Source organism: Haemaphysalis longicornis, unplaced genomic scaffold (genome assembly GCF_048455015.1).
Source record: "Haemaphysalis longicornis isolate Haplotype H1 unplaced genomic scaffold, Haemaphysalis longicornis Haplotype H1 scaffold_23, whole genome shotgun sequence".
Classification (NCBI taxonomy): domain Eukaryota; kingdom Metazoa; phylum Arthropoda; class Arachnida; order Ixodida; family Ixodidae; genus Haemaphysalis; species Haemaphysalis longicornis.
In genome coordinates, this window is record NW_027526306.1 from 991,081 (window position 1) to 1,063,169 (window position 72,089).

The following is a 72,089-nucleotide window of genomic DNA, read 5'->3' on the forward strand; positions in this document are numbered from 1 at the left end:
GCTACATCCTCTTGTGAGAGGAAGCCGTGCCTCTGCTAGAAATCCACCGTTTTTTTGCTTTAGTGCATTAAGAAGCTTATTTCGATCAAGCCAGTTATATTACGAGCTTCTGACACGTCTGAATAATTTCATGCTCGATCCCCCACAAGTTAGCAGCACATGAGGAGAGAGACAACAACTTTCTTAAGCGAATTGGTCAGAACGTCGTGTAACCCGTCCTTTTTAGCTTGTTTGCCAGCTTCAGTGCTCAAAATGTATAGGCTTCCCTAAAGTATTTTTTAGATGCTCTTATGAAGACTCAAGAATCTGCAATGCTACGCACCAATCAGCGGGCCTCTACAAGCGCATCTCAAGAGTAGGACATGACACGGCTTTCTTCTGTTTCTTTCGTTGTTATTAAACTGTATCAGGTGAATGTTGCTTTCAGTGGCCAATGCTTTAATTTTTTTACACCGTCAGAAACGTCTTATTAAACGGCTTAGGGAAGTTTGGCATGGCCTAAAAGTTCGTGTTGATATTTTCGTCAAGCTTTAAGGAATAATTTCCATGTTCCCAAATTGCCTTCCATTAAAGATACGTGCAAGAAGGGGCATATCGGCAGTGTGGGTTGTTTATTCACATGGAGTACAACGAGCAGGGTTCTTCGACGCCACCGCCAAAGAGCGCATACAACGTTGTCCAGAGTACTCGAAGGCGGTTTTTGTGTCACACATTTCTGTAGTAACCACGATTATCATAACGGAATGACTTTCAAGCTAAGGATATGACATGATTACGGTAATTTATATACCCGCCCAAGAACGCAATAGATAAAATAAGTAGCGGTTTCCAATATAAAAAGAATCGAAATAGGTTTATATGTTTAAGCAGTTTTTTTTGTTTTACAAGCCCTCCAGGCGTAAAGAACCAATCCTGGCGTACTCGGGATGGCGTTCGTGAATTCGCGAAATTTAACCTTGCTCTCTTGGGCGCAATTTTACTGTAATGTATAACTGAATATGGGTAAGACATTACTGTGGTAAGTGTACAGTAACTATTACTACAGGTCCGAACAAATTATAATGTTACTTTATTTTCACCATATACGTGATTAGCATGCGGCATGCGTGTGTGTGTGCGGAGCACGTGCGCATGTGCAGGGGTGTGCGCGTTTGAGAGCGTGTGTGTGTGCGTGCGTGCGTGCGTGCGTGATTTCGTGCTTGTGTTCGTTTGTGCGTGCGCGTGTACGTGAGTGCGTCCGTGTTTGCGTGTTTGTGTGTGCGTGCGTGCGCGTTGGTGTGCCGCGCTTGCGTATGTGTGCTTGTGTGCGTCTGTGTGTGTGCATGCGTGCGCGCGTGCGTGCGTGCGTGTGTGTGTGTGTGTGTGTGTCTGTGTGTGTGTGTGTGTGTGTGTGTGTGTTGTGGCGGAGACATGTTAAGCTGGTGCACCTGCAGAAATGATGAAAGTCTACTAGCACTAGTTTCTGCCCTTACTAAATTTTATACTCCCTACTGATGTTTTATAAGTACCGAAATGCAGTAATGAAAAAAATCCCGGGTCGTTTCCACTGACGTGAAACCTGGCGAAGGGTGACGCATGCAGTGTATAAGTTTATTCTTGGCGCCTTGGCGTTTTTGCAACCGGAGATACGTTGGGGGAAAGAGGTATGGAGCTTTTCTGTAAAGTGTCGTGTCTTTTAAACACGAAGCGTTCTAGCGGGAGGCGTAAACGGGCATCCCGGTGTTTTTTATTGCGCGTTAGGAAGCGTTCCAGCGTCGGCGCAAACCTTCAGAGTCTCGTTGTTTTGTTACAGTGACTATATGAGACGACGGTTACCAGGACGACCGCATGCCCACGCAAAAATGCCTTATGGGCGTCTTTTGAAAAATGTATGCTGAGTTATGGGCGCCTATAGGTCTCTACGGTCACCCATAAAAAGGCATAAATTAGGGTATAGCCAGCGATTGAAGTTTTTATAGATCCTGCACTAAAGACTGTAAACCACACTATTCTCTTTTGACGATTATAGAACATCCTAGTGTGTTTAGTCTATAGAGTCACAGCTATTCAGGTTACTGTAGCCAGGTAAAGAAATATGTATGGCTTTAGTTCTATAGACCAGCCGCGGCAAAGCTCGTTTGGCTGGCTATAGACCATTCTTTAGCTTTAAGTCTACAGACTTGAAACCATTCAGCTGTCTTTTGCTAGCTATTGGAAAAAATATGTCCTCAAGGTAAAGAGAGACAGCCACAAAAGCTCATTCGGCTGGCTATAGGCCGTTGTTTCGCTCTAAGTCTACAGACTTGAAACCATTCAGCTGTCTTTTGGTAGCTATTGAAAAGAGTTCGTCCTAATGCTACAGAGAAAAAGCCATAAAAGCTCATTTGGCTGGCTATGGGCCGTTGCTTAGCTCTAAGTCTACAAACTTGGAACCATACGGTGGTCTTCTGCCAGCTATTTGAGGGAATTTGCTTTAAAGCTAAAGAGAGGCAGTCATAAAAGCTTCTGCAGCTGCGTACAGTACAATATATAACTGTAAACTTTTAGACGTGTGATAATTAAGCAACATTTTGCCAGTATTAAGAAAGCGTTTGGCGCAGAACTTACAAACCTGCATCCATAAAGGCTTCTTTAGCTAACTACATAGTAACATAACGCTCCAAGTCTCCAGCCACTAATCGAAAAGTGTTAGCCTATAAAGGTATAAAACCAGCAACCATTAAATCCTATTCTACTGGTTTCAATATGACTTAAGACGTAAAATTTATATACTCATAATTTACCGAGCTACATCTACAACACAGATTGGATAACGATGATGAGGTTGATCGACCGGTTATATGAGCGTATTTGTTCAATAAGGTTAGGTACTTATTATACCAACAATACGAGAAAAGTACAATAAAGGAAGCTACTGATTAACGCTCAAATTCAGGTTGCAACTTTGGATACTGCGCCTCAGCAAAACTTGCCAATGAACATTGACCAAAAGACGTATAATTTCGGAGAATTCTTCCTCTGCGGCCCTTCGCTGCAGCGGTCAGGTGAAAAAGCGGGCTTCTCTGAAAAGGGCTCTTACAGCATCGAAACAGAGTAAAAAAAACTTTCGCGGCCCACGGTACGCTCTCTCAGAAATATGGTGGAAGCTGCGAACAACCGCATTCTTTCTCCCGCGGAGCCCACTATCATATTAGTCATTGAGAAAGGACGAGAGCGACCCATGCCGGAGCGAAGGAGGCGCGGTGAGAAAATTCTGGGAAGAAATGAAAAGAAAGAGGGGACAGCCCTGCTTCCTGTTTTATTTTCTGTTGTTTATTTGGCATACTGGTTTTGGCGATGGGTACTGAAGGATACGGCCGCGCGGCCCGCGCTGTGTTAGTATTCCTGCGCGCAGCAATGCTAGTGACAGACAATTTTTCCTGAGTACTGAGAACAGATACCACTTTTTCGGACGAAGAAAACAAAACGTTAGTGATTTTGTATTTACAAAACAAATAATTACCAGTGAACAAGTTAGAAAAAGATCTCAGGATGGGCACGTATCTCTGCACTATTTGCTATCGCGATGGACCTACTTATACCTGGATGTACTCAGTCAGCCACATTTCGTCTCCTTGGTCATGTGCGCGGGCATGGCACGTGTTGCCTGGTGCTGGGAATTTACGACTCGATGGCAATGTGGTCGTGTAGATGGTGTGACGCCAAGCAAATGTGTCGCTTTTCGGTGTCGTAAATTGTGGTGTTTACGGTGACAGTGTTACGATTAATTCAACATCAACTTCAAGTCATGCGAAAATGGATACCTGCGATACTGTGACAGCTATTTCATCGTACGCAAAACTCCAGTGTGACTGATCTTACGAACTGAAGAGACTCTAGAGTGCGAGAAATGCAGGAATTTTTTAGGTGTTCACGAATACTTTTCTAAACTACCCTGCACCACTAGGGCATCGCAACGTACACAGAAGTGAAGATTTGGCTGCTGTGATGTGACAGAAATAATGTTTTTTTAAGTGAGAAAACTTACAAGGAACTAATTGGGTGAACTTGGAAAAACGTTTTTTATCATTGCATTGTGTGCGACCATCTTCATTGGTTTATTGAGAGTGCATTTCCATTTTAGCCACCGTACTTGCATGCTGCTGTCTGAGCTGTCTGAGTTTAGTACTGAGTGTAATGAACGACGTCTGAGTGCTCTATTTTCTGTGGACTACCCAGCACCTGTAGGTGTTTGTGTCTCGGCGGGCGTTCGCGGGGAATGTGCCGCGTAGTGTGGCTGTCGAGCGAGTAACCTACGCATGCGCCCGAGGGTTGGAATGCGTGTGCTATGTGTTTCGATCGACGTATGTGAAAAACTGTTTACCGGTGGTGAAGTAGCGTATATAGTAGCCCTTCATGAAATTAATGGAATGAATAAAACCCTTGGTTTTCCTTCGCTTGAATGCCTGTGTTTAAGCCTTTTGTGAATGAAAACTGGGGAAGTGTTTGCAATCGCAACCTCGCACTCCCCCTATATCGCTGGAGCGTTCACGGAGCATATATTACAGAATGCAGCTAGGCACACAATCTAAGTGCCACAGGAGAAGTTCTAGAGATCTACAAGGCTGTATGCCGGCATAGCAGAGTGCGAATAATTTCTCAGCGGCTGCTGCTGCCACTGTATTTCAAGTAGCGGTGATTCTCTTCTGGCTGCAGCCCATGGCAAAGATATTGTATGGTCGACTATTGAAAAACCTTCTTATGGTCGTCTTTAGCAATTAGGCCCAATTATGTTTAGAAATTTTAATGGCTGTCTTTAGCCATTCCTGTCGACATTCCTATGGGTGTCTTTAGGTTCTTCTATAGAAATAGCGATATCGACCGAAGAACCTAAGACAGCCATAGAACCGGCTATAGAAGAAGCTAAAGACACCCATTGGAATTTCGATACGAATAGCTAAAGACAACCATAGAACCGGCTATTGAAAAAGCTAAAGACACCCATAGGAATGTCGATACGAATATCTAAACACTACCACAGAACTGGCTATAGAAGATGTGTAAGACACCCATAGGAATGGCGATACGAATAGCTAAAGACAACCAAATAACTGGCTATAGAAGAAGCTAAAGGCACCCATAGGAATGTCGATAAGAATAGCTAAAGACAGCCGTAGAACCGGTTATAGAAGAAGCTAAAGACGCGAATCGCTAAAGACAGCCATAGAAAAGTCTAAACATTATTGGGCCAAATAGCTAAAGACGACCATAAAAAATTGGGTTCGGTCGGCACCAGAATCCCGGGACGCTCGCCGCCGAATCTGTACACAAAGCAGCCGCGTCGGCGGATTGCCTCGAAAGCGCGTCACCCCTATTTCATATTTGCCGCGCTTTCGAGGCGCTTTTTCAAAGAAAGTGCTACGGGTTGTGCCGTGCCTCCACCAGGTGGCGCCACGGGTCCCGCGACCGAGAGAAGACGCAGTGAAACATCCCCCTCGCGAGGGGCACGATCAAATGCAGAGCATTTCCGGGGCGCACGACGTTAAGTAGTTTGCGTTACGTTAATGTTGTTGCACTTGTGGCAACTGCTGACGAGAGAGCGCTCGTCAGCAGTAATTTGAATGAGTGAACGATATAAGGCGCGTTCGTAGTATCCCTTCCTGTGTCGGCTTTGTGGCGCAGTGGGTAGAGCACCATGTACATTGCGTCCCGCCCGCAGGGTCGAGGGATCGAAACCGGGTGCCTGATAGTATCTTTTTTTATATAGTAGGGAGGGGTGGGGAGCGGACTATGGACGTCAACGCGGGTGACATCGTGAGTTACTGAAATTCTCTGCATTTAAAAGGATTTTCTATTGCCGACCATACAATAATTTTGTATGGGTGAGACGCTGACAGCTCGAGTCCCTAAATGGGTGTGGTATTATAAATCACGAAGATATGGTTTATACGAACAAATATCAGATGTGGTTGAACCAACCATTGTTTTATAGATGGCGCTGTTATGGCGCCGTGGCTTGTGTATGAGTACAGCCATCAAGCTTGCAACGAGCACGTCATTGGTATAGTGCTCAATTCCTGGGGTTTTTCTCAATGAACCCCCGTACTGGGTAAAAGCCTGCTATAAATACAGCAGGCGCCTATACTCAGAGTAGGTTATTTAGAACTCGACCTACATTTCTGTGCGCCACACGGCATACCTGCATACTGTCCTGCCATAGGAATGCAAAGTCTGTTATACAATAATTTGGTGCGGTAGTGTGATTACAAAATCTGTCTTACCAGCTTCTTAACTACGATTACTTAGAATCGTAATGCCTTCTGCCGGAACAAGCTCCCTGAAGGTCTAGAATTCATTTTAATTTTGCAGTTTCGCGGTGTTCGAATAATAGCAGCGGGCCGTTCCCTTTGTTTGAAATATTGCTCTATATAATAGTTGATGCCTAGCTCAGATTCTTCGCGCTCCGCACAAGAACGGCCTAGCACGGAATGGGGTGACACCGGCAATGTTCTTTCGGGAGCGGTACTAAAAACTACACCTTAAATCACACCTTGAAGTAGTGTATGCAATTTTAAGGCTTTTAGTGGCGAAGCACGTTTAGGGCTACGGGTGTCGGCATCTCCTGCCGTCGCCTCCGGTAGTTGCGGAACTACAACACAGGCACACTCGTTCTACTACACCTCGTGCCAGAACATAACGCGTACTAAATGAAAAGTGTAACATGAATAAACCCGGTTCAAAATAACCTGACATAACTAATATTTCTGCAGTGTTCCATGCCCCTTCAGGAATCATCAAGCACAAGCAGAAGCTGGTAGACAGTTTAAAATTTGTGTTACAGACCGCTACCCACCTGCTCTTCACCTACGCCTGATCGGGTCGTGGTCGGTCGAAGCTAGAAAGGAAATACTTACCTTGTTCCCGGGCCTCATTAATCACCGAAGACAAGCCCCCAGGGTGAGGCGAGGGCATTGTACTGCGCTCATCTTGACTACTGCCACCTCTCCCAAATGGGGCAGCTGGGGAATGCAAATTGCCTTAACTTGGTTCAACGCAACAGAGGGCCTTACAACCTCAGCAGTCGCGCGATTGCTCTCGCCACCGGAGCTTCTCCAGCGCCCAGTCTGCGCGCGCCATGTAGTGGGAATTTTTGAATACACCTATACACTGCGAGCTTGGCCCTCCTCCGGTTCTACGGTAGTGGAGATGGCCAGTAATTTATTATAATAAAATGCCACGCAGACGCGACTGTTCAGAGGGCAAGTGCAAAAATTCAACCTAGCGCAAAAAAACAGCAGAGAGAACCCGCGCGAGTGAGGCAGACGACATTTGTTACAATTCATATTCCGGCATCATGGAAACGCGCTTCGCACTGGCGCCCGTGGTCGCGCTCACCGCCAATACCGCTATCGACAAAATGGTACCATCTTTCCCTCGTCTCATCTATCTCTCGACCCGAACGAGACGCACCTTGGCGACGACTGCAGACCCACACGTACTACAACACAACAATTCTACACAACATATCACCAACAATACAAATGTCTATCCTGTAAAGTTACACCACACACAACATACCACATGGTCTGGGCTTTCCCCTACCTCCCAAGCGTCATCTGTTTCCCCGCCTCGGAGCAGTGGGAGTGCGATCCGGGAGTATGCTAGAGATGCAGGTTAGCCTTGGCTTTCGAGCGGCAATCCGGGATACGGCAATTCGTCACTACGACAATCCGGGTTAGAAAGGCCAATTACAAGAGTACTTTCCGCTCCAGTAAACGTTTCTCTCCTTCACCTCTAATACCTCTAATTTCCTACCCAGTCTCGGAATCATTACGACTCTGCGTAATTTTTGGGTAGATTGGCCGTTTTCCAGCTCGCATTGCTGCGTAAGGGGAGGGCTGCGATCCAGTCATCGTCTAGAGTTCGGAGCATCAATGATGGTTTCCCTTCCGGCCCGAGGCCGCGCACTTCTATCGTCATAAAAGGGTGGTCGATGTTCCCAGGTACGATCCTAAGGTTTTTGTGGTACGAGGACAGATGTACTTGGCTGGAATTTCTTTAAGTAGGCTCTCGTCGATCCCGAAAAAGTTCTGCACAAATACGCTTGGGTTGTGCTGTTTGGGGGTCTTGGTTTTCTCCAGTGGGAAAAGGTATCTGAGGACACTCCAACGTTTTGAGTCCGATATGCAGCGTAATGCCGTCGCACGTGGTATGCAAGTTTACGCGAGTCCGCTGGTTGGCAGAGTCCTCAATTACCCAGCTCAAGACTTCCAATTGTCTACCTAACCAGCTAAGTATACAGTATAAAGGCCACTGACCAGGTTGTCGTTTCCGAATAAGCTACTCAGCTTAGGCTTTTAAGTTATTTGTGAACGTCAGGTGGGGCACGGTGTCGATGCTCACGCTCTTACTAGGCACGTGGGGTGGACGGGGTTGGTGACTAGGGTGAAACCCTCCTTTTGCGCGTCCAGCTAAAAGCGCCTTCCGTTGATTGTCTCACTCTTGTATCTTCAGACCCGGAGGTGCGAGTTGAAGTTAGCCGCAGTGGTCACCCTGCGAATTTTAATTCGGGCAATCCCTAACTTAAGGGGTTCTTAACTCTGGGGTTGAGCACGTTCAGCACTCAAGGTTACCTGTGCTTATATTTACTGCGGAGATAATTCCAGCAAGGTCAAGGCCTGCAGACCTGATGCCGGTATCGTTACACACGACCGGTTAGTTCCACTTCACGATGGTCGCTGCTTAAGTTTTGTGGCCGTTGCCCTGCGGAACGAATTGGTCCCTTTGACAGGGCGATTTCTATAAGGACAATAGGGCCAGGCTCCACGTTTCCTGCAGAGAGGTGATGTCCGGTGTGAGTCCTGCAGCCCTAGGGCCTATGAACACTTGCAGACTGTCCCGTTTCCGCCGAAACCAGGGACACTTGGATTGCCAAATTATGTTGTGAGGAGGCGTTGCTTACCGGACAGGGGTCGGCAGGTCGAAGCGAGGAAGACGAGGTGTGTGCGGAGGCGGAAGCAGGGCGCGAGAGGCAAAGAGGAGGAGGAAGAAGAGGTGGCGAGCGCTGGAGGCAGGAAGCAGGTGGTTCCAGAAGCTCTCGGCTGGGCGAGAACGCCTAGGGGGTCTTCGTCACGGAGCCGCACATTCCTCCTGGAAGCTCTCAGCTGGGCGTCAACGCCCAGGAGATCTTCAGACCGAGCAACACCTGGTCTCTTCCAGACGAGACGGTCCACAGAACACACGGGCCAAATACGACGTGTTGTTCACCGGCACCGGCGCAGCACCGGCATCGACAAGGGCAACGAGCCCAGCGCACCGAGCTCTGCGCACCGAGTCAACGCACCGACTTGGACCTAAACGTGAGCGCGAACAATTTGGAGTGGGTCTTCTCGCAGGGGACATTGTGATCGTAGGACTGTTCTAATTAGATTAGCTGGATGTTCATTTGTGCACGTTATTTTGAAATTTGTCCCGTCAATATAATTTGGTCCATTCCGGCGCCAAGTGCTCTCCTCTCCGCCGCAAAAATTACCTCCTCGACTCTCTGGAAGTTACGCAGAGAGTCCTGCCGTGGACTCCATTTTTGTGATGCAGGTTGTTTTTCTGGATGAGGAGGTTAAAATTTACTGGGCGGAAAAGAGTAGACACGATTTGGCTACGGACAAGGACCAAATTATATTGACGGGACAAATTTCAAAATAACGTGCACAAATGAACATCCAGCTAATCTTATTAGAACAGTCCTACGATCACAATGTCCCCTGCGAGAAGACCCACTCCAAATTGTTCGCGCTCACGTTTAGGTCCAAGTCGGTGCGTTGACTCGGTGCGCAGAGCTCGGTGCGCTGGGCTCGTTGCCCTTGTCGATGCCGGTGCTGCGCCGGTGCCGGTGAACAACACGTCGTATTTGGCCCGTGTGTTCTGTGGACCGTCTCGTCTGGAAGAGACCAGGTGTTGCTCGGTCTGAAGATCTCCTGGGCGTTGACGCCCAGCTGAGAGCTTCCAGGAGGAATGTGCGGCTCCGTGACGAAGACCCCCTAGGCGTTCTCGCCCAGCCGAGAGCTTCTGGAACCACCTGCTTCCTGCCTCCAGCGCTCGCCACCTCTTCTTCCTCCTCCTCTTTGCCTCTCGCTCCCTGCTTCCGCCTCCGCACACACCTCGTCTTCCTCGCTTCGACCTGCCGACCCCTGTCCGGTAAGCAACGCCTCCTCACATATGTATATACTTTTGCAAGGGGACCTGGGTTTTAAGCTTTTCTATTTCTAAATTGGGCCTTTGGCTTTTCACCGAAGCGGTTCTAGAGTGTGTTTTCGGGGTCTGTATTGGGACGGCTCTGCCCGAGCCACTTCCGTTAGATATTGCTCACGCGGTATGGGGTGTTTGTACTCCAATAGAGAGGAATGTTATTTGCGCAACGATCATTTCTGCCAATTTGACAAACAATGTATCGATGTCCGTAATGTCCCTAGAGTCCCAAATTTGAGCTCGATATTCCTATCAAAATCTACGTCAAGCGTGTCTTCGTCACTATATGTCTAGTTAATCTTTTCAGCTTTTCTGCTCTCGCTATCCTTGTTTTCAGCCTTGTGATTTTATGTATACGACTCCAAAGCGTCCATCTCATCGCCAGACATCTCCACGATCACCCGAATTCCGGCGTTGTGCTTGTGGCTGCGATTTTATTTTGTTGTGCTGGTATAGGGATTGTTTCCACAATGGGTGCGGCATGTCCACAGAGGGCAATTTTGCCGTAAATGCAAAGTGGGACGAAGGTGGCATCACCTCTATTTTTGGTTTTATTTTTATTATCCCGTCCTGGAGACTTGTTTTCTGCGACAACTACTTCTAAAATTTGCGTTATTTTTTTCTTTTTCTGCTGCTGCTGAATTTTTTACGATTTTGCCTTCCTATGTTTTGCACTATCGTTTGCTGAGCTGATTAGTTCGAGCTGATTAGTGCCCAGCCCACCTGGTTGTGTTAACATCTTTGTTGTCGGCCGCTCCGAGACAGGGATCTTGATGGTTGCCGCTACTGGTGATTACTGGGGCAAAGGCGCCCATGCTTTGAGTGGGAGCAGTGGTTTTGCTATAAGCGATCGACGCTGCGGCCAGTTGTGGCGGTTTTCTTTTGTAAGAATGATCACCTCCAGATACAAGAAGAGGGAGGTGGGGCAAGGAACCGAAGCGGCTTCTCTTTGATTCGTCGACGGAGCCCACTCCATCTTTAGCACGATTCGAGCGCCGGCAGGAGCTTTCCTCGTGCACTGGTTCCGGTGCGATTTATGGTGCGATTTTGCTCAGGTAAGGTCCAGTGCGATTTTGCTCTTGGATAGTTAATTCGTGCACTGGTTCCGGTGCGATTTATGGTGCGATTTTGCTCAGGTAAGTTCCAGTGCGATTTTGCTCTTGGATAGTTAATTCTTTGCATTACTGTTTCCGCAGCTTTATTTCCCACTAGCCCTGCTCCAGCAGGAAGGGCGAACGAAATCGTAGGCTGCTATTCTTGGCGCCGGTTCGATGATCTTTACGGCATTACGTGCGCTTAGGATCACAGGGATGATCTTTGAGGTTGTGTTCTGGACTCCCCATTTGTTGCAAACTAGGCCCATAGGACCACAGACGTCCATCGAACATCCGGTGTTGGACGTATGGACGTCCATTAGATGTCCGTAGAAAGCCGGCGGATGTTTTACGGATGGCTGTGGGATGTTTCGTTGCAAGGAAATTGCTCATCCTACATAAGCCGGACAGACGTCCGAGCCGGATATTCAGACATACGGCGCATGTTTAAAATCGGACATTTCCGGACAGAAATGCACAGGAGATATCCAGGGGATGACAAACTACGAATATTGGATGCCCGCTGGATTTGCGGTACTAGTCCTACATTTCGCAAATCAGGAACAACCGGTACTTGCTGTAAACCTCACTCCTTTTTGATACAGTGCCAAGAAGCACTACTCCAGGTTTAAGAAAATTTGATACAAAAGTACCTTCTGTAGCTTGTTCGGCAGAACTCTAATGATAAATGCTTAAACCACGCACTTTGTCGACAGACAACTCATACCCTATTCATATTTGTTTTGCCAAGTGGGCGAACAGTGATGTTTCAGAATCATAATACAGTGGAAGGGTCCAAGCTTATTGTCACCACTATTCAATAAGGATCATGCATGCAGTAGGGTCTGTTGTGTAAACATAAATATAAATAAGTTATAGTAGGTAGTTACCACTTTCGTGAACTGAAGGCTTCAGCACAACAGCCAGCAGTGTACTATAATGAATATTGGGCTGGGTCACGTAGACAGTCTCGAACCCTGGCTACATTCATGGAAACACACACACAACAAATATATTAACGTGAGATATGTACACAGATGAATGGGCACCTGAGCACAAGCACGGAGTAGACGCGGAAACACATTCATGGGCGGACGAGAGTAGACAGAGTTAAAAGCACAAGTCATACTCTTGCGACGATCGTAGAGGCGATACCATGTCGAAACGACAAATCGGAGAGCTACTTCTCTGTTGTCGGCGATGGGCAGTGACGGTCCAACGGAGCAGGTTTTCGTATTTAATTGCAGAAGGGTTGCCCCACTGGCCAGGAACGTGATGGTGGCCGATGGCTAGCGACGGGAAGGAAGAGCTTAGGCTGGCTCGCTGCCCGTCCTCCACTCCAAAGGAACACCGCTCGTTTCAACGGGTGCAACAGCTTCTTGTCGTCTCGTTGTCAGCCGTCGTCTCGTTGACAGCCCGGGTTGTGGCTCGGACGGGAGCCGGCGGTCCTCGGGCCTACACCACGAGGATGGTCGTCTTGGTTATGATTATGATGATGATGTCCTCAAAGATTTTGGTACGTATTGCTGCCTCCGAGACCGAAAAGCTTCTCCACCTCCTTTTCTTCTTCCTCGTGGGTTGCACGCATATTATTCAGTAGCTTGGCCGCTGCATACACAATCGCTGCAGACACACCTCATCACAAATGGCAAACTCGTGTCTCGATTCAACATATAGGCTCTGTAAAAGAGATTGTCTTTAAAAACGCTTTCTGGAGAACTATTCTAAACGTCGTAGGTGGCAAGGTAGTCTGCATTCATCAGAGGTCCTGAGAGGTTGTGACTGTAAACTTCAAAAATGAGTCCTACAAAATAATCTACACTCTACAAAGCCCAGTCGCTCAAGTAGGTTCACAAAGTTTCACCAAAATAGTTTCTCAAATGTAACTCCATTTTCAACGGTGCGTTAGACTACACAACGTAATAAATAGCACTAATTGTCCATGTCGTATGTGCCCCTTATGCACTTATATGAACCAATATATATTTATATGGACAGCCTATTTAACAAACCTAGACGACGCAGGATGAGTACAGACATTTGTATAGAAAAGGGTTACAGGAAAATTTCCAGTGTACGTGTGAGTCTTCCTGGTGATTCAAAGGTTTTTTGGAATGTAATCGGGGCCCTTTCCGCCTTGAGCTGCATGCACCGTCGCTGTGGAAGACACTGCGGTATCGGTTCCTGTGCCTTCTAGAAAATCGTTATGGACCAAATCTGGAGCAAATAAAACTGGCATGCCTCCGAAAGTTACGAAACAAATGTTTTTTACGCTTTGGGCGCTTTCTCTCTTCCTTCGGTCTGCATTGTTTTCGCTTCCGCGAATTTCTGGCACGGGATTTCGTATGCATAGTAACCTTTAGCGCGGAAATGTGGAGATCGTAGGGTGGGTTGATGTAAGTTTTGTGCAACCGCAGATTCGAATGGAGCAATAAAAACCGTAGTTTTGATTGCGTATTCACTACCGCTTGCGATTCACGCTTTAGCCGGAAGCTTTGACGTACCAAGTGTTACGTTGGCTAAGGAAACGAAAGCATACTCGTGGTTGGGCCGCACTGTAGTGTGAACCACGGAAGGATGTTTTTCTGGGAAAGAGAATCGCGGTAATTTTTTGGTTCTCGCTCTTGCGCGATCTTTTTTTCGAGTAGGGTATGGGTAGAGTGACGCTTTGAGGTTATCCCGTATTGATAACCCTTTAGTTGCTCGAATCTGTACCTACTCAAGACGAACATTGCTCTTCTTCCGCCTGCGGACCCCTCGAACTGTCATTATGATTCTCGCGGGCTAGTACAGCAAAATTAGAGTTTTAGAGGGCTGAGGACCGGTAGCAGAGCCGCCTCTTGAAATGAGAGTGCATGTCTCCCTACTGATGAATCTTTTCCCGACTCTTGGCCCTTTTTACATTAAAAAGGTACTTTGCAACAGCGGTCTGTTACTGTCAGGTTCACTTGGACGAGACACTGTTGTCACAGATATGTGACCACATTTGGAGGTCATATTTTCAGATACGCCATCAGGAGGCACGGGATGTCGGAGACATTCCAGAAGAGCGATTTGTTGCCTCAGTGCCGCTATCTGTCGTTCCTCCACCTCTTTTTTCTTGTCTTATTCCCGAGGGCTTCCCTTTCCTCTTCATCTCTGTTTTTCTTACATTGCCTCACGATCTCTCTATTGCACTCAGCCCTTTGTTTCAAAAGAGCAACGTCGACATTAGGTCGCCTGGCCTCTCTGTTCAGAGCTAACTCCGCTTTAGGATTCTCGCGCTCGCTGTCGAATTATTTCCGAAGCTCTTCACCGGTAAAGCTTAGCCCTTGACCATTTTTGTGCAGTCCAGCTATGTGCGTTTTGTGTATGGCGAAATGCGAAGCAAAAATAGCAAGGTTCCTCTCAACAGATTTAAAAATGTGGATCCTGGCTGGCTCCCCACTTTTATAATGAATGCTGGGCCGGACCACGTAGGTAGTCCCGAACCCTGACTACGTTCGCGCTAGCACACACACAAATATATCACCGTAAGATATGTACACCGCGGACTGGGCACTTCAGCACACGCACGGAGTTGACGCTGAAACATTCATTGGCGGACGAGATTGGACAGCTAGAGTGGGCAGTGGACAGCCGAGTACAGAGCCACCCTGCAGAAGAAGTCAAATACATGTAAATGCAAGCTTCAGTGTTTGTTTTGTCATATACATGGCTACATTAGGACACAGAAAAAGAATTTTAGGCTGCGTTTAAAATACTGTTGTTGGCTCGAATTCATAGCTAATGTAGTGACATGCCAAAAAAATTAGCCCATCTCTATGAAGTGAATTATGAGGAGTGCGCGAAGCACTGAGGATCGTTCTTACTGTTCTTAGAGTGCTTACTGTTGCTAAAATGATTCACAATCCAATACAATCCAAAGAAATTCACTTTCATTCAATCCGATCGAATAATTTCAATTACATCCAATCATAATCTAATTCAATCAAATCCAATGCTCCTGGCCCTTGCACAGCATGGCTCTCTAGGAGCACTCTCTTTCAAACCTTTTGTGAACCTTATATTTTGTTCTTGTTAACCTTTTGTATTATGGGGGCAGGTGAAGACTTTACGGTGCTGAAAAATGGACACGTCCTATGTTACCGTGGTCTAGTGGACAGAAGAGAAATGGGAGTTGGATTTGTAGTCAATAAAAGTATAGCTGGCAACGTAGAAGAATACTACAGTATTAAACAAAGGGTAGCTGGTCCTGTATTGGGCTCAATAAGAGGTACAAACTCAACATTGGACAGGGCTACCCGCCACATCCAGCCACGACGACCGGGTAGTGGAACGCTTCTGTGAAGATGTGAAATTGGCAATGACTAAAGTACAAACACAGCATACCGTAGTTATGGCAAACTGCAAAGCTAAAGTAGGCAAGAATAAGACTGGAGACAAGGCAGCTCGGAACTATGGTTTGGGCTCTAGAAATAGCAGGTAGGCCTGCTAATCGATTTCGTAGAACGGAATAACCTACGCATCATGAATACCTTCTGTAAACGGCAGAGCCAGAAGTACACGTGGAGGAGCCCAAATGGGGAGCATAAAAATGCAATAGACTTCATATTATGCGATAACCCTGGCGTCGTGAAGGATGTGGAAGTGCTCGAAAGGGTAAGGTGTAGTGACCACCGTATGGTAAGATTTCGAATTAGGCTAGATTTTAGGAGGGACGGTAACAAGCTAGTGCGAAACAAGCCGATTAAGGAGCTAACAGTAAGACGTAAAGTAGAAGAATTGAGGATCGCTCTGCAGAACCGATATTGAGGTCTTAGCGAGGAAGCAGAGCTTACGACACAGGAAGCCAGCGACAACCTTACACGTATTATCACAGCGAGTGCAGTAGAAGTCGGGGACAGGATGGCTAGACAGGAAACTGGTAAACGTTCCCAGGATACGAAAGATCTAATTAGGAAATGGCAAACCATGACAATCTCCACCCCAGCCAACAGAATAGAACTAGCGGAGCTTTCGAAGTTAATCAATAAGCGTAAGAGAGCTTACATACGGAAGTACATTATGGAGACTATCGAATGCGCTGTAAAGAACGGTGGTAGCCTGAAAGCAGTGAAGAGGCGTCTTGGCGTGGTGTGAAATCAGATCTATGCACTTAAAGACAAGCAAGTTAATGTCATCGCAAAGAGGAATAAATAGTCACAGTAGCCGATGAGTTCTATAGAGATCTGTACAGTATCCGGCACATCCAAAACAATGCCGAACGAGACAGTAGTTGAGAGGAGATAGACAATCCACCAGTAAGGACAGAAATAAGGAAGGCTTTAAAAGAAATAAAAGAATGCAAAGCACCTCGTGAGGATCGGATAATGGCAGACCTCTTGAAAGATGCCGAAGAAATTAGCAATGCCTAATGACCGCAATGCCTAATGAACATCCGCAATGCCTAATGACCGCAAGTGCACCGGAGTCTTGGAAGTATACGAACATCATCCTAATCTATAAGAAAGGTGACATAAAGGACTTGAAAAATTACAGGCCGATCAGCTTGCTGTCAGTCGTCTACAAGGTACTTACCAAGGTAATCGCTAACAGAATTTCTGCAACCTTAGATTTCAGTCAACCTAAACACCAAGCAGGGTTCCTTAAAGGCCACTCAACAATGGACCATATTCACACGATCAATCAGGCCATAGAGAAGTGCGCTAAGTATACTGAACTCCTATACGCAGCCTTCAGAGATACGTAGCCTTCAGAGATTATGAGAGAGCATTTGACTCGGACGAAACTTCAGCAGTCATTCAGGCATTACGGAACCAGGGTGTAGACGAGCATTATGTAAGAATACTAGAGGATATATACAATGAATCCATATCTACCATCATGCTCCATAAGGAGAGCAGCAAAACACCTATAAGGAAAGGCGTCAGACTAGGAGACACAATCTCTCCAATTTTATTCACAGCATGTTCACAAGAAGTATTCAGAACATTGGATTGGGAGCAGGTGGGAATAAGGGATAATGGAGAATACTCGAGAAACCAAAAATTTGCTGAAGACGTTGCCTTGTTAAGTAACACGGGGAAGGACGTGCAAACATGCTTACCGCACTGGGCAAACATAGTAGAACCACGTGCCTGAAAATTAATATGCAGAAAACTAAAGTAAGGATCAATATCCTCGGGATAGCACTGCGATTTGAGATAGGTGGCGAGGCCTTGGAAGTAGTAAGCGAATATATCTACCTAGTGCAAGTTGTGACCCCGGATCCCAACAATCAGGCAGAGATAATTCGAAGGATAGGAATGGGATGGAGTGCATTCGGCAGGCACTCTCAGATAATGAATGGCACTCTAGCATTCTCCCTTAAGAAGAAAGTGTATGACAGCTGCATCTTAACTCTAATCACCTACGGGGCAGAAACTTGGAGGCTCACTAAGAGGGTCCAACTTTAATTGACGATGACTCAGCGCGCAATGAAACGGAAGAAGATATGAACAAACGCGTGTTAAAGACATAACAGTAGAAATCAAGAAAGAGAAATGAACGTGGGCAGAGCATGTAATGCAAAGCAAAGATAATCGTTGGTCATTAAGGGTAACAGAGTGTATCCCTAGAGAAGGCAAGCGTTGCTGGGGGTGGCAGAAAGTTAGATGGGGAGATGAGATCAAGAAGTTTGCGGGGATAGATTGGTCGCAGTTAGCACAGGACCGGCATAATTCGAGAATAATGGGAGAGACCTTCACTTTGCAGTTGGCGTAGATAGGCTGTTGATGACGATGATGATGATGAACCCTTTGGGAACTTTTTGTTCACAGAGGTTTCACAGAAAAAAATTTGGAAAAGCAAAATCAAATTGAAACAGGCTGGCCAATTTGGAAGACAGCCTTGCTAAAATTATGAATCATTGTGCTGGTGTGAAAATTCTAACTAGAACCATTAAAGATGATAAACGAAGAGTTCAGTGTAAACAGGAGCGACTAATTCATATGGAATGTCGGGCAAGGCGGAATAAGATTAGTGTGTTTGGTGTCCCCGAGAGCGAAAATAGAACGCGTGAAGACATCGAGCAGCGTGCTGTAAAAAATATCCTTCCTGACAAACTTGCCGTCGCGGTTTCATCAGTTGAAACAATACACAGGCTTGGTCAAATGGACAAGTCGCGCAATAGACCTGTTATCCAAAAATGGTACGATCACAACGAAAAAGTGGCAATCTTTTGGAACTGCGAAAAACTCAAACTAACAAAAATCAGAGTTTCTGATGACTACTCGTCGGGAACAGTTGAATACAGGAGGCTACTTTGGAAATCGGCGCAGACTGAGAAACGAAACGCTGCACAGGTCAAACTTGTTCACGATCACCTTTTTGTCAATAGCTTTGCTTATACATGGGACGTCGAGAGAACGCGCGCGCGAGACTGCGCAAGAAGCGGCCACTTCGCCCGGTAAAGTTGCCTGACGCATAAGGCAGCCACAGAAAATAATACGTAATATAAATGCCCGGAGAATCGTGAATAAGGTAGAACAATTTGAATGCTTGATATTTCTCCACGAGCTGGAAGTAATTGCCATATCAGAAACGTGGATTCACACTGACGTTAAGGGTGATGAACTATTCTCAGGAAAAAATGTCATCCGCAAAGATAGAGCAACATGAGGTGGCGGCCTGGCACTTCTAGTTAAGAAGCAGTGTGCGGACCGAAAAAAACCGGTTCGGTAACGGTTCTGGTTCAGGAAAAAAAATTTCGTTCCGGTTCTGTTCCGATTCAACAAACTCACGTACCGAACCGGTTCGGGAGCTTGAACCGGTTCGCGAACCGGTTCAATGAGTCGAATTACAACTGAAATTAGAAAAGAAATTTGTAGTGTAAACCGACAGTAAAATCCAAATACAAACAAAAATTAAAAATGCTGCGTTTCCCCAAAGGCAGCTAGTGGCGGAGTTGCAAAGCAAACTTTAAAGAATTATAAAGTAATAGGGAGTTTTAGTGCAATGTTTGTTGCCTTTTCGTACGGTAAACCCTAAATATTTGCGTCAGGCTACGTAAACACCGCGAGAGGAGTTTTAGTAGAGCGCCTCATCTCTTTTGCGTAGCGACACGCTAATTCTTAAAGAGCCATCTGTCGACTGTTTCGCGAAATGAATCGCCGGCTAATCTGCCAGTGGAGTGCCTGAGTGCTCGGACATTTTACGACTATCCCAACAAGTGTAAACAAACGCTTTCCCGTTATAAATGCAACACGGCCATAACACGATATGAATATTCTCTTACCTGAGTACGTTCCACAAAGAAAGAGTTGAAGACCCGTGGCACTTTTTTCGTGCAGTCGCAGAGAACGCCCTGAGCCGAATGCTCGGGTTTGACGCATGGATTTTATTGAACTTGAAAACAATCCAGAGATGTGTTTTTCGAACGAACACAACGTCACAACATGCGTTGCAAGTTTGAACCGCGATTGACAGACGATCGGTTGCTTCCTCCTGCCCGTCGTAAATTCAGCACTCACGTCGCGTGCGGTTTGCGGGGACGAACGGCAAGTCACTTTTGCGCGCAAGCCGAGAACGCTTTCGACCACGCACGTCGCACATACCCGATGTGAGGTTCAGTCGTACGTCGCTCGAAAGAGATAGTCCAGAGCATGGGAAGCACTATCCACCCGAAGAAGCCCAACGTCGCATTTCATCGCGAAGCGAACGCGTCCACAACACACGCACGCACATAAGCACATGCGCACACGCACACAAGCACACGCACACGCGCACGCGCACACGCACACACGCGCACACGCGCAAACACGCGCAAACACGCGCACGCTTGCACGCACACACACACGATCACGAACACGCGCACATACGCACACACACAGACACGCACGAGCACGCACACACGCACACACACACAGGCACGCACGCGCACACACACACGCACACACGCACACACGCACACACACACACACACACGCGCGCGCGCACGTGCACATGCACACGCACTCGCATGCACACACACACACGCAGACACGCACACACAGACACTCACACACAGACACGCGCACACACGCACGCACGCACGCACGCACACGCACGCACGCACACATAGCTTTGGTCGCTGGCTTGGCTGCAAGGTTCGTACGCACTGCCAGCGATGTTGCGACGATACAGAGCTGCACAAAGGCGACGTGCGGACCACTCGACGTATATAAAAACAAAGGAGCAAAGAACTTGGTCCATCGGAAGCAAATTACTATCAAGAGAAGAGCGGAATCGTGGATGGTTGTCGCCCTACTTGCCGCCATGTTGAAAACGCAAGCGGCCTCACGTAAGCACGCTATTTTGATGAAATAGCATCTGCTGTTCTTCCGTCCGCTAAACGCAGAAGTGGCCTAACGTACGGCGCGTGCGCAGTGGGAACGACGCGAAAAATAGCGTTCCCGAACTGTTTGCGTACGGCTGCGTACGTAATGATAAATCTCTCTATTAGAAAAACAGATGAAGTGGCGACGACTTACCTCCTACTTTCTCGCCCCGACTTTATGTTGTTCTAGCGACTATTCATAAAGCCACCGCCAAGAGACATGACGTTTGGATATATATTCTGCCCTTTTCTTTTTTGCTGAAAATACAATCGTCGCTATGGAATAGCCCATCACGCTAACCTTCAAGTCTTAAATTTAGGCCTGCTTAGTGGCGCGTTCAACTACCAGCGCCTAAGAGAAATGGCGCACATTTTTTATATTTGTAGCAAAACAAATCCTACAACAGGCACATAATACTACCAATCAATTAGAATATTTGGTCACACTGGATAATTCGTTAGCTGTCACCTTATCGAATGTGTTAGTCACACTTTTCCTAAAAGTAATCTTTAGTTAACGCAGTCATCGTACCACCTGACCCCCAGCCATCGTTCAGTGGGTTACATTGCGGAATCCTATTAGAGATTATACTGTTACAAAGCGAAAGGAAAATTTGACACCCGTAGCATGAGATGGAACTTTTTTTCGTCGGCGCTCTTCCTTTCGTCCACAGCAGTACTCCACTCCGGAATGAGTAGCAGTATAAGTAATGTAGCGAGTTCAGCAGTAAGTATAAGTGCACCTTCGAAAAAAAGAGATCTGAAAGAGACAAAACTGCAGAATAAGCAGAAAAGATAGTGGCTGGGCGAATGGGACAGCGTGAGGTACCGGCCTGCCTTTCTGCATGTGTCATCGGCTTTATTATTGTTTCTGCTTCCAAGACAAGGTCGAGGGCTGGAGTTTTTTGTCAAGGGATTAAGTGCGCACCTTTACAGCTTTCTATGACATATCTGTTCTTATTTGTATCTGCAAAAAACGGAACTTGTCCACTGTACTGTCCTCAAAAACTGACCAAGGAGCTCACTTCCTTCGCATTGATGACACATTGGGTTGTGAAAGGCAGGGAAAAAAAAAGTATAGAGCGGTATCCACGTTTTGGTGCTTTTTTTACTTATTAGGTTTTACTTACTTGTTGTGCAATATTTTAAAACAACGTGATTGGCTTTTTTTTGTTGTTTTCCGTGTAAACACTAAAAAAAAAACTGGCGCGTTTGATGACCCGTGCTACATCTATTCTTTTAGGCGCAGCTTTTGTTGCAGGCGGGTAGACTTATTTTAACCAGCTGGTGATATTAAATGGGGATCGAAATATCGATACACGGACGTTCTCATTTTCCATGTACTTCAGAAAAACGGTCGTGGGGAAGGGAGATTGAGGACACTTGTGGTCAGCAGCAAACAGCTTAGCCACTGAGCAGCCCCTGCGGTCACACTTGTCAAGTATTAACAATTTGCAGGTGTCGGACCTTTTAAACGAAAATATCGAATGCAAAAACTTAGCACACATCGGGTGTGGGCTTTCGCTGTTGCGCAGTGGAACATTCCTGCAGCCTCATTGCTCCAATAAAGTCGCAGCTAGGCAAAGGCAAAGTAGTTTTATAGCCCCTGTAAGCTGCCGAGAATGACATTTCGTTTGGTCAGCTTGCAATACGCTCGCGCTTCCACCAGCAACAGAGCATTGCTACATTAGTGCTCATTCATTTCTCCTGGTGTTACACGGAGCGTGATAGTGTTCAATTGTCTGTATGGGAAAGTGCGCGAGCGGGTATGAAGGTGATGGTACGTGAAAGAAAAAAAGTCCTCAATTGCATTGACTGTGCAGTATCAATAATGAAGGGTCGAACCATTTCGGGATGAACTGGTAACCGTTATTTCTTGTTTCGGTTAAGTTCTGGTTCGGGTTCAACGTGCTCAAAGAATAACGGCGGGGGGAGCTGGGATGGGTTCCAAGGCTGAAATTGGTGATCGGTAGCTGCGAGTTCCGATCCATGCGGCTAAGGCCCGGAGATCCCGAGAAGAAAGTCCTGAAACAACAGCACGGGTGAGCGTACCATAGTCGAAGCGTTGCCGTGCCCCTAGGTACGCTCCGCTAAGTACACTCCGCTATCAAGATGCGCAGTAACGTCCATACTGTTACGTGGTGGCAGGACAAATGACACGTAAAAATATTGAATGCGAAACTATATGTTTCCACAATGTCGGGCATCACAGCGCCGCACGACGCCAGGCCCCACGTGGATAGCTTAGTCGTCTTCGTCTACTCTTCTTGACATGGCCCTCTCGCCGACGTCGACCGTCGCAGTTTAGGGCGAATGGAATGGTCGAGTGCGTGGAATGCAAAATTAGATGATTATGTACAGTGATTCAGTCAATGCCACCACGGATTGAGGTGTTGGGTTGGATGAACTATGGTCTACGAACAGCGATGCCCGTCAATGCAGCTAAAAGGGTAAGTGACCTTGAAGATGCGCTGGTGTAGGCGACAAGCGGTATCGTCGGCAGTTATGTTCACGGCAGGTCACTTGGCTGTTCACGGAGGGACATCGGTTGGGGACAGGGGCCTGGGTAGATGGACGCGTCCATAGAGCACCGTGGGCGGGGCGTGCCGACGGAATACAGTAAGCACCAGGAAAACAAATCTGAACCCGAGACGGGAGGTGCTTGACAGCCGGTGTGTAGATGCACACCGCACCCTTCACACAAAACTACTACTTTATACTTCATATCCACTGCCCTGAGCCACTTACAATATTCTGCTGTCTGCGGAACAAAACTCATTTTCATCAACCAAAAGCACAATCGCTGGCAGATCGCGGTCCGGCGTACACTGCCACGAACTGGTGGGTTTTTCTGTTCCCTATATTTTTAGGTGATGAAGCTGTGCTTATGTTGATGCGGGAATTTCAGACGTTAAGCGCTGTTGGGGGTGTGCTGATCACAGGGCGCACATTGGAAATGAGCCACAAAGTCATGACCGAGTTTAATTCAGAAGAGACAAGTATGTTGAGGTAAAGTAAGTGGAAACTAGTGGTAAGGGATGGAGTCAGTAGGAAATGTTGGATGTGTAGAGAGCCACTGGCCTGCACATTTCTTAGTCCGCCATTTGCATCGGTGTTTCCCACATTGTTTATATTTGCTGGAGACTCAATTTCTCATACACACCTGACAAACAGATGTGTCCAGCAATTGCTAAAACATTTTGCAGCTCCGTGTTTTAGTTAAAGTATACGTCCCACAACACGACACTTCCCAGAGTTCAGAGCATTATGGAAACTTGCGTATAGCACACGACCTTGTAATTACATAAAACGTACATTCACTACAAATTTATCCGTGCCTAGAACCTTCGGGATTTGAAACAAAATTATTACCACGTGTTTGTTGAGCCTTCGTAATGAAGCTAGAAAAATTCCAGTAGGCTGCACGATAATTTCTTCACAGGCAAACATTTCTTCTATGATCTAATGCCTATAATAAAAGGTATTAACTGGGTACACCTAACTAAGAGTTGTATATATTTGTCAAGTGTACAATTTATTCCCAAATATGTAGCGGGAATTTGCGTTGTATTGCCCAACAACCAATAAAATAGGAGTTCATTCTTCTAGTTCAATACTCGTTTGAGATCTATTGAGAAACAGCGTCGCCACTAATGTCACTGTTCAAATACACGCTGAAGGCTCCTACCTGGTCTGTTTTTAGAAAGCGGTGTACTTGCATGAATGTCGTAAAAACATTGGCGGTAACAGTGGCAGCTCATGAGGGTGAGAAATCAAGCGGACTCGTAAATGCCTCGGTAACACGACAGGAAGCGTCCTTGAGCCAGCTAAAAATAATTTATTTGGCGCTGTTGTGAAATTTTTTGGCCAATTTTAGGCACCAGCCTCAGATTTATTCTCACTTTTCGCGGTCTTCGAATAGTAAGGAATGCATTGTTTTCAGTGGTGATACGGCAGCCAACACAAAACAGCGTCGTCAAGAAGAAAAATATCTCATTGTTTCGGCATTTCTTGCGAAAACCAAATGAGTGTTCTCTGGTTGACCTGCGTTATCGTTGGTATGCTAATATTCACATTGTATGAAAATGTCTTCTGAGAGAGAGAACAACTTTAATAAAGTGCCTGCAGATCGGTTAGATCCCCTCGCGCGGTGGTCTTTCCACTACGCGGCCGTGGCGTCTTCTCGACTACTTGTCCCTCTACTTTGGCTCCGGCCTCGCTACTCCCTTCGGCCGGCTTCGCATGCCCCTTTGTTGGGGCGGTAACCTTTTGTCGGTTTCACTTGGTCGTTGCCTTTCGAGGGCCGCCGAGATCTGCTGGACGGCCTTGGTCTGTTGTTCCTGGCCGTAGCTTCCCGCTGCGGCCACGAGATGCGGTGGAATCATAGTCTCTATCGACGCTTCGCGCGGGTTTTTGGCACAGTCCCAGAGGATGTGAGCCGCGGTGGCTCTCTCCTTCTGGCACACTCGGCACAAGTCACTCTCGTACACGCTTGGACACACGTGCCTCATCAGCACCGGGGTGTGGAGGGACCCCGTCTGCAGTTGCCGGTATATCACCGCTTCCTCTCGAGTCAAGCCCGGGTGGGGTGGCGGTACCTTTCGTCTGCTCAGTCTGTACCACTTCACGATCTCGGTGTAGGTGGTCATGCTGTCCTTGGTCTCCCTCCACCACCACGACTGGTCGGCTTCTGCCGCAGCGGCGCGGTAGGTTAGTCCTCGCACCACCGCGTTGGCCGTCTCGTTATGGTTGGTGTTGCCCCGGTCCAACACATCGATGCCCACGTGTGCCGGGAACCACTTGATGGTCACGCACCTTCCCTCACCGGCGAGGTCGACCATGCGTAGTACTCGTGCGGCCTCCCTGCACACTCTGCCTCTGGCGTAGTTACGCACCGCCGTTGTTGAGTCGCACAGCACCGTCGTGCACGCAGGGTCGGCGATGGCCAGGGCGATGGGCACCTCCTTTGCCCGGTGCGCCTTCTGGGTTCTCACGCTCGCCGCCATTATCGTTTCGCCAATCGACGCCCTGACGACCACCGCGGCGTAGCCCTCTCGCTCTCCTGGTACTCCGCCGCGTCCACGTACATGTCCCCTTCGTCTCTGGTGTGGAGGTCCAGGAGCGCCTTGGCCCTCGCCATCCTTCGCTCCTTTTGAACTCGGGGTTCATGTTCTTCGGTACCGGGCATACCCGTAACTGTCTGTCTGTGGCTTTCGGCACAGGTACCTGTTCGTTTTGGGCTCCCTCCTCCATCGGTGTCAGACGCAGGTCGTGCAGTATCTGTCTGCCCGTTCTCGTTTCCGAGAGCCTCGAGACCTGGGCGGTCCTCTGCGCCTCTGCGATCTCCTCCAGGGTGTTGTTCACCCCCAGAGCCAGAAACGCCTCGGTGCTCGTGCAGTCGAGGAGTCCGAGTGCCGCCTTGTACGCCTTGCGTATGAGCGCGTTGATCTTGTTTCGCTCGCACTGCCTCCAGTTGTGGAACGCTGCGACGTACGTGATGGCTTATGGCGAAAGAGTGAAACAGTCGGGTGAGGTTCTCCTCCTTCATGCCTGCTTTTCTGTTTGACACCCTTCTGATGAGCCGTGTAGCCGCGGTGACTTTAGCCGCGAGGCGGTTCACCGTCTCGCCGTTCACGCGCTTGCGCTCTATCAACATGCCTAGCACTCGGATCCTCTCGACCTCTGGGATCGTGTGGCCGCCGCTCGTTCGGACCTTGATCTTCTCCTGTTCTTTCGGCGTCTCTTCGTCCCCTCTCTTTTTCCTGGTCGTTCTCTTCGGAGGGATCACCAGCAGTTCGGACTTGCTCGGGGAGCATACGAGTCCGGAGCCGTCCAGTTGCTCCTCGATGGCATCCACTGCGTCTTGTAGCGTGCTCTCTATTTGTCCGTCGCTTCCTCCTGGGACCCACAGCGTTATATCGTCGGCGTAGATGGTGTGTCGGACCCCGGCCACTTGCGAGAGTCGTTCGGCCACCCCGATCATCTCTAGGGTGAAGACCAGCGGCGAGATGACCGAGCCTTGGGGGGTCCCGACACTGCCGTGCTTCTTCTCCGGGAGCTTCAGGTCCCCGGCGTTGACCTCGGTGGTCCGCTCCGTCAGGAAGTCCCTGATATATTCGTACGTTCTCTTCCCCGTGTTCAGTCGTGACACCTGGGCCAGAAACGCCGAGTGCCTCACTTTGTCGAAGGCGCTTTGCAAGTCCTGGCCCAGGATCGCCCGGTTGTCTCTCGTATTAGCGTCGTCGTCCAGGATCTCGTTCTTGAGCTGTGTCATGGCGTCCTGCGTCCCGAGCTTGTTCCGAAACCCTATCACGGTGTTCGGGTACACCTCCGCTTCCTCCAGGTACCTTTGCCATCTGTTCATTAGAACGTGCTCCAGCGCCTTGCCCACGCAAGACGTGAGTGAGATTGGCCGGAGGGTTCTCGATGTTCGGTGGTTTTCCTGGCTTTGGGATCAGGATCGTCTTGGCCGCCTTCCACTGCTTCGGCAGCTTCCCGGCTTGCCAGCACCTGTTGTAGTACGCCATGAGGTTCTCAATTGCTCTCTCGTTCAGATTCTTCATTGCTCTGTTTGTCACGCTGTCGGGTCCGGCGGTGGACTTGGTGTTCAGGTCGTGTAGGGCCGCTCTCACCTCCCTCACTTCGATGTTCCTGTCTAGCCGCTTGTTGGTCTCGCCTTGGTAGTCCGAGTGTGTCTCCGCGGGGGTGGCCGGCAGGTACTTGTCGTCGAGGCACTTCTTCACTTCGGCCTCTCCGTGCTCGGCCAGCGCCCTGTGGAGGGTCTTGGCCAGGTTGTCTTGCTTGTGAGACTTGGTCTTGGTCTCGTCCAGAAGGCGTCTTAGCAAGTTCCACGTCTTGCCACAGTGCATTTGTCCATCCGCCGCGCTGCAGGCTTCGTTCCACTGCTGCGCGCATAGGGCCCTGCTGTGCGACTCGCTCACGCGGTTAAGTTCTGCGATCTTCTTGCGCAGTTTTCGGTTCGCCCGCTGCGTCTTCCATCTCACCGTGATTGACCGCTTCGCCTCGATTAGATGGGCCAAGCGGCTGTCCACTCTGTCAACGCGCGCGTCCGTTTCGATTTCCCTGGTGGCCTCCCTCGTCTTCTGCACAATCTCGTTGGCCCACTCCTCGATGTCCGTTATTTCGCCTTGATCTTCAGGCAGCAGTCGTCGGAAGGCGTCCCAGTCTGTGAACTGGTGTTTCCGCGGACTTTTGCCGATCTCTTCGTTGGCCCCAAGCGGTACGGTGACCTCCAGGATATAATGGTCGCTGCCCAGCTCGTGTCCTGTCTTCCGCCACCCGAACTCCGCCGTGTCTCCTCTCCTGCCCCTGGCGAACGTGAGATCTGGCGTGGTGTCCCGGGCGACCGAGTTGCCTGTTCTCGTGGGGAACGCGGGGACGGTGATCAGGCTGAGCCCCAAGTCCGTGGTGTCTTGCACTAGGTCTTGCACTAGGTCTCTGCCCTTTGCCAGCATTCTGGGGTAGCCCCAGGCCCTGTTCTGCGCGTTGAAGTCCCCGCAGATTACCAACCTATTACCGGGCCCCGCCGTTTTGCTCGCCCTGTGTAGCAGCGCCTTGAATTTCTGTCTGCCGTGCGACGGGCTGCTATAGACTTTCGTCAGAAATGTGCTCTCCCTCTTCTTTTTCTTCCCCATGATTACCTCAACCATGGTGTGCTCTATCGTGCTGTTGCTTAGTAGTTCATGGTCAACGTATGTAATGCCCCTTCGGACCAGAGTGCAAACCCCCCGGCCTGGCCTACCGGCCGCAGTTTGCGAGCTGGGCGGGCTGGCGTGGGTCCGGTATCCCCGGAGTCTGGCCTCTTCGGTGCGGGTCTTTTGCAGAATGATTACGTCTGGCTTTCTCGGTACTTGTTGTAGGTGCTGCTGTAGTACCGCCGTATTTGCGGCGAAGCCGTTGCAATTCCAGTGCCAGACCAGGAGGCACCTCGCCGTTACTGCTGTGGTTGCTGTTGTTGTGGGTGTTCCGTCCATGCTTGTTGGAGGTTGGCGATCTGCGGCACTAGATTTTGCACTGTCGTAGCCAGCTGCTGGCACGTTCTCTCGAGCGAGGTGAACCGGTCGTCTATCGACTTGGTGAACGTCGTTCGGACGTACTCTTCGAAGTTGTCGAGCCTCTTCTCCATCCGGTCGAGCCTGTCTTCGAGGTTGTCCATCCTCTCGCTGAGTTTACGCTCTTTTAGGTTCTCGATTGCCCTTTTCTTGGGCGCAGGGCCCGCTGCCGGCGCCCTCGGCTTCGTTTCTGCTTCCAATTCCATCTCTACTTGTTGTGCCGGTTGTGGTGTCTGCTGTTGTGGCTGCGTTTGTATCCGCTGCATTATGGCCGCTGTCGTCTTCTTGATTTCTTCCACTTCCCTGCTGATTCTGTCGACTGTCGCCTCTAGTTCGGTGTTTCTCCGCCCGAGTTGCTCGGCCACCTCTCTTAGCGCCTTCATCGAATCGCTTTCTTCCTGGGTTGTCCCGCCGCTTTGCTTTGGCGGCACCACTTGCTGCTGTTGCTGTCGTCGTTGGGGCTGCTGCTGCGGCTGGGGCTGCCCTTTCTTGGCGGCTCCCGACTTTGTCGCGTCGGCCCAGCTGACACGGTCTCTGGATTGCGAGCGGGCACGGCGTTGGCGGCTCGCGGTCTGGCTTCGGCTCCTGCTCTGGCTTCGCGGGAGCGACTCATGGAGGCGGCTGCCGCCGGCTGCGCCGTCAAGTGGCGGAAACTCGCGGTGCGCCAGCTGGTGCTGCGCGTGCTGCTCCGCCATCTTGCGCTCCCATTTCCATTTGGTTACCACGTACGGGGTCTTGTACCTGTTCTTGCAGCTTCTGCTGGGGGTCGGGTGGTGCCCTCCGCAGAGTTTGCACTTGGGTTTACACATCTTCTCTTGGCCCTCCGCCGGGTTGTCGGCGCCACAGTCGAAGCACACCCTCGCGTTCGGCGTCGGGCAAACGTCTCTTCTGTGGCCTACCGTGCGGCACTGCTTACACACGTCGAAGTGCTTGCGGTAGAGCGTGCACTTCGTGACCACCAGGCCGTAGAATACGTACTTCGGTACCTTTTCGCCTTCGAATACCACGATGACGGTTGCCGAGCTGCCGATTCTCTGCGCTCCTCTCGCCAGCGGACTTCTTGAGTTCACGATGTTCCGGTCAATTCCCGCCGGGGTGTCCTCGACCGGTATTCCTCTGATGACGCCTTTGACCGTGCCGTCCGGCGTGGTCTGGTACGCTCCTACCTCGTGCGACTTGCCTCCGATGTGGATGGCCTGGATCTTGGCGTAGGACAGAGCTCTCCCCTCGTCAGGGGTGCTCACCACCATGATGTTCTGCCGCACGTTGGGGCAGAAGGTGTCCACCGCCCAGTCCGCCCTAGAAATTCTCGCCGCCGCCATAATTGCCGAGGCAACGATCAAAAACTGCGTTCTCGCGATGTTTAGGCCTCCTCTCGGCCTCACGATCACCTTGATTTCCTCCTTAAGGAGTATCTCAGGCATCCTCGCTGCTTTCGTTTCCGCTGACCTTGCCTTTCTGGCTGCATATTCCCTCGTTTTAGGTCTCGACTGGCGTGCCTCGACTGGAGCGCCGTCTTGGTCAGTCAGTGCTTTTATGCGTCGTCCAACGTGGGTCCAACCGTGGCTCCCGTTGATTTGTTCCGAGGGAACCTTCTCTCCTTGTACCTCGATGCACATCCGGCCTTTGCTATTGTTGCTGGGCCGATGGTCGGTAGTGTTTGTGGTGGTGATGTAGTCATCTCCATCTCGATGGCTACCTCGTCTTGCTCCATCGCCACGCCGGCGTTAGGCCTAGCCGGGCTAGGCCTAGGTGCTGCACTTCGCGGCCGGCCGATTAGGCTTAGCGGCGGGTCGGCGCTGTCGCGGGAATAAAGTGCTCGTAAATCATAAAAACAACGTACCACTTGGTCGAATCTGGTACCGGTAGATGCCTCCTACGTTCACGGACACATTGGTACCAATTATATCTCGGTAACTGTTGATAAGCGTTGCGATAGTTCGCATAAAAGCAGGAGCCGATGTGAGCACGTCCTGTCTCTTCGGTGATCGCAGCGCCCTCAAAATGTCTTCTGAAAAACATTTCGGAGATGTGTATTACAACGCACGAGTTTCAGAGAAGACGAGGGCAACCACATAATGCTTGTCCTCGTCTTCTCTGTCGCAGTACTTTTTGCGGTGAAATTCCACATACGGAATGCAACACTAGCTCCTACCGAAGCATCCTTCAAACTACAAGCCACCTCCATTTGACCTTGCTTAGGGTGGGTGGCGTTCATATGCAGAGAAAAGATATGCTTACATATTGTCGTTGATTCTTCTCACGCCAAATGTCCCAGAGAGTTCTCTGTGCCACAGTCGACTACAGTTTGAATATTCATGGGTACCTGCTATATTTGTTGTTGTGGTTGATTCTGGTGAACAATGTTTTTTGTCTCTTCTACAGCGATATAAAAATACAGGCCTTGACGAAAACCTACCGTGTGAGAAATCATTTGCAAGATAAAATAATTTACACAGCACACTGAAATTTTTCAGTTATAGCAAACGAAGCGTGGTTCCTCACAACAATACATCCACAGTTGCTGTTACATGTGAAAGTTGGCTTAGCAGTGAAGCAAAGGGGTTTTTTCTAAGCGATTGTTAACACAATTTTTTACTGCTCCTAAATCGTTTCTAGGGACGCGGTAGCTTGAGACTTCGTTTAAAGTTTTGACGGTAAGTGAGGAAAACACATTGCAGCCGATAATCGGGCAGTTTCAGCACGGTAAACACCTCAACTTCAAAAATTTTGAAGTATGGTTCATGTTCAGACGCATATCGCGCTGTGTCTTCATTTATGCAAAACTACATGCTGCAGCACATTTTAGAGGGTGTACGAAAGTGAATTATTTCAGAAAGGTTAATCAGAGTACATTGTGTTTTAAGCGGGAAAAATTTTTATATTGAGCGAAAACCTCAGCCTCAGATGGCGGACCATCAGTCCGCTTAACTGCAACGATGATTTGTAAGCAAAAGCGGAAATGGGTGCGGCTGCGCAGGTCGATATACGGCATGTTTAGTTGATTTCTGTCAATGCTGCTGTTCGGTAAATATGATTCCACACGTATGCACAGGTGTTCCGCTCTGTCACAGACGATGGGGGATATTCGTTTTTTTTAGTCCTTGTACATAGCTTTGAATTACAAGGTTATGTGTAACTTATTTCGGGTATAATATTTGTCTAAAAAGCTACAACTTCACTGGAGGATTCGTAGGGACAGGCGCATGAAGATATGCGGCTTAGAAGCAAGGACGCAGTTCTTGCCGCACCTCCAAGAAAGCAGGACGCCCCGCCCACAGAAAAGAAGCGAAATCTTCAATTAGAGCTCATGAGGACAATTTCCTGTTTCTGTCTCCCCAGAGGAACAGACGTCATGCGCCGTCACAAAAACCCAATTTCTCTGCAAATTGAAAGGAACTGTACCAGAAGTGATAAATGACGTGCTCTCTAATCTGCGGATTTCCTTCGTCGGCAGCACGGCGCGTACCACGCTGTGTTTTGGCAGGCAGAAGTGGCATCACAAAGTTTGCGTGTTCGTGGAGCACCAGAACTACTAAAGAAGTGATGTACGCAAATGTACGCAAGATCGACCAAGAAGATGTAGTGTACAGCTTCGTAGTGTCCCGGAAAAGGTGCCCTTCTGAGCATTTCGGAGAGAGAACTATATATGGCAAATTTGAGAATTTAAATGTTGGACCACGGATTGCAGGTGTTCGCTTAAACTACATATAATTTTAAGTTCTTATGAACTTTCGGAAAGGTTTGTAGGCGCTCTAGAAGGTCTCATGATACACCTATCAATAAACAAAACTGCAAGCAAAGCAGCGTCGAACGATAAAAATCAGCCTACTAGATTAGGAGATCACTCTTCTGTTACAGTCCGCACAGAATTCTAGCTTCCCCATGCCACATGCTCCAAAAATGTCGTCGGAATATTATTCATCATCATCATCAGGCTATCTACACTCACTGCAGCTAAACGGCCTCCCATATAAATCTTGAATTAAGCCGGTCCTGGACTAACTGCAGCCAAGGTATCGCCGCAAACTTCTTGATCTCATCTGCCCATTAAACTTTCTGCCCCCCTACCACGCTGCTTTTCTCGGTGCAGATGCTCCAAAAGTGTCCACGTAATAATAATCATCATCATCATCCTTAGTATATCAAGGCCCACTGCAACTAAACGGCCTCTTACATAGATCTCTAATTACCCCGGTCCTGTGCTAACTGCAAGCAATATATCCCCGCAAACATCCTGATCTCATCTGCCCATTTAACTTTCGGCCCCCCTGCCATGCTTGCTTTCTCTAGCGATACACTCTGTCGTCCTTAATTAGCAAGCGCTATGCCCCGCCCACATGCATTTCTTTTTATTTTCTACTAAAATGTCCTTAACACGTGTTTGTTGCTTTCTAACTCCGCTCTCTTTGTGTTAATGTTACACCTATCATCTTCCGATCCATTGCTCGCTGAGACGTCCTCAATTTAAGTAGAATACTTTTAGTGAGCCTCCCAGTTTTTTTCCCGTAGGAGAGTACCGGTAAGATGTCATATAAGTTCTTCGTCAGGGACAATGGTAGGCAGCAATTCATTATCTGAGAACGCCGGCTGAATGCACTACCCCTCATTCTTATCCTTTTAATTATCTCTGCCTCATGACTGGGGTCCAGGATCACTGGGCCTCTTTAGATATATTTTCTTACCACTTCAACTGCCTCGCCACGTATCTCAAACCACCGTGCTCTTCCGATGTTATTCAGTAATATTTTAGTTGTCCGCACATAATTTTCAGACCCACAATTTTTTCTTCTTATCTAGGGTGGTAATCAAGCTTTGTAGCTCGTCCCACGAGTTTCTGATCAAGGCAACCTCATCAGCAAATCTGAGGCTACTCAGGTACTTCCATTAGCCCTTATGCCCACCTGTTCCCAATGCAATGTACTAATACCTCTTGTAAACATGGTGGTAATAACTTTGGAGAGATTGTGGTTCCTTCTCTGACGCCCATGCATATGGGTATCTAATTGCTCTTCTTATTGAGAAAGATGGTTGCTGTGGACCCATTGTAGATTTCCTCTAGTATTCCTACGTAATGCTCGTCCACGTCCTGATTCCGCAATGCCTGAATGACTTCCGAGGTTTTGACCGAGTCAAGCGCTTTCTTGTGATCTATAAAGGCGATATATGGGCATTAATTATACTTCGCAAATTTCTCTATCACCTGATTGATCGCGTGAATATGATTTATTGTTGAATAGCCTTTAGGAACCACTGCCTGTTCGTTAGGTTGGTACTTATGTGCAGAATTGTACCACGAGGAACAGGCAGGCACGATTGCACCCCTTCGTGGCCTATCATCATTCAAAAGAGAATAGGGACCTCTGTGTATATTTGCTTGCCGTAATTTCTAATTTGTTGACCACACCCCAGGTAGCACAGGACTGTTCGGCCTAAAACAGGCCGGTTTACTTTGGCCGGTGATTTTCTGTCCGGCCGTTTTCCGGCAGCCATGTTCGGCCCATGTCCAAATGTGGGCCGTTTGGCCGTATACGGCCGTACTCCCATGGCTGTCCAACGGCCAGTGTCCGTCGGCCAGTCGACCGGCTTACGGTCATACGGCCAGATTCCAGCCGTAGGGCTCCGGCCATTCCAAAGCCACCCGTGTACGGCCGAAGTACGGCCGCCGGATTACAGCCGAGATGCGGTCGTCGGACTCCAGCCGGACTACAGCTACCTGAAATACGGCCGTGCTACGGGCATTGGAGTTCAGCCACAGTACGTTAGCTGTACTCAGGCTGGTCACTGCATGTCGCGCAAGCAGGTGACTCATTCGCGCAGTGCAGAAGCAGCAAAAACCCAGCATCTTGGGTCCAATGCAGCCACATCAAAGTGAGCTCGCGCGCAACCAGCAGCAGTCAAGCTTTCATTGCAGCCTTGCTTAGTTACCAGCCTCAGTTGACAGCAAAATTCATTTATTAAACAGTGCTCACAAATTGTCGTTCCTTTATTTGCTGTGCCTCATTTACTGCCGAACACAGAAAATATTCAGTTCTTTGTAGAGCTTGAATAGATGTATTGTCCAGGTCCTGATATCCTCTGTGGGGCGGCTTACCTGTAACAAAAGGGGAAAGAGGAGGGGGAGGAGGCGCGGCGGAGGGCGCATACTTTAGTGGGTTGAATTTCAGAGAGATAAATTGCGCCGCTTTTAGCCAATTTCTTTTAGGGCAATATTCCGGAACACTTTCATGCTATGACTACATAAACTATTTTTATAACCGTTGCTTCACCAATTTTGATGTATATAAAACCGGCGTGAATGCCTTTACGAAGCGTTTTGGTTCTCAACAAAACACTTAGGAGCATTTGATATAACTCCTTCACAAAAAAGTATGTCCAGTTTTTGCCCATTTTTCTTGCAAAGACATTTTCTACTCGATCAACGTTTCTGGTGATCTTGCGTAGGGCTGATTCTAAGAAAGAGCGAACAAGTACTTTCATTTTCAATCTATTTTAATGTTGTTTTCATGATTATACGTCCACACCACTTAGTCCAAAAGAGCTTAATTTTCTTCTAATGTCATACTACGTTCAAAAAATTCTAGACCCGTCGCGAATGACGCCCTGCTTCAGGTGGCTGCAGTTGTATCCCTTTGTGTTCACGCAAGGAAAGGCGTAAAATTAGAGTTACATAATTTGTTTCAAACCAATAACATAGCAATGGTAGCATACATACAGGAAACCTTGCATACTGCAACGAATAGGGCAATAAATATTTTATTGGTCAAGGTTGAATGTGTAGGGTTCTCAACCCATCGGAGGCAAACTTGCGCCTGTGGAAGTTTATTTATTTATTTATTTATTTATTTATTTATTTATTTATTTATTTATTTATTTGATGCCTGCTTGCCTTTGCATGCATTACAGAAGGGGGATACATAACAGTTATCATTAAATATGAGACAAAATAATAAAATAAATCTACAAAGCGCGCTGAAAATCGTCAATATAAACAGTTAATGCAATCATACGTCGAAGATAATTACACTGCAGTATTGATGTAAAATAAAATGAATCGCGCAAGGCGTCACCTTTAAAGGAAAGTTAATAATTGGCTTTAACCTAGCGGTCCCACTTTGCGATATGTAGAATGGCGCTTGGACATACTTCTCCCCTTCTACAACAGTTTTCGAATGATAGATATTACGAAAAAAGTTCAACCTGTGGTTTCATCTGTGATCTTTCACGTCCTGCCATTTCAGTTTACTTTTACTTTCTCTCATGCTAAGTTGAGCGTGCCAATTACCTATACCAATCGCACTGACATATTCTGTATTTTTTCGAGCGTATCAACCAGATCTTTGGTGTAGGGATCCACGAAAACACATGCGTACTCCAAGATTGAGCGCACATGAGTGAAATACGGTTGTTCTTTTCAGTTAGATGGAGGTTCACTGAAACTTCGTCTCAGAAAGCCAAAAACATATGCAGCCGTAACTTTTATGGTGTGAACCTGCCTAATTAACCTCTAACCACTCCCTAAATACACTCTTAGGTATTTATATTCCTCGGCCGTTGTCACAGCAGCATAATTTACTGTATACGTATCCAATTGGAATAAAGGTTTTCTTGTGAAGGTGGCGTTAACGCATTGTTTAACATCCAAAAACTTTTCTGAATCAGCACACCAGGATGTTATTAAATTCGAATAAAGCTGCAGGTATACGGAATCACGTTCATTCGCTATAGTCCGGTTAACTACACAGTCCTTTTGAACAAAGCTAAACGCCAATAGTAATAACAATGCAAAAACCGATTCATTCAGTCCATAGGATGAAATGTACTACGCAGAAGGTGATATGCAACACCATCATTTGCTTTTTTGCAGTCCAAGAATATACAGTCAACCACTTTAAGCTTATCTATTGCAAGAGCCAAATAGTGCGTGAACTCAACAATCTGCGTTGAGCAAGAAAATCCTGACAAAAGCCGTGTTTGCTAGGATGCTGGCGATTATGTTTACCCAAATGAGTCATATCCCAAGAGTAGCTAAGCTCACCTTCAAACATCGGAACTAAATTAACAGCTAGGCTTCGTCAGTGAGAAGGCTCTGTTGTTATCGCAAATTTAAAATAATTTTTTTTCTAAATAGGCAGTCGTAAAATCCCCTGAAGTAACATATAGTGCAGGGCATGAAGTTGATCCTACCAATGCACGAGCGAGTCTCTTCTGCGTTTATCACCAACAACATAGTGCAACATTGCTTGCCTTAGTTTAATTGTAAGCAAATAAATTGCGCTTTTGCTCGCACTTGCCTTTTTTTGGTGGGGAGTCCTTGACATGGTGGCGGTTTAGTTCCTGCGTGGTGGCCGCTTGCTCGACGCCCTTGAAGGCCAGTTATTTAGGTGAACCATCTCTATCTCAGATCGGACATCTCTGGCGGGTCGATGTCTCCAATGCTCTCCATTTCTTGAGCGGGCGAATAGATACGTCGACGAAGCCGGCGGCAGAGGCGTGGTAGCGGCGATGACTGGCGAGGCTTAGCTCACCCGTCGGTGTGGCACAGTCTTGTTGTGGCAATAAATGACATTTCGATGGCCTAAAAGGTTCCCTGCTAATGTCCAGTGAGTCCTTGCACCTTGCCCGTTCACCGAGAACACTCATTATTGTTTGATAAACGATGTTTGTTCATTTAAAACGTAGAAACACGGAGCGGATGAAAAACGCGTCCCCGTCGTTCGGCTCCCTAACGGCTTTTTCTCCCCCCAGGAAAAAACCGGTCGGTCTCCTTCCAAACACGTCTGTGCATGAATTCTCGGCGCCCCAGGCGCGAGCCGTTGTTCGGCTGTATGCCGTTTGCCGAAAAAATGACGTATAACCAGATACCTTACATGGGCCGGTCTCCTCTTGAACACCGGTTGCCAAATATTCTGTGGCCATTCGCTTGCCGTAATTCGGCCGAGGACAGCTAACCGAATGAAAAACGTATCTTCTGGGGCCGTACGTCCGCCGGATGCGCGGTTCACCGTTGAAACAACGAATGCACGGCAGCCGCTCTCCGGCCGGTCTCCTTTCGAACACCAACTGCCGCAAGAATACGCATATTCTGTGGCCGGTCGCTTGCCGTGCTTCGGCCGATTACCGCTTCCCGAAGAAAAAACGGATGCCCTAAGGCCGTAGTTCGGCCGTTCTCTTTCTCAACATCGGCAGCCGCAAGAGAACTGAATATCTGGCAGCCGGTTAGCTGCCGTTGTGCGTCCGAACACGGGCGGACGGAAAAATGCCGAAGTGCTGGTTGCCGAATGTTGGCCGTTCAACGCATGATCAGTGGCTGCCAGAACCTGGATTCTGGCCGGACATGCCAGAAAGCGGCCATAGACGGGCCGGTCTTGGGGCACACTTTCTGTGCCGCCTGGGACGACAGCGGCCGTGGCTACATTTTACTAGATGCGTTAAAAGTTCCTATGCACAAATTCCCTGATGTCCGATAAATTCACTATTTTTACGATGGCGCTTCATCACTTTACGGTAACAAGAAATTAGTTATACTTTTTGTTACCATAAAAATGACTTCAGTTCATCGGTATAGTCGAATGCTTTCGGAACGTCACATGGAAAGTGCTTGCACTTGCGCTGGCGGCAGCATTAAGGTATTGGCAGCCAGCGCAGTTTTCAGAGATCTTACCATGAATAAATACGCCCCATCAGATTTTCTTACGGGCGGGAAAGAACATTAAATATATATCCTTGCTCTGGTTTCCACAATAAGTGGTTGAGAAAAAGAAGACCAACTCTCGAGATTCTTTGACTCGACATTTCCATTGAGAGGTACGCGAACCTCTCCCCCGTTAGTACCATCACCGTTGACAGCTGTCAATGCTATCCTCACGTCTGATTTCACCACCCATACTTTCCCAGTGGAAAAGAACTGACGTCGGCGACCACGATAAAAATTCCAGCTTCTTAACTGCACGAATGCCGGACGGGCAGCCGATCCGCTACTACATCTGTATCACCTGCATGACCACGGCGTTGAGGAATTCATTTTGGGGGCTCCAACAACTGATCATCTGCCAATGAGGCCCTTCCTAAATATAGCACCAGCCAACCGCACTCCCTTGAATAAGCTACACGTGTGAAAACTGAAAACGCCCGAGACTGCGCGGCGGCACCAGTCTCCGTGCCACTTAGCAACCAGCGTTGCAGTGAAGCAGACTTACCGCCAGCCATGTGAGGGCGCGGTCGGCGCTCAGCATAATTTTGTCGCTTGCTTAAAACAATAGCTACACTAAATAAAGTTTCTGAAATAACTTCTCTTCGTAGACCCTTTCAAATGCGTGTAAACTTGAATTTTTACGTTAGGCCCTATTTGATCGTTAGGCGTCCGAACAAAACCAATTTCGCAAATTTTTCAAAGTTCACGTGTTTACCGCGATGAGACTGCCCGCTTCCCGGCTAACATATTTTCTGGCGCATTTAACTTTGACAATGTAAACAATGTATTGAGTTGAATTGTTGCTAAAAGTGTTTTAACAGGTCTAATATCTATGCTAAATTTGATCAGACACACCGCCTTGCTTCACCGCAAAGCCCATTTTCAAACCCATTTGAACGTGTGAATACATTGTGGCAAGGAAGCGCGCTTGTTTTTCGATCACTTGAAATAATTTCAGCGTGCTACGCATATTTCCTTACTTTCGGAATTTTCTTCGTAATGTAGGTTTCTGTTGCCGCTGCAGTTTTCAAATAGCCGTAAGCTTCACAATTTTGTTCAACATAAATCCTCTACGAGAACGAATATTGTAGGGCAGTGATCAACGATAAATTTTTATAGGGTAATCGGTGATGGTGGAGCGAACTGTCGGAGAGGTTTGGCGCGGAATGACCTTCTTTGGCGATTTCTTTTCATGGATACTGCAGGACGTGTGTTTGATGACCGTGTGCACACAAACAACGAATTAATGACAGTGTTTGATTTACGTTATTTATTTTTGTCACTGTCCGCATGAACGGACATCGTGTCGAGATGAGAATTGTGATTAGAAATACCGATGATCACAGAAAGCAGCAAATACAGGTTTGTACACTGTTCCTCAAATGCATGCTTAAGTGAAATAAAGTTACAATTACGCAAGATGGTTCGTTTTTTGTATTAGGTACGTAGAAAGTTTCTCGAAACGCAATCTTTCTTACGTTTTTTTCAGATAAATGCATGAAGTACCATTGTGACACGCGCTTATTATAAATACATGCACCAGTCAACATATCACCAAGCAATTTTACCGCTTCTAAGTCAACCTGATTTATCTTAACCTACAATATTTCGTATTGTTCCAATTATACCTTATTAAGTTTAAATACCCTCAATCTAGTAGTATTCCACCCTATTTTATCCTAATCCAACCCTAATCGCTACCCTAATCGAAATAGACGGGCTCTGCAAATTCATCATCAAAAGCAAGACTTCCGACGACCGTGCCTTCGGTGTTGAAAAAATTGAAGCCACATTGAAACACGGAGGGAGTTTGAAAGGGACTAGAAAGGAAACCCGCTATTGGCAAACAAGGGATTTATGCACCCAGGGACACCAGTGGGAACAAGAGAAACAATAGATCACAATCTCAAAATAGCCGAGGAGTTCTACAGAAACGTGTTTGCTTCTACCCATCACTCGGAGGCAAGTTATTCAGTAAATATCGAACAGGTTCCGCCGTTTACGACACATTAGTTAGCGGGTGCTCCAAGCAGAAATTCAAGGTAACATCGAATGAGCAGGCCAAAATAAATAAAACCCACGTAGGCAATGAAGTCTTGGAAACAGGTCATAGCTGCTGACCAAATCCATGAAAAGGAAATTACCCCCAGAATAAGCGTGGGGCGCGTTGCTTTTTTTAGACCTCAGATATCCTTGCTGGTAAGCTTCCTCTCTTACTCAAGAAGCTTGTATCTAATGAATTCGTTCTTACGGTAATGAATTACGGGGCAGAAACTATGTGTGTCACTAAACGAGTTGAAAAGTGACAGGTTGGTACAACGGACCATGAACGTCGAACGCTAGGGGTCATGCTGAGGGACAGGGAAAGAGCCGCATAGATTAGGGAACACACTAAGGGGAAGTACCTTCTAGTTCAAGTTAGTCGATTGAAATGGGCACGGGCTGGTATTGTATTGCGAATGGGGGACAACAGGTTGACCATCCGTTTGACGGAGTGGCTACCAGTAGTCCGGAAACGCAATAGAGGTCAGCCGAGAATTCGAGGGAGAGATGAGTTCCGTAAATTTAAGGGGAAAAACGTGGACTCAGGTAGCAAACGATACACCTGGCTGGAGATCTTTGGGAGAGGCACTCCTCCTGCAGTACACACAAAGAGGGCTACGAAGAAGATGATGATAATTGTTATGAATGGGCCACGGAAAACAAAGGCAGAGTCGAACACTGTTTAAGACGTCGAAGACATATTTAACAGGATGAAGGACAAGCACAAGACAGTAGATTGTGGGACGTTACGGACAGGACGGGCTTAGGTTACACGGAAGCACAGCCACAGTTCGAAGGTACACAAAATAGTCTCGCAGTTCGGAAGGTCCGAGAGCAATGCCCGATGACAAAATCAGCCCACGTTCCATCGCGATGTGATTCTAGCGGCTCCAACAGCAGGACCAGCTATAATCAATGAAAAGAGAGAAACCCCCCGACTCAATTGCGCGGCCAATGGCTCGCGGTGCCATTTATCACAACGATAAAATCCTACCTTAATTCATCGTATTAACCCAACATATATCATCTGCATTTCAATTATTATAAATTTATCCGCATATTACTTCCTAATTACTACCAGCAATTGCATGCACAGAGTTAATTGTAATAAGTGAAATGCTTATACCATTACTAATAAAGGCTATGAATTAAAACTAAATACACATTACAATGTCACACCTTGAAAGATGCGTTATTAGGTATTCATGAGGTAGCAAGCCCCAAGATACAGCTCTACGCACGCAGGTAGCGTACTAACCTAACCCATTGGTGACGCACTGGGCTCCTACTGTGGCAACAAGAGGTCAAGTCTGACAGAGGCCTATTTTGTCTTCTATTCATTTCTTTCCTCTTTAAAGCGACAGCCATATCGGTGCCATTAGTGTTGGCGCCAATGACGGCCATTCTTCTTTTTGGTTTGTGTCGCACCTAAGGCTGGTGACCTGTTAAATAATTTCAGTAGATTAGGTTTTGATGGAAAAATTCGATCTAGATAAATCATTTTCCTCCGCTTTTCTTTGCGTTGCCGTGACAAAATTCGCGCTTTTAAGGTTATGTTATGGTGCCATTTTTAACACTCCTTCATAAAGTGCAAAAAATTTACATTTTTTGGGTTCTGCCGTGAGAATAAGAACATGGTCGTGTTAACCTGCCGTAAGGTTCGTGTGTCGTTTGATGCGGAACCGGTATACGCGTAATATTTTAATACTTATTTTCCTAGGTAATGCAAGGCGAGCTTGTTTGATCACCCTTGACAGACAAACATAGGATCAAGCTTTTCTTCTTACATACAGAAGTTATCTTTCATTAGTGAGTCCACATGCACGAACATATTCAGTTCAATCGCTGATTGTGTTTGAGCTGTGGGTGAACCTGACGACCAGCGCCGGCTTGGATGCACAGCAACTCCTGGTGGCCAGGGCTGAGACAGCCAGGTCGTCCCATGGTCTCCTGGACTGAGGAGCCACTCCCACAGCACCAGGCTCACAATAAAGTTTTTCCTCCTCCTGCTCCTACCGATGTCGATAATCCCGTTCTTTAATGTTTTAGAGCATTCCTTTATAGATATCAAAGCTATGGCTGGGTGAAGATGAGCAAAGTTGAAAAACAAATACCCTAAGCCACTTAGGTCTGCTTACGTGTTTTGAAGCTGAAAACCTAGCAATATTTGTGAACAATTTCTTTACTTCTACATTGTATCTGCGCGGTTTACTTCGTTCTTTTTCTTTTGCAACGAATCACTTTGACCGTCTTCTTTGCTGTTATACCGTGTTTCCGTCAGCTTTATGGCGTTCATGTTTTTTATTACCCTCGTATTTTGCCAGGAAGTAGGCCTGTGCTCTCCAGGCGCAATCTATAACCATGTTTTTACCTGGCTAATGTGCACCAGTTCTACTCACGTTCCTGGGCCTTCAGGTGTGATGCGGCACGCACTACTCTACGACTTTTCGGTTTCCAGCTCACTGGTGTGTGAATGTGTGAACCGGGAGCATTAGCCTTGATTCCAGGACAAAATATCCATGTGGCCAGGCACTAGGAAGAATGAAAGAAATTTTTTGCCACCTACACTAACGCGAAAACTGGACAGGGGCAAAGGAATCAGTGTATAAGTGTATTTAAATATTGTAAGTCTGTCTGTGGGCACACGGCGCGCCCTGATTGGGTGCCGGAGAAGCGCTGCTAAAAGGAGCAATCGAGCGCTCGCTGAGCCGGTGGTGCCGCCTATTGCTTTGGAATGGATTTAAGCAATTAAATGAGCGATAGACTCGCCTTAAGTTGTCTTCGTGTCACATGCCGCAGTACGCTAAGGACTAGCCTAAGAAGTAGGGCGAGGCGTTGGAAAACGAGTGTCCCGGTGTGTTCCTTTCGTACGCGATTTTCTCATGGGAAATGAAACGTTCTAGTGCGAGGCAATGCAAAACCAGTGCCCCGGTGTGTTCTTTTAGTACGTGTTACGATCTAGCGACATGAGTTAAAAAATGAGTGTGATGGTGTTTTACCACCGTATCTACATGATGCGACAGACGACGCTGACCGTCGAGCCCCTAACGCCAATAAAACAACAACAGTTGTTCTGCCGCTCGCTACGTGCTAGAAAAAAAGGGTTATCTCCACTAACATGAAACCTCAGGAGGGGTGAGGTATGCAGTGTATAGGTGTAATAAAATACTGTAAGTATCTTTCTTCCCACACAGAAGGCGCTGACTCTGCGCTAGAGAAAAATGGCCCGCTTGCTGAGCCGGTTTCGCCGTGTCTTGAGTTGACGCAGTCTTAAGAAATCTGTATGGCATATTTATCCCAGTGCGGGGTAATGGCAGGGGTCAAGGCGAGCGCACTGCAATGGCCGCGTCGTACCTTGGGGTCTTGTCCAGGAGAAGAGAATTGTTACATTCCACATATCAGGGAGCAACGACTAGTGGTAGCAGCGCCGCCCCCAAAATCAGGGAAAACCCAATTCGTTCTCAAGTGCTCCAGGGATTTAGCACTCTAGCAGAAAGGCGAGTTGGGCGGGTTGGTGAAATTTGATTTTTAAACCTTCCGAAAGCGCAACACTGGAAAAGCGCTACACGAACAAAGGGAACGCAGGACGAGCGCTTACTCACAACTAATGTTTAATCAAAAAAGACAAAGAACAATTACTCTCCCAGTCACGAGACCACGCATGCGCCTTCTACAATCAGATAGGAACAACCAAAAAACCTCAAACAACAATAACAACCGACAAACCCAAAACCAACCTACATCATCAACTGCCAGAGGGTGTACATCTTTTTGTCGTGTAAAGCAACAGACGCCTGATTTATACATTCATCCACTGTCTAGGTTATCTCGAAAGCCTCAGCTACTTTCCTCGTCGACTGCAGCACATGCTTTAACACAATCTTTGTGTCACAGAAAAGCGGCCTACAACCACCACGGTGCCGGCATTTGCTGCAATGTTCCGCAAGATGTGACGATAAAGCCCCTTTCAGGTACAGTTCATGCTCTCTGAGGTGCACGTTTACGCATCTGCCCCTTTGTCCGACGCACTCGTTACCGCAAGACAGTGGAAGCACATAACACAGCCAACATTGCACTTGACATAACGCTTTTCATGTTGCACACTGCATTCATAACTGCCTGATGGTCCCCGAACAATCTTTTCAACCAAAGAGCAAACCCGGTCAAATTTGTTTTTTGCTGTAAACAGAACCTTGACATTGTACCGGGAACCAACTTTTTTCAACACATGTGACATCTTGTGCAAATAAGGAGTTACTGCCGGCCTCTTATTCCTACTGTCCAATACTGCAACCAAACCAACATCATCCTTCGTTCTTTTTAGTTATCTTATCATTGTTTTTATACACTGAACTAAAACCATTGCTTGGGAAACCAGCATCTCGGAGGCGACGCACTTCACCATCAAAAGCTTGTTCTGAGCAATGCACACATGACCAATCCAAAGCAACACCCAACAAAGACTTTGAAATTCTTCGTGCGTAAAGCTAATTCTGAGTTATGCGCCAGGGCATTCCAAGTTGGTAAAACTAAGAATTGCAAAGTCTGCGTTCGGAGCTGCTTTGGATAGGTCATGTGTGCATTGCTCAGAACAAGCTTTTGATGGTCCAGTGCATCGCCTCTGAGATGCCGGTTTCCCAGGCAATGTGTTGAGGTCAGTGTATGAAAAAATGACTAGAGAATTCAAAAGAAGGAAGGATGACGTTGGTATGGTTGCAGTATTGAACGGTAGAAATAAGAGGCAGGCAGTAATTCCCTATTTGCACAAGATGTCATATGCCTTGAAAAAAGTTGGTGAACATGAACTGTCCCTGAAAGGGGCTATATCGTCACATCTTGCGGCACACTGCAGCAGTATGCCGCCAGCATGGTGGTTGTGGGCCGCGTTTCCGTGATACAAAGATTGTGTTGAAGCATGTGCGACAGTTGACGAGGGAAGTAGCTTAGGCTTTCAAGATAACCGATAGAGGGGGCGAACGTGTCAGTCAGGCATCTGTTGCTTTACACCAGAAAGAGTGCGTATCTTAGTAGTCATTGAGTTGTACACCCTGTGGCAGTTTATGGTGTAGATGTTGATTTTTTTGGTTTTGTGCGTTTCTTATTGTTGTTTGTGGTTTTTGGGTTGTTCCCACCTGATTGTAGGAGACGCCTGCGTAGTCTGGTGAGTGGGACGGAATTTGTTATTCGTCTTTTCTGAATAACCTTTAGCTGTTAGTAAGCGCTCGTCCTGTGTTCCCTTTGTTCGTGGCACATTTTTTTCAGTGTTGCGCTTTCTGGAGGTTTCACATTCAATACTCTGCACAACAAATATCTGTGGTGGGGAACCAAGCTACTGCAAAATGAATCGGTGCTCAACGATGAAGTCGAGGGACCAAAATGTATGCCTTTCATTGCGTCGACCGACTAGCCGACGTGATCAGGCTTAGCGTCAAGAGCTTGTAGGTACCTGATTGTAACACAAATTATAACCTGTCTACAAGGAGCGTCTGCATGTACTTGACAATATCTAAAGAGGACAGGGACCGCTCCTCAAATTTTAAATCGTTAGTTCATTTTGAACCGGTGTTATTCAGTACACACTTTTCTTTTATACGCGTTTCGTTGCAGCGCGGGGGGTTTGAAAACGAGCGTCCATGTGTTTCAGTACCGTGGCAACAGGAGACGACGACAGGAGACACCCCAAAAAAAAGAACAGACGGTAGAGCATCAGGCTGCTGCTGTTTTTTGTGTACCGAATTTTTGTGTACAGCGTCAGCGACTTTTCTGACCGGGAAACGGCATTTTTCGCAGAATAGGGCCCGTGAGCTATCACTTTAACAAAGTGTAGCACTGGATGGTACTTGTGGAATAAGTCGCTATGTGGAGGAATAAGTGTTCAGTAGAATAATTGCGATAATGTTTTATTAGACTGAGCCCTTTAATGTAGTCAAATGTCAAAGACAATTCAACTAAATATCTAACAACATTAGAAAAAATTTAATCAACGTACTGGCATACTATGCAGTAACACCTTTTCAGGTTTTGTTTATTTCTTGCAAACACTTTTACGAATCATACTAATCCTCCTGGCTACTCGACGTTCGTTTATTATGCTTCCTCCCACACTTCTTTCCGCGGGTAGTTGAAGTAGGGGTAGGAGTTGTTTTTGGCTTTTGTTGTCTTTGCCTTCTCGTTTTTGGGGTTTCTTTAGTTGAAGGAAGGGTTGGTGTTGTTGGAACCGTCACTTCCCTTTTTTTTTGCTTTTTTCCTTCGTTTTTTCCCGTTTTTGCGGGAGAAGTTTTCATGGAGCTCGTGCGGGTGCGATTGACTGATGTCTCTGGGGCTTCTGTTGCAAAGGTTTTTTCTTTTTTGGGAGGTGGCGGTTGCTTTGTTTTGGGGCCCGAAGTAGCCGTGGTGGAATTTTTCGCAAGATACTTGCGTACCTCTGGGTAATCTTCGTTGTAGCAGGAAAAATATCCATCCAAATCTAGGCAAATACCGTGACGCTGTTCGCTGTCCTGCAGAAAAAATAAGACAGCGTAATGTGTAGGTAACTCTGTGACATGAGTGGCGTTTGTACTGTCATAAGCGAAAACATAAACCTATTTGAAAGGCAGTGCTCGAAAACTCTGCCTCCTCTTGCGCCTAACGTATATCCACGGTAAAAACCAAAGAAAGTAGAGGTGAAGTGAAAATATTATCATATATGTTTATAATAGTTTGACTATGTCACGTCGCTCTGGGACCTCTTCTTACTCTCACTAGTTAACCGTGGTCACTGCTGAAGAAGTGCTTCACCAAAAAAACACGGCTGAGCACCAGTGCGTTGTCAATAAGAAATGGAACGGAAATGCACTGCCGAGTCTAAAGTCTGAATTTTAGGGCTTCAAGAGCATCCAAAGGAGCCGTTTACATTTTGTGACGGGAACATTAGTATATTGGGTACAAATACTTGTATTTGTTTCAATGAGAAATTTTGTGTGGCTCCAGAGTAGTGGGTGCTCACCTTTATGCGCCATACTGTTCTTTGTGTTCATATTATGTCAGCGTCTAGTACGAACTACTGCTGAAATTGAAACCTCTTAGGGATGGTGATTTTAAATTGGGTCGGTAAAACTGGAAAGGCCGGCTACTAGCATGCGGCAGGTAAGTATAAATTGTGTTGGCCAGCGTGAGTGCTATTTAAGACGATGGAATACAATGCACAAATGTCTTAGCAAAAACAAAGTTGCTAGTTTAAAGTTTCCAAACGGATTATGCACTTTGTATATGCACACATCAATCCGCTTAGAGAGCGAGAAGTTCATGCAATGGGGAAAGAAAACATAAAATATGCAGTATGCGCACTGCATGCACTGACTTGTTCTAACCTGATTAAGATATAGAACATCACAACGTTTAGCACCATTATGCCGCAACTCCCGCGCAATGGCACGTGGAGGCCATTCTTAGGTGTACGTTCTAGTGTTTTAAATTTGTTCCAAAAAGTTTATACGTTCACCTTTTACTCCTGGCATCCCGAGAAGGTAATTTTAAATTGAAATGAGGTTTTGGTCTTTTCTTGCGCGCAGTAACTGCGTTATTAGTTTTACCATCTCTACTGTGGTTGCCTGCGAATGCCTAAAACATGGCGCAAGCAAAGCATTCATTGTTTGGTACGCGTTGATGTTTGAAACGCCTATTATGATGGCTTTTTGGTTTGCTGCAAATTGAAAGAAGATACCCAAAGTAGTAAGCATAGCACATCTCAAAGCTTAGAGTAGTTTACCTAAGTGGGCGGTAGTTGAAATGTCAGATATGCAACCTAGCGACCCAAAAAGAGGCAGATAGCAAAATAACATGAAAGCAAGTATGGAAGCCAATCTTGTTAGTGCAAGCGAACAGCGCCTAAGGAGCCTTTTGTTGTGCCAACATTTTCGGCAAAACAATATTTCCCGCAGCCAGTCATCGTTGACAGTTAGAAAAGCATCAAGCATTGGGCAACAAATACAAGCCACTACGAACAATTTCTCGTGCGGCCTGAGGCTACTAGTGCCCCAAACGTATGGTGAATAATAGCCCCCACAATAGAGGTAAAGACGCAGAATATCAAAATAAGCAAGGTCACATTATTAGCAATCTCACATCTCTAGGGGTTTGCCCACGCTTCCACCTACACGAGACTAACATGGCTTGCACGACGGGCAACGTTTACAATTCATTCAGGAAGGACTAGTTGCACCATGTAAGAGTGCGTCTTTGAACGAAGCATTCGCGTCTTAAGGTTTCGTGTTTACTGCCACCCCGCACGGGTTTCGTTGAGTAATGTTGGTACCAGTACTGGCCACACCGCGGACCCCGGGCCCCAAACATAAGTTGTAACCTACCGCGATGGTGTGTTTATAGGTGGAAGGTGAGAAACTACGAATGGTGGCGGTAGGCGTCGTGGGCAAGCTCCTGCCGATGGTCCCCTTGTCTGTTTACCACACAGGGAGCTCGTGGACCTCTTCAGCTATGAGGGTATGGATGTAGATGCAAGTATCCGCGTCCCCTACTTTATACTGTATCATATGGTATTTTCTCACCCCATCACCAAACATGATCGGTCCCTGGAAAGGGGCAGCACGGAAGTAACATTCCCTCCTCTTTCTTTTATCTCTGTTCTCAAGCATTCGAGCTTTGACTTCAAGGCGCTTGTTGAACAGCTGCTCGAACCAATCCGTCTCATAAGTGAGTTCAATGAGCAGAATTCTTTTTGGCGCGCTTCTCGCACGGGTGCCCGAGGTCACCTGATGGAGAAGCTCGAGAGCATGTCCTTTCAGCAAGGACATCTTACCTACCATAAATTAGGATGAATCAGTGCTTATTTAATCAACCTTCGTGATTGGTTACACAAGAATAAGCTTAGTTTAAATATAAGCAAAACGAAATATAATATTTTCAAGCCCATCAACACCGTGGAAAGTAATTGTATACATATTCATTATGACAGTATAACAATCAATCAAGTTTCTTCCCAAAAATGTCTTGGTTTGTGGTTTAATGAAAATCTTTCGTGGTCTGTTCCTATTACCAAACTTGCTTCTGAACTAAGTAAAATTGTTGACCTATTTTATAGGATTTCTAATCTACTGCCTGTTTGCTTAAAAGTGTCTATGTATATTGCCCTGTTTTTTTCAAGACTTTCTTATTGTAATCTTGTTTGGGGTACGTGTTACAATTACCAAAAATTACTTGTCCTGCAAAAAAGAGACTTGCGGGCTATTGAGGGATATTATGGTGCATCACGAAACTTACGTACGCAACCATTGTTTGTAAAACACTCCATATTAAATCCGACCAATTGTATTATCTGCGGCTTCTTCAATACATTCACCAGAATCGCTTGTACTCTGTTCCTGATAGCAACATAGGTTACAACCTTCGCGTGGTAAACCTAAAAATTCTGCGAACGCGAACAAATTATGGTGAAGAAAAACTGAGTTGTCAAGTACCCAACGCGCTAAACAAATTCCCCTTTCCTGATGAATTGTTTCTATCTGGAAGCATATTAAAAAAAGACTAAACAACAACTGATTGACGGTGAAACTCTAATGTAAAAATGCAGCTTACCGTCTTCGATATATATGCGTATGTGTATGTATGTGTGTACCTGGATGTAAGTGTATATATCTATATTTCTATCGTTTTCACACAGGTACTTAAGTCGAATGATTTACTTTATTTCTTCCGTATGTACGAAATTGTACTCGTACAAGTATCAATTTGTATTTGCCCTTGATTGTGCACTTGTTTTGTATTCTAGTAAGTGTTACTGCTTATATATTACTTTTGTATTTTGATTGCTGCCCCTTCTATGTATAAAGTGTTTTTGCGTTTACATCTGTACTGCTTACAGGCTTAGGGTACCGAGGCCTCGTCAGGATTAACCGCCTTTTGCCTCGGTCCCCTCTTTTCTATGAAAAGGAAATAAACTTCACTTCACTTCAACACATGCTCATATCTTGAGTTGGCTTTTGGTTGCGCAGTTCTCTTTCCTTGTTTTGAGTGGGGCTTGGGCACGGACCCATAAGGTAGTGACCACTTCCCGTCTAAGCTATCATGTATAGGTAGAGGCCCAAGCAGTTCATCTTCCCCTAACTGGTTCAATAAAGCTGGAGCGAACTGGAGTATATACACAGAAACATCCAAACTACAACAGTACACACCCTTAACACATCTACACGTAGATAAAGCCGCCCAACACCCACGCCGGACATCGTAGACGGTGCCGAAAAGTCCTTCCACCAGGCCTCTGGTGCTCTGTGCAACCAAAGGAAGCCCCGATGAAATGAATGCTGTAGGGGAGCGCGGAAGGGCCAGGCCAAGGTGTGGGGTGTCCTCCGTCATTTGCCCTCGTCGGTTAACTTAATCTTCTTCAAAAGGGCAAAGGCTTTTGCCCATAATTAAAACGCTCCTATAATTTTGAAACGCTCCTACATATATACAACAAAATATGGGTTTCGGAGCATATTACAAGCTCTTGGAGGGTGGCCATAATTGCAGGGTTTTGGAAAGAAGAGAAGGACCCTTGCTCTCCTGCCGGCTATCGACCCATTACCGTGACCAACTACCTGTGCTACCTACTTGAGATGATAAGCCCAAGGCGCGTGTACTTCTTTAGTACAATGGTCTTCTTGAGAGTTGCCAGGCAGGCTTCAGGGCGGGGCGATTTGCGAACGACGTACTCGTGGCGCTTGAATTGTATATTAAGGATGCCTTCATGCATAAAGTTTTGCCTTACGGTGTTTTTTGATATTTAGAACGCCTATGACACCGCTTGACGTTACCGCATTCTTAGTGAGCTCAAGTCATTCGGTGTCTCGGGTAACATGATGAACCACCTTGTTAGTTACTTATCGGAGGGAACCCTTCGCGTGACAGTCGGCAGTGCACTCTCAAGGGTCCACGTACAAGAAAAAGGTATGCCCCATGGTGGAGGATTATGCATCATCTTTCTATAGTTAACATGAACTCTTGGGTGATGCAAACCTACAATCCATTATTATATGTACGTAGACGACGTCCAAATATATTTTAAATCAATTCATATATGAATCGCTGAAAGTAAAGTACGGCTGGGTGTCAAAAATCTTGACAGCTGTGGAGACAAGAATGGTTTTAAACTGAGACCACGAACGAGATATTGCGTGGTGTTCTGGGGGAAGCGTGGGTTCTACCCGGACCCTGACGTTACTTTCAATGGCGTTTCCATCCCTGTGAACAAGCAGCACAAGCTCTTGGGTGTTGTGTTTGATGAAAAACTCACATTCATCCGTGAAATCAAGCACCTTCAGCGTATATGTCTCAAAACAATGAGTATATATAAGGTCCACACACACCAATTGTATGGCGCTGACAAGAAGCTCCTGCTGCGCCTGTGTGCTGTCTTGGTTGGTTCTCGGCTGGACGATGGCATTGTTGTGTGTAGGTCAGCGACAAAAACAACAGTAATAATGCTCGATCCAGAGCAACACTTGGTGCTTCGCCTTGCATCGGGTGCTTTCCGCAATAGCCCAGTCCAAAGTCTATATACTGAATGTAACATGTGGTGCCTTGAGGACCAATGGACGTACGTGGACTTGCTTTACGCCTCTGAAATTTCATCACTTAATGCCTATCCTTTTAAACCTATTTGTGATCATACATACACACCTGCACTGTTTGTAATTGCCCTTCCCTTTCTGTGCTCTTCTTATTCAAAGTAAGGCCGGAAGCTGCGGGTCTCAACATCGCCTTTTAAGACATTTACACATCATCTTTTACTGTCGTTTTACCAAACTGGAAACTTAAACATGTATGTTGTGACTGATCTTTCATGGCAATAGATAAAACCAGGCGACCCGAAAGTGCAATTTTACACCGCTTCGTGTCCCTGCAGGATAAATATCAATGTGCAGAGTTTTACAGTGACTAATCGAAAACTGCTACCACGGTGTCCTGTGCTGATGATGGACCAAAATCGGATGCATGCAGAACCGTCAGTACATACACCACTATTTACTCAGCTGAACCACATGGCACGTTACTCATTGCACAACACATTTTGAACCGAAAATTCCAAAATCCAATCGTATATACAGATTCGTTGAGCGTTGTGCGTGCATTGGAGATCACACAAGCCATCCAAAAACATAATTCTCTATATGGTTCTCAACACTACCATCTCTGTATATGCCCCAAAACTACTTCCGGTCTAGTAGTACGTTCCAAGCAAGGCTGGGGTTGCTGGCAATGAAGTTGCTGATGAGAGGGCCGCTGCTGCCCCACTCAGGAACAGAATGAACAAACAACACTACCAGACACTGACCACAATTCACAAATCCGACAACACCTTCGCAACAAATGACAAGCACAGTGGAGTGAACCCAGAGATAACAAACTACATGTAATAAAGCCACACTTGGGAGAATACACTACTCACCAACACAAAATGTTCACTGAGGTGGCTTTATGCAGGTTCAGGATAGGGCATACACATGCAACAAACTCGCACCTGCTCACTGGATCCCCTAGACCCATGTGCAGCCGGTGTCGGCAACACTTTTCTGTTATTCACATAATAATACCATGTAACGAACTCAACACTAACTACATAAACACTTCACACAGTTTTTCAGAGAAAACGTTCTTCTGCACCCCTCGAACAGTTTAGGTGATGTTTCGATGATTGCTCAATCGCATACCTTCCCGTTTTTCAACGACATCAACTGTTTAGACCTCATCTCTTATTATGCACACTGATGATCTTGACTTTACACCAGCTATTGTTGTTGCGTTTTAGTTTATTTGACGCATATTTTAACTGGAATGTTTTAGTACCTGCCTTCACAGCAATCTTATGAAGTACCTTGTTTTTGGCGCTGTTTGTCCCTAGTCGGCCTTTCGCAATCAAAATCCACCCGTCCTCATGTTTACTGCTGTGGACGTAAATTTGTAACTGTTCCGGAACAATGCAGACATGGCAGTATCATAGCGAGTATCAGAACATGCTTAATTCTGACTTCATTGTTGAAATGAGGGCCGCCGAGGGGACGTGGTTGAAGAGAGACTAATTACAAAATTATGACCTCAAAGCGCTTGCGAATTTTTAAATCAGCTACGGAAATATTGATATGAGCATCTTATTTTAGTAATGTATGTTAGGTTTTCTAAGTGCCTATAAAAATGACCATATTGGCGAGTGCTTACCTTAAGCACTTTGAAAACTAGTTATTGCACTATGGCACATGCCATATCGGTACTCCGCATTAAAAATTAATTTATTTGCTTTCAAAATCTAAAGCAGTTACCACTTAAGGAATATCCCCAGCTCGCTGCGTTGCTTTTCAGAAGCCGGGAAGGAGAGGGGGGAAGGGCGCTGGTTGCAAACTGCAGTGTTGTCAGTTCTACAAGAAAATATCTACAGAATGAAGGGAACCTCTTTCTTAGCACTACATCTAAATATGACCGTTGAAGTATTCGGTAGCCCCAAATATGAAGCAAAGCCAATTTATGTTGTTAGTAAACTCTAAAAAACTCTAAAGTAACAATGCAAAATTTCAGGCTAAGTTTGTGAGTAAGGCATACAATGCATGATGAATATATTCCCCCGATAATTCGGCTAGTAGACGCAGCGGACGGAAGACATCGCCGAGGGCTGTTAAACGAAAAGCTTCTCATGGCAGGTATGGTCGGTGAACGAGAATATTGCGGCTTCGCCCGAGCTGAACGAAGCAGCCTATCATGTGGAAAATTTCCCGTTCAGCCTAAGTGAAATAAAACACTCTTGTGACCTCAGACCTTGTAATGTGTCGCTAATGCGAAAGCATCATATCAAATCCAACACCTCAGACTACTGCTCAGAGTGAATATGTTCAGGTCGCAGCAAATCTCAACTACTGAATTTAGTTTTGGCAACCTGTTGTCATCGCCAATCGCCAATAAAACAGAGTGTATAAGTGAGAATTTGTGTTGATTATGTTGATGACGCATTTACAAAAACTAAGTGAATCGGCCGTCAACTTTTAATGTATGTTTTTATCTACAGCGGTCATGCAATCTCCTTGAATGGGTATTGGGTAATTAAGGGTGGTTATTGGACGGCACTGGTGAGCTGGCACTAAGATCGTTTCGACGTCACGCTTAAAATTCTCCTCCCCACCTTAGTTCGCAGCAAGGGACGCTTTTTTAGATGCAGAGCATCTGATTCACTCGCCTTGTCCATCCGGCGTCGTCGTCGTCGGCGTTGTCCGCCCCTCCCCCATTCTCCTCGCCGCGCCAGCTGCGCTCTCCGCCGCTCACCCCCTCTCCTCTCTGATAGCGAACACTCTCTCGCGAGGGGCATCGGATTGGATTCGATTGGATTGGCTTGAATTGGATTGGCTTGGCCTGGCTTGAATTGGCTTGGATTGGATTGGAATTGGATTGGATTGGATTAAAGTGGATTGTGTTGAATTGTGTTGCGTCATAGCCGCGGCACATTGCGTCATAGCCGCGGCAGACGCGCTGGGGCCGGCGCATGTGCAGCACTCTCTCTTCCGCGGTTTCCTCTCCTTCGGGCGCGCTGCGCATATAACCGGTGTGCCGTTCTCTGGCGAAGCAAGATCCACGCTTGGCTCAAACACCTAGAGTCCACGCCGCTTTACAAGTACGCCAACGTCGTCATCGACTGGGACCGGCTTACGCAGTCCTCTCAACGTTATGCGCGCTATAAAACGCAGTCCCTTCGCCGCTCCGCCTATGCGTCGCATCTACACAGGGGTTCCCGCGAGGGGAGGTGGGCGTTTTTTATATACGCTCTTTCACAATCAATCTTCGTGATAAGTGGGCGTTTTTAAAGCGTCATGTGACCACTTGGGGTCTATGTGACCGTGTCGACCTTGGTAAGCTGCCCACAAACAACGCAGCCTGGTGGGGAATATCTGACGTATCCTACCAAACAAACCAGGAGTAAGCAAAAGCTGCGGCTTGCTTGTCCGACCAATATTGTGTGGTACGACGCTGGCTTACATAAATTTCTATATTTCGCTCGTCGTTTACAAGAAATGGTTAAAGAGAAATATAAAGCGTTTTCTGAACGCAAAAACGTTCCAAATAAACGCTGGCCGTGACTGGTGGCACGCGCCGAGGAAGCGGATCTAACCGACACGAATCGCAGCAGCAGAATCTTGTCGCCGCTCTTCACCATTACCGTGATCGCAAAAAAGGAGCTCCGCATTTGAGAAAGTGTATTTTAGCGCGGTCATAGTTTGTGCTGAGTATTTTAATGTGTGAAATTGTGAGGCATGTGAAGCAACTAGTAAACGTCTGCAGCGATGCTAAGCCTAGCTCTCTCAATGCTCACCGACCGCAGAGCTTCGTGGGCGGCTCGGCGACTACGCACCAGCGCCTGCTCGTTCCACGACCTTTGGCATGAGCGGCATGCCTGTTCATGCGCGGTGCGGCGAGCGGCTCAAGGACGGCACTACTTGTGCGCAAAGCTCCACACAGACCAGGGAGGTGTCTTGATCCCCTACCAATGAAACGGCTATTTTTGCAAAAATAAAGTTCCTCATGCGAGAAAGCGGATGATAGTCTCATGAACAATGGTGTTAGGAATGGTCCTTCGTAAATGCAACAACACCGGAATTGAAATATCGGTCTTGACAAAGCTAAATTTTGCAATGTTCGAGGGAATCGATCCAAGCAACGTAGCCCCTGCTAGTTTGGGTCTCTATATCTTGCAGGACGACTGCTATTCCTGTGTGGAAAGTGCTCCTTCTTCTATATTTGCATAACATAACATAACACAGCCGCATACACGGCGCTCGGCCCAGATTATATAGATACGATCATCACTGACTCTGTTGGTTATCTTCGTCGCAAACAATCTCAACGCAGACACGTCAGTTTTGTCCTCAAATGGAGTTAGACAGCGAAACAAGAACAGAAAACTAAAAGCTTGGAAGGTGTCCGCAGTTCCGCCCAAATCTGGGCATTTTTGACCTTATTGTAGACTTGACGAAGCGGTGTGTCTTCCTTCGTCAATGCGGCTATCTTTTGAGCAAACAGTAGGGGTTCTTCAAGCTGTTGGAGAGGACGCTCTTGTAAACCTCGTCCGGCGCGAGCGTGTGTTACATGTTCCCCCTACTTTGGTGCCCCAACGTTGGGGTCGCCTATTCTAAATCTTTCTATTCGCGTAATTCATTTCACCATAACATGTGTCAATGCGTACACAGACACGCGTTTTGTGAGCAATCGTCACTTATCGTACAGTGTTTTATGAAGTTGATAATGCTAGAGAAAGGCACACTCACTGCAAAAGATAAACGAAGAAATGCCCGCGTTGCACATATAATTTCCAACGGTGGGTTCCAAATAAAGCGTAAGCATGGGCATGTCTACGCCTGCCCCGAAAGCATTTAAAACGTGCGTTTATACATTTAGGGCAGGTTTTGCGAGTTGATGTATCGTCCATACGCAGTGTGGAGTGATCGGTAATCAAACAAGGGCGTATATAAAACAAATTTGAGAAGAATTGTGCACTGCCTAACCAAACTGAACATCCCACCAATACTTTGAACCATGTACGGTGAAGCAATACACTCACCGGCGTAGTTATTACCGAAAATGCGCACCATACGCGCGGCTGATGTCCCCCCTCAACGGCACGTTTCCGTCGCTGTTGCAGAGTCGGTTTTATTCTTTGCACACAACGCCTGGTACGGGTCCCGTAGCAAGTATTGAATAATAAAGTAACAGGGAATTTTTGGCATCAGTCGCATCGCCCTATATATCGTTGGCTGTCTGTACGAGGTGTGGGCCATGCTTGTAGGAAGATGGTAGGACAATGAGAACAAGTTAGTCGCTCATTGCTTGCCCTAGTCATTAGGGACTAGACATCTGTTTCTGTAATTTGAAGCAAAACAACGTAGAGGGAAGGATACCGTGGCCACTATAACAAGCACGCGGTCGCATACCCGTAGAAACAGTGTTCGTGATCACGACAGTTTCACCCGGAATGCTGGGAGTGTCTCCCCTTGTTTGTGGCGTTACGTTATGTCCTCAAGAACAATATTGCAGTTGCAGGAGAGCGCGTATATGTTAATGAGCTTCTTATGGCTGCGCCGTTGTGAAGGGAGATTTCAGAATGGGAAACTATTGTGCCTGCATTCTGCTTTTACTCATATTCATTTTAACGCAAAGCTCAAGGATGTGTTCAGCAACACAGAACTGATAATAGGACAAGTTGCGTGTACCGATTGTGGGCGCTTTTAAATCAGACCACGCATTCACTGGACCCGGCGTGACACGGCTAGACGCATAGAAAAATAATTGTTTCGCGGATGCATTTTTGACTCTCATTTCTGTCATAGCGGGTTGGATTCCGAGTTTGTCACCCGTTTTCTGCATTAGGTTTTTCCTACCCGTGCCGTCGGCCATATCAGGAGCGGTTTCACTGCTAGAGGCGACATGTGGCGGCTTTGCTGCTCAATAGGTCAATCAACGCTTTCAGTTGCATGCATGTAGAAGTTGCAAAGGTCCCCGTACGTTTTGTTTCCTCATCCAGCTTTTGTTGACGATATTTTTACTGACAACATGCTATTTCCAGTTTGGCATGCCCTTTTTGTAGGAGTTCAAAAGAAAAAAAAATTACATTTGAAAGGAGCAAATTTCTTATAAATTCAATATACCAAGCAACTACTCACGCTGCAGTTAGTTCCTTCAACGTAGTGCGATTGTTTCCATTCTTCTTCCCGACTTCTCTTGCACCACGGACTGCATTCTGGGACGCGAGTTCCCTGAAAATCGTTGAGAACATCAGAAATTACTCAAACTCTCGGGCGCGAGCAAAGATAATTGTTAAAAAAGTGGCGCTGCGATAGTCGGGTAGTTGGATACATTATTTTTACAAATCCGTCGTTTTAACTTTTGACACCATATGGTAATGTATATCCATTCAATGATCTGTGCTTTGTTCATGAGGAGTTGTTGAAAAAAATGCACCCAAACATTCGTACCTGCACCGGCGCTACTTTGGCGCTCTGTCGGGATAACAGATTAAGTAAACCTGATTCTTTGCGAAGCAGATGTCTCGAGTCAGGAGAAGACGCATATTTAATGAAAACTTTCGTAGGGGTAAATGTTTACTACACAGCGCCACTCAAATGTTCTTGTGCTTAAATCCGAAGTTGAGAAAATATAGATTGATTCGTAGCCTGGTGCATAGAGTTGCTCTCGGCAAGAAGTTGGGGTTGGAAATTTACTTTTATTTCTTACCCCTACAGACGTTCAAAACTGGGCCAAAGGGATTGGGTTTAATTAGAAAAGTATGATTTGATGCTCAAAATTTGCGCTCCATAGTTTGAAATAAAGATATGTTCCAACCTAGGCCCGCTGCATTATAAAGCCACACTATTTACTGCTTGGTACCTATGGATATATCTTGCTGCTCTACAGAAGGCTTTTGCTCGACCTTTGCCGCATTTTATTTCGGTCAATTAGGCTAATACGGAGACGAAAATATTCATAAATTATTAGTGGATATTGCGACGTGGCAACGAAGGGGATGTATTTAGAGATTGTGATTACAAAAATAGACGGGATAGTAAATACAGACAAGGCAGCTGCTATGTCCCGGATACTGCACGCACACCAACATCAGCTAGCGTCTACTTCTTCTCCAGCCTATGGTTTTGCTTATCCCAGAGGGTGCATACCCGCAGAGCTGGGGTTGGCCACTGGTCCCGTTTATTGTAAGGAGCCAAGGGACCGAGCCCGTGACATGAGCCCCGGCGGTAGAAGCTATGTCTCGGCGCTGAAGACGTTAGACGTTGAGGGCTTAACATTATCACGAACGAAGTAGGGCTTCAGGCGGGACACATGCATTTAAGACGCTGGTTGCAAAGTTGACGGCGGTGACATGACTCGAATAATTTCGTACGCCACAGAAGTAACCAAGCGAATGATGCGGTAGGGGCCTGTGAAGCGGGACAGTAGTTTTTCTGATAGCCCAACATGCCGGGAAGGCGTCCAAAGCAGGACCAGGGAGCCAGGTTGGAAGCACACACCACGGTGGGTCTCGTCGTAGCGCCGATTCTGACTTGCCTTTGACGCCGTAATCTTGGCGCGGGTGATCTGGCGGGCCACATCAGCGTGGGCAATGAGATCACGTGCACACTCAGATTGTGGCGAGTTTGAGTCAGGCAACATGGTGTCCAATGGCAGGGCAGGGTTACGGCCGAAAAGGAGGAAGAAAAGAGAGGAGCCGGCAGTGACGAGGCGCGACGAATTGTAGGCGAAAGTAACGTAAGTGAAAGGAACGTCCCCGTCACACTGTTCGGTGGACACGTACATAGCAAGTATATCCGTGAGTGTCTTGTTAAATCGTTCAGCGAGCCCATTGGTCTGCGAATGATAGGCTGTGGTGCGGTTGTGCTTAATGCGGCAGGACCGAAGAAGGTCGTCGACGGCCTGAGATAAGAAGCACCGAACACGGTCCTTGATCAGATGACGAGGAGCACCATGATGCAGAATGACGGCGTGTAGTAAAAAAGCGGTGACGTTCATGGCACAGCGTGTAGGAAGGGCACGTGTGATGGCGTAACGCGTGGTGTAACCGGTTGCAACTGCGATACACCTGTCAGAGGGCGGGATAAGGGGAAAGGACCGAGAAAGTCCAATCCAACCCGGAAAAACGGTTCACAAGGAACATGAATTACTTGAAGAGTGCCTACTGGAAGTGACCGTGGCGTCTTGCGGCGTTGGAAAAGGTCTCAAGCCGTGACGTACCTTCGCACAGACCGGTAAAGGCCGGGCTAATAAAAGCGTCGCCGCACACGGTCGTAGGTCTGAGTGACGCTAAGATGGCCAGCAGTCCGCACGTCATGAAGCTGGTGGAGTATGTCGGGACGGAGATGCTGAGGTACGGCGAGAGGGGCGTCAGGGCCACCCTCCTGGAAGTTTCGGCGAAACAGGATGCCATTACGCAGTGTAAAGGCGTGCAGAGATGGGTCAAACGGCTGTGAGATAAGACTGTCTATAACCTGCCGAAGCGATGGGTCGCGTCGTTGGTGGGCGGCTATGCCGTGCAACTCCGACAGGGCAAATACGCAGGGTTCATCATCATTACACTTTTGATCAGGCATATCAACCGGATGACGAGACAAGCCGTCGGCGTCCCGGTGCATGCGACTAGACAGCCCTGTCGACTACCGAAAACTCATACTCCTGGAGTCTTGACGCCCAGCAGCCGAGTCGTCCGGACGGATCTTTTAGCGAAGAAAGCCAACATAGGGCACGATGGTCGGTAGTAACCTCAAATGATTTGCCGCACAATTATGGACAGAACTTGCTGACTGCCCAGACGAGTGCGAGGCATTCATGTTCCGTTATAAATTAGTTACGTTCAGCAAGGGACAGAAGTCGGCTGCCGCAGGCTATCACCCTGTCGTGACCAGTCTGTTTTGAAACCAATTCTGCCCTTATCCAGAGACCACTCGCGGCCGTGCGAACTTATGTGGGAGCGCACGGATCGGAATGGGCCAAAACAGCGCAACGAGTCAGGCTATGAACAAGAACGGCAAACGCTGCGCTTTGCGCGGTGCCCTAGGAGAATGAGGTATCGGCCTTAATTAGATTGGTAAATAGCGGGGAGATCTCAGCGAAATTCTCGATAAAACGACGAAAGTAGGAGTATAGTCCCACAAAGCTGCAAACATCCTTTGCCGAACGCGGGATTGGAAATTCTTGGATGGCGCGTACCTTATCCGGATCAGGTCAGACGACAGCAGGATCAACTACGTGGCTGAGGATCTTGTGTTGCCGGTCACCGAAACCGCATTTTGAGGAATTCAGCTGGAAATCGGCGCGACGCAAAACCTCTAGGATGTCTGCAAGACGATAGAGATGAGTTTCAAATGTCGGGGAAAAACAATGACGCCGCTCAAGTAGCAGATGCAGGTCAAGCACTTGAAGGCGCATAAGAGGAAGTCCCTCATTTCTTCGAAGGTAGCCGGCGCGTTGCATAGACCAAATGGCATGACCTTGAATTGGTACAGCCCGTCGGGCGTCACAAATGCGGCATTTTTACGGTCTGGGCGTAAACAGCGATTTGCAATACCCGGACCGACGGTGAATAAACTAAAAGTACGATGCACCACGGAGGCAATCGAGGGCGTCATCAGTACGAGGAGGTGGATAAACGTCCTTTTTGTTGACTTTGTTCATGTGCTGGTAATCAATGCAGAAGTACCACGACCCATTTTTTCCACCAAAAATACTGGTGACGCCCATTGACTGAAGGAAGGCTCACATCATTCATTTTCAGCATTTTATCGACTTCATCTTGAATGATTCTGCGTTCGCCGTGAGATACCCGGTATGGTCGATGATGGATGGGGCTCACATCCGCGGTGCTGATGCGGTGGGTTATCCTCGATGTCTGTCCCAAAGGGCTATGGTGGAAATAAAAAATGCCTCTGTACGACAAAAGCAGGCGATGTAACTCGCGAGATTGTGACGAAGAAAGATCCGAGGCAACCATTTTTGTGATGTCACCAGGGGTGGGCAACGATCCTTAGTATCATTCGGCGCAACCATGCAGGGGTCAGTGGACAAGGGAGTAATTCGGCATTCGTCCAGGGGAAGAAGCGTTCGCAGTGACATCCGCTCGGGGATAACTGAGGCGAAGAACCAAAATTAGGGAAAGCCAGGCTGATTTGGCTGTTGGCGAGGGTGACGACAGTGTAAGGAAGAGCCACTTGTTATCGGAGGAGGACTTCGGTCATAGGAGAAATAATGTAGTCGCCGTCCGACACTGGTGGCCATGGTGACAAAGGGACGTAGGACAGTTTTGGTTGGGGAGCTTGGTGTCGGGAACAAGACCGGTGGGGCAGGTCAAGACGAATAATACTCGTGGCACAGTAAATAAGTGCGGCGTTGTCGGTTAGAAAGCCCAGCCCGAGAATGATGTCATGGGGAAATGCATCGAAGACGGTGAACACGAAAGGAATGTGATGGTCACCAACACCAACCCGAGGGGTGCACTGACCTTCGAAGGTGGGCGTACGGTCATCGGACACTCTGACGACAACAGATGGGGCAGGCGTCAGGACCTTACAAAGGCGGCGGCGAAGGTTGGAGCTCATTACAGAGATACTGGCACCGGTATTTATTGAGCACTCACACGAACACAATCAACATCAACATAAAGCCAAGTTAATCCCTTCGTATTTGTAAAAAGAGGATTTCCAGACCGGGTTGGATATGCAGCATCACCTCCGCTAGCTGTATTGGCTAGTTTCCTGGAGAGGTGCGTGCGTAAGAAGTCGGCGGCGAAGGCCGGCGAGGCTGCGGCGAACGGGATTGGCGATGTTGTGGGGACAGGGAGCTTCCAGGGCGCTTGCTGTGGGAGTTGTCGGGAACATGCTGGGGTTGAGTACTAGTAGGGAATTGAATAGGCCGCTCACCAGAAGAGTAATGATCTTGGTTGGATGTTAATGGCGCAAGGTCAACTGGGGCAAAGAGCGCCAAAACATTGGTTAAACATGAGAGGTAACAACATGAACACTAAAATCAGTAAGCAAAAACAAAAGTAAAATCAATAAAAGACAGTGAGGATGGTTGCTGTATAAGACCAGGTTGTGATCATGCGTGGTATGAAATTAACTCTAAAATTTACTTCTACTAAATATTTAAAAACACGCTTGACAGAAAATGTAGGATCACCACAGAGCAAAAAGGCTGGATGTAACGGCATGTGTTGTTTGTAGAGTTGGGTGAAGTGTTTGTATCGCGTTGTGCCGAGTGCTTTGCATTGGAGTAGTATATGGATTAAGGATATGGCCTCTCCACACCAGCAACACAGGGGTCTTGAAGATCCTGTGAGCAGGCGGGAGTGTGTTACATGAGTGTTGCCTATCCGTAACCTAGCAAGGGCGACTTCAGTGTGTCTGTTGTTTGTTTTAGTAGTGTATGGTCTCAAGAGTGGCTTTATTATGTGTATTTTGTTGTCTGTCTGTTGATTCCAGAGTGCTTGCCATGTTTGGCAAAAGTGTTGTCTGACGTGTGGCTTGAGGTCAGTGTAGGGTACTGTTGCTCTGTCCCCTGTATTTTTGAGTGCAGCAGCAGCGGCCATCTGATCCGCGGTCCCATTTCCCGCAATCCCCGAGTGACCTAGAACCCAACACATGATCACCTCGAGATTTAAAGCAAACGTGTCATAATGGTTTTATACACTACAGTAAGCACATTATTTTTAGAAGACTTGTTGGATGATAATGCATGTACAACACCCAGTGTATCTGTGAAAATGATAGACTTGGGTATTTCATGTTGGACTATGTGATTTAAAACAAGCAAAACTCCATGGGCATCAGCCGTAAAAATGCTGGTTTTCGAGTTGAGGGTCTTAGAGGATCTAAAATCGGGTCGGTGCGCCGCACACGACATAGTAAGGGCACTATTGATGCGTCGCTATAAAATTCTGCACACCTTTACTTCTCTCGCAGAAACAAGAAATGCTGCAGAATTGCAGTTTTTGGCACTCGTTTTCTATCTATAGCTACAAACGACATGTCCCACGACACAGCCCGAAGCTTCCATGGTGGTAAATGGTCTAAAAGAGAGGATTTGCAGGTGTCTGACAAAGTGATACCAGGATTAGACACTTCGTCTTTAGCACGGTGTGAGAATGGGGCAGGAAAAGATGGGCGATTTAAAAGAAGGTGGGACGTAGTTGTATCAGCGATGACAGGTTTAAAAGAATGGTTCGCAATGAGGAAACCTTAAACGCGTATAAAACATCCATGTATGCTCTTTGGCGATCCAACGACCATTTGTCACATTCGACATACAGGCTAGGCACGGGACTAGTGCGAAATGCACCTGATGCAAGGCTAAGCCCCAAGTGCAGCACTGGGTCTAGCACTTTCAGCGCTGTTTTTCTTGCCGAACCATAAACCACACTCCCATATTCCAAGCGAGACCCCACCAAGCTGGTGGAAACTTGTAGGAGTAGCTGCTTGTCCAAACCGTAGGACTGGTGGGACAGGACTTTCAGAATGTTCATTGTTTTACACATTTGTGCTTAAGTTGCTCAATGTGAGGAATGAAAGTTAGTTTTTCCTTCAGCACTACGCCTGAGAACTTTTGTTTTCTTTACAGGAATTGAGTCACCATTAAATTTAAGGTCAAAGTCTGGTTGGATCCCACGCCTCTTTGAAGATATGACGCAGGTGCTTTTCGTGGGGTTAAGTTTAAAGTCTATTTGATCTGCCCAGCGAGCATGCTTATTAACGCCAAGCTGCACTTGGCGTTCACAGATGGACCGATTACAAGACTTGAAGAAAATATGCACATCATACACATATATAGAATAAGAGATTCTTGGTGGTAGTGCCTTTCCCAGTGAGTTCATCTTTACAATAAACAATGTGCAGCTCAAAACTCCCCCCTGAGGCACACCATTTTCTTGTACATGAACTCGAGAAAGCACAGAGCCTACTCTCACCCGAAATGCTCGGTCAGACAGGTAGCTTTCTAAAGTATTAAACACGTTATCTGGTATTCCAAAAGATTTGCAATCTCTGAGGATGTCATTGTGCCATGCTGTATAATATGCTTTTTCGATATCGAAAAATAGTCATGCAAAATTGCTTACGCAGAAACGCATTTTTTTGTGATATTCTAGGCTCACAAGTTGATCGCTGGTGGATCGCCCCACCCTGTAGCCTACCTTCAGTAATCCCGGAGACCATTGGACTCCAAAAAGTACACCAGTCGTTTGTTAACCCTCTTCTCGAGCAGCTTACACAGGCAGCTTGTCAGTGCGATGGGACGATAACTTGCGGGATAGGAAGGGCCCTTCCCCTCTTTCAGAAAGGCCACTACTATGGCCTCCCTCCAAGACCCTGGAAGGTGCCCCGTAAGAAATATTTTGTTTTAGAGGTGAAGGAGGGTTTCAAGTGTGTCTGCATCAAAGTGTTGCCCATTGTGTATGTAATGTTGTCTGCACCCGGAGCTGAAGGCTTACAAGTACTGAATGCGATCTTCAGCTCATGAAGAGAGAAGGGGGAGTAATAAGATGATGTCGACTTATTACTATCTCGCAAGGGCTTCTCACAGGATGTTTTGTGGTTTATGAAAGTGTTGGTATAGTGCGCTAAACTGGACACAAGTTCGAAGTGTTGTGCGAGTGTGGTAGCCTGGTCTTCTATTGTGTCCCCTGTTGTACTAACCAGGGGCAGGCTGTGTCTGTTGTGCTTTTAGTTTTCGTATGCGTGTCCAGACTTTGTGTGTGTCTGTGTATGAATTCATGGAACTGAGGAAGGTGCGCCAACTCCCCCGTTTCGCCTCTCGACGCAGAACCTTCCCAAAAGCCTTTGCCCGTTTAAAAAAATGAGAATATGTGACTTTGGGTAGCGGCGAAGGACACCCCACGCCTTGTTCTGGGTCCCTCGCACCCGCCCACAGTCCTCATTCCATCACGGCCTCCTCTGGTTGCGCGGAGCCCCACATGCGTGGGGAATTAAACTTTCGGCGGCGTCGAGTATGTGCGCTGTTATGAGTTGGGCTGCTTCCTCCACGTCTAGGTGTTTTATGGATGTGTGGTGTAGTTAACATGTTTCTGTAAATGTACTTCAGTTTGCTTTTGACTCATTAACACTGTTGTGGCAAGATGGACTTCTCGGGCCTTTACCTATATACGTTTGTGAAGTGGGCAAGTGGTCACTACCATATGGGTTCGTGCCCACACCCCACTGAAGACATGGAAAGAGAACTGCAGACCCAATAGCCAAGTAAACATGTGAGTCTGTATTGTGTCCTAGGTTATGGTATGTAGGCTGTTTTTTGTTGAAAAGGCGTGTTCTAGAGGATGTAAGAAACTCTTCTATTAGGTGACCTCTGGCATCTGTTCGGGAGGAGCCACAAAGAGAGTTCTGCGCATTAAGGTCGCCTATGAGTATCTGTGGTTCGGGTAGCTGGTCAACCAATGCCTCGAAATCAGAGCTCAGAAGTGCAAAATCATGCGAGATGTAAACGGAGAACAATTATCAACCTAGTAAATAATATCGTACGGATTACTACAGCCTGAAGGACACTGTTTAAAGAGAGAGGGTGGCATGCTAATGATTTTCGTGCGACAATGGCCACACCTCCTGAAGAGTGTGTGCAGCCAAACCTGTCCTTTCTGAATACCATGTACCTATTTAAGAAATTTGTTTGTTTAGAATTGAGGTGTGTTTTTTGGAGACACAAGGTACTTCGCTGATTGACGTGCCGCATCTCATATACGTCGTCAAGATTTTTAAGGAGGCCTCTGCAGTTCCATTGGATGATGTTTTCTGTTCTCATCATTTAAATTTAAGATTAAATGGAGTGTGTGTGTGTGCGTGTGTGTTCATGTGTCATCTTTCGGGGCTGTTACTCTGGGTAGGGGCTTCTTAGGCCTTTCTGTAGGCTTGGAAGTCGGTGGCCGCTCCTTGCGCTGCGTTGCAGGCAAGAACGGCCAGGCATCCATTTCGTCATCAGATGTCCAAAGGGTGCCTGATTGACCGGGCCCCTGGGAATTGGCCCTCGTTCGGGTGCCGTTCGTTTGAGCCGTCACCACCATGGGCGTCCGAGTCACCAGAGGTGGCACGGGCGGTGGGAGCCAGTGCGGGGCCCACGGTGTCAATCCCTTCGGTAACCTCCAACGCACTGGAGGACGGGGTGGCAGAGGCGGGAGCGGCACTGGTCCTAACAGAAGTAGTTTGCACCAAAACCGCTGCTTCCTCAGCAAGCGGCGTGGGGCCGGGTTGGGCTGCGTGAGGCAACGCAGCGGGGGGCTGGGGCGGGACCAGGTCAGGCTCGCTGAACTCGGTTTCTGTGGACACCAGACGCCGCTCCGCCCCGCGGAGAGCTGCGTCGGCGTACCTCCTCAGGGGAAAAGAGGCGAACCTCTTTCGCGCCTCCGGGAAGGTGATGTTTTGCGTGACTTCGGTGTTGATGATTTTGTGTTAAACCTTGAATGACCCGCAGGCTCGTGAATACGCACCTTGCGGTCCATGGCAGTTCACGCCAAGCAATTGATTCGAGGGCGAGTTATCAGAGAGATGACCTTGTTGCGCGCACTTGGCGCATGTTAGTTGGCCCCGACTCGAGTTGGTACCATGCCCGAACCGCTGGCACTTCTAAAAGCGCTCCGGATTCGGGATGTACCCTTGGACGGAACAGCGGATGAATCCTGAATTGATATGGTCCCAAATAGTTGAGCGGTCGATTGTGAGGATGATTTGCCTGGTAGGTATTTCCTTATTATCTAGTGTTATGGATATCTATCATGAAGGTGGAAGCGCTCACAAAACAAGAACGAAAGTAGAAAGAACATAGACGACACGGCGCTATGTTCTTTCTACTTTCGTCCTTGTTTTGTGAGCACTTCCACCTTCAAGATGAACAGCTACCAACAGCCCAATTCTCCGTTCTACTACAGTACATTATGGATATCCGCCTGACTGACGTCACACCCTGATTTCTCAGGCCTTCTAGAAGATCGGCTTCTATCTCGTTTGCCAGATCTGGCTCCGAGATCACGCCCTGCGAGCTTTTGAGGCTGCTGTGGGGCGTGACCTTGATGCCAAGATCGGCAATACAGGTTTGGCTCAGGAGATATGTGGCCTTTTGCTGGGTGGTGACTTTTACCAGCAACTCTCTAGTTCTTTGGTTTTTGGCTTTTTAGTGTTTACAGAATATTCCTTCTGTGAACTTTGTAATCAGAAACACCGACATTGAGGCAACTGGCTTGTCTTTTTCAATGGCTTCGATAAACCAGAATCGGGGATAATTATCAGGTTTCCAGAGAATGAAAGTTGGAAGGGGTGGGTGCGTAACATCTTTGTGGCTCCTTTTCATGGACTGGTCGGGTTTACGGGGGGATTTTGTTTATCCCAGTGGCACTAGAAAAAAGCAGGGGACGTGGGTACTTTCTTTTCAAAGCTTACCCTGACAGATTGAGAGGTCCCGGAGCTCCCCGACTGGTACGCAGACCGCGGAGCTTGACCTGGGCTTTGACGGCCACCGTTTGAGGTTTCTACCCTTCACCCTAAAACTCAATACCACGGTCGGTTACAGCGTGAGTATGGGGGCTCGGGGTCCGCGGTGTCGCCAACACCGCCACCAAGATTGATCAAGGTGCCCCGTGCGGGGTGTCAGAAGAGTAGGTGGTGGGCGAAAACCAGGAGTATGCAGGGACGTCCAACGTTGCCGGCAATAACGGGCGGCGTGACCAACGGGAGAGCACTCGAAGCAGATAGGCCGGTTGTGAAAACTGAAGCGTTCCTACATGCGGAGCCATTTATCCGCGTCGACGTTATCAGTGCCAGTAAAATCACCGCGATAACGATGACTATCGGCGGAGTAGATCCAGAATCACCGGGGGGTGGCAACATGAAGCTGTTAACGTGATGCCCACTTCGAAGCTCCGTATTTTCTCAAAGTGGCCCGGGGAGCAGTACGGAGATGAGAAGTAGCACCTTCACCACAAGATGTGATGTGGCAGCGAAGGGGATATATTTAGATATTGTAATTGCAAAAATAGGCTGGATAGTAAAGACAGACAAGGCAGCTGCAATGTCCAAGGTACTGCAGCACACCAACATCAGCGAACATCGTCTTCTTCTCCAGCCTATGGGTTCACTTATCCCAGAGGGCGCATACCAGGGCAGCGGGGGTTGGCCCCTGGTTACGTTTATAGTAAGGAGCCAAGGGACCGAGCCCGAGATAATATTATTGGAAGGTTGATATGCGTGCTATATAGAGACAGTGAATGATCTGTGGAATGTCTGGATCAGTCACGTGTAACAAACGCTAACCATTTATGGCTTTACAAGTGTAAAGGAACTTTTTAGGTGTTGTTCCTTCTACGAGGCCTGTTCTGAAATGTTTGCTGGCTTCCGTTGTCGCAGGAATCGTGCGCTCACTTGAGGTAACTACGCCAAATTGGGAAAATGATTTCGACTGCCTAATATGTGTTCACGCATTACATTCCAAAACCGCTCAACTTTTAGAACACGCCGCAGCTAGAAGAAAAAATTGCTCTGCTCGTATTTTGGCGCTTGGTGCCCAGATTGGCTGACATTGCGTCTCCCCTAACTCGCCTGCTTCAAAAAGACGTCCTTTCATGTGGACTCCAGAATGTGATGAAGCTTTTCGGCAGTTAAAATTTCTGCTTACACCGGGGCTAATTCTGCGCCATGTCGACCGCCTGGCCCCTATTGAAGTTCACACGAACGCTAGCGGAATGGGCATTGGTGCCGTGCTAGTTCAACGTCATGATGGCCATGAACACAAAATTGCTTATGCCAGTCGTTCGTTGAGCAAAGCGGAGCGTAATTACACGGGAACGGAACAAGAGTGCCTGGCAGTCATATTCGCGACGCAACGCTTTCGTTCTTACATGTATGGCTCCAGCTTCACCGTAGTTACGGATCATAACTCACTGTTGTGGCTTGTGAACCTCCGCGACCCTTCAGACCATCTTGCACGGTGGGCTTTGCGCCTTCAGGAATTCCACTTTACGGGCCTCTACAAGAGCGTCCCCAAACAATTTGACGCAGACTGCCTTTCCCGCCTTGCACCTCCACGACCCTTCAGGCCATCCTGCACGGCCATCTTTCCCGCCTCCCACCTCCGCGACCCTTCAGGCCATCTTGCTTCGTGGCTTTGCGCCTTCAGGAATTCCCCTTTACGGTCCTCTACAAGAGCGGTCACAGACAATCTGACGCAGACCGTTTTTCCCGCCTCCCACAACAGACGGCGATTCTGATAACCTCGACGACTATTTTGCAGCTGTTACCACGGAGTTTCTTTACCTGAGTACATTCAAGAAAGCACAACTTCAAGATCCGCAACTAGCATCACTGTTCAATTCAGCACGTCAGAGTCCAACGTTCAGCTCCGTCTGTGTGAACGACGGGTACTCTACAAAAAGAATTACTCGTCAACCAGTTCCCGGTTGCTTCTTGTGGTTCCTGAAACCTTACTTCGGTTCTCCGCGCTATGCATGACGATGCCACTGCGGGCCACATGGCACTTATTCGGACGCTTCACCGCACACGCCACCTCTTTTACGGACCCAAAATGCGTCAGGTGGCAGCAGGATACGTCGCGAGTTGCACCGAATGCAATCAGCACAAGACTCCTGCCAACTGCACCCGGTCATCTGCACCCGGAACACCCACCGCACTCTCTATTCGAGACAGTTGGTATCGACCTCCTGGGTCCATTCCCACGGTTAGCGCACGGTTACCATTGGATAATTGTCTGCGTGGACTACCTTTCCTGTTACACAAAGAAAGCTGTGATTCCATCAGTTAGTGCCACCGAGGACTCAAACTTTTTTTTCCACCGTATTCTGCTCCGCCATGGCCCACCTAGCGCCATTATTGCTGATGTTGTCGAAGAACTGCTCCGGCATTCTTTCTCGCTGCTTCAGCACTCAACCTATTATCATCCGTAAGCAAACGGCCTTACAGAGCGCACCAATCGGACACTTACTAAAATGATAGCTATGTACGTTGGTACCAAAAACAAAAACTTGGACGCCATCTTGCGATTTATTACGTACGCATATAATACCACCCGCCACGAGACCGCACGATGCAGTCCTTTCTTTCTTCTTTATGCGTCCCTCGCCAATAACTTTGGACACGATTCTTCCGTTTTTTCTTAACGATGATCGCAGGGTAGCAAAGACTCTCTTCCTCGCTGAAGAAGCCCACCGACTGTCTTGGTTACGTACATCTCACAAGACCTGTCGAAGTTGCGCTACGACAGCTTCAACAGAGACACGTCATTAAGAAGGAAATATTCTGTGTGGCTTTGGACCCCCCTCCATCAACGCGGTTTGTGTGAGAAGCTGCTGGCACACTACACACGGCCATTTGTGGTTCTCAATAGTATAAGCGATGTGAACTACGTCATCTAAAGGGTCCTTTGAAATGGCAGAGGAAGCAGCAAGTCTCAAATAGTTCCCGTCGCCCGACTCAAACCCTGCTACTCACGCGGCATGCTTTGAGTGGCCGGTAGGGCAAGGTCTCCGCCGGGTAGATGTTACGCTGTCTAGGTCAAGTGACCCGAGGAATTGAGCAACGAGTTGCAGCCAAGGTGCTGGATGTAGAGGAAGGGGAGGTTTCTAGCGTTCGCGGCCGCAGTCGGACATGCGGAGCTACCGTGTTCCCCGCACGTAACAATATATATATATATATATATATATATATATATATATATATATATATATATATATATATATATATATATATATATATATATATATATCGCGAATCACAATAGGAAATGATCGGCTCGTTGAAAATAAGACAGAAATAAGGGTTGGCAGTCAAGAAAGCATTGTGGTGTTGTGGTGTTGTGTTTTATGGCGCTTAAGCAACTAAGGCTATCATGCGCCAAACAAAAGGTTTTGTGTTTTTTGTGGATAATAACCGATTGCTTTATCTTGTTATAGCTTGTTTAGAAGTGTAGCTTCTTTTAAAAAACTAAAGACAGAGGGAAGTTTGACAACAGCATTCTCTCCTAGAAGTAGGCTGGGGTGAAATGGAATTTGCTCGCTGTAGAACAGCCTAAAATGTTTTTTCCTCAAGGCCTCGAATTTCGTACATGAGAATAAGATGTGATTTACTGTAAGTTCC